Source organism: Manihot esculenta, chromosome 4, assembly GCF_001659605.2.
Source record: "Manihot esculenta cultivar AM560-2 chromosome 4, M.esculenta_v8, whole genome shotgun sequence".
Taxonomy (NCBI): Eukaryota; Viridiplantae; Streptophyta; class Magnoliopsida; order Malpighiales; family Euphorbiaceae; genus Manihot; species Manihot esculenta.
In genome coordinates this window covers 131,818-203,906 of record NC_035164.2, presented here as the reverse complement: position 1 = coordinate 203,906, position 72,089 = coordinate 131,818, and the positions used below count along the sequence as shown (strand labels likewise).

The window sequence follows — 72,089 nt, the reverse complement described above, 5'->3', positions numbered from 1 at the left end:
CGGAAGCTTGCTGCGGTTGAAAATGGGAGAAAACTCTCCCATTTCGGCTAAGTGCCCCTTTTATAGGTGGCTGGCCAGGCCACGTTCGGGGGCCAAAAGTGCCTCCGCATGCATGCAAGGTTCGGCGGCCGAACTTGGAGTTCGGCGGCCGAACCTGTATTTCCCTCACTCAAAACTTTCGGGCGCCTAAAGTCCCTCCGAAAGCATGCATGTTCGGCGGCCGAACTTCGGAGTTCGGCGGCCGAACCTGGGTTTTCCTCCAAAGATTTTTTATGCCAAAACTCATTTAATTTCTTACTTAAAAACATGAAATACATGAAAACATTTCATAAAATCATAGTTTTACCCTTCTAGAGTTTTTCGACATCCGAGGTCCCACCGGACGGTAGGGATTCCGATACCGGAGTCTAGCCGGGTATTACAATGTCCACTAGGATAGGATGTTGAGTCCTGTCTTGATGTGTAATGCCATGATTTTATGCATGTGCATTTAATGATATGCTATGATATGCTATGCTATGAGTTGAGGGTTCATGTTGTTACATGGATCCTATGATGCTAAAGTTTATGATATGTTTTCAGAAGCTAAGATGAGAGGAACCCGTCGATCAGCTAGATTGACTGGAGCTCCGCCCGAGAATGAGGGTATGGAAGGGTGTCCCCCTGCTTTGCCAAGAGCTATGTCCCAAAGGGCAGGCAGAGAAAGATCATCAAGGGACCCTAGAAGGTCTTTTGATGAAAGCAGGAGGGAGACAGAACAGAGAAGAAGATCTAGTGATACAAGGGAAGAGATGGAAGTGGATCCCAGAAGGGATGGAGGGTTAGGTGTTGGCATGACAGAGGAGGATGTGGGATCATCACAGGGAGGCGGTCAGGCCTCGGGGTATGGTTATCCACCCCACTATCAGCCCTACCCACAGGGCCCAGGATATTCGATGGGAGGGACGTCGGATTATCCTAGTTTTCACCCATATCCCACATATATGCCTTATCCACCGTATTACCCCCCATATCCACCATATCCCATGTATCCACCCTCACCTTTTTACTCTACACCAGAAAGTTCTGCACCTCCCCCACCACCACCAGTGGTACAACCAGAAGCCCCAGTTATCCAAACACCTCAACCTGGCCCATCTGTGAGGAGCAAGGTAAAGATGACTGATTACCTAAAGTTAGATGCTCCTAAGTATCAATCAGGAGATGATCCATTTGAGTACATTAAAGCAGTCAAGATGATAGCAGATGAGCTAGGGGCAGATGATACCAGAGCCATTCAGATGGCAGGGTTCACTTTAAAATGTAAGAAGGCGAAGGAATGGTTTGGCGTCTATGTGGACCCTAGGTTGGATAACATGTCTTGGGAGGAGTTTGCTAATGAGTTTGCCGGATGGGCATTCCCAGATAGTTCGAAAGAGCTAAAGATGATAGAGTTTGAGCAGCTCAAGCAGACAGAGGATATGAGTATTGATGAGTTTACTGACAGGTTTCTGGCGTTGCTGCGGTATGCAGGACAGGCCTATGATACGGAACAGAAAAAGGCTAGGAGGTATGCTATGAAACTGCATTCCAGATATTCCTCTTTGATCCATGCAGCCGAGAGGGAGAGTTTCCACACCGTGGTGGATTTAGCACGGAGGATGGAGGCTAGTGCCATTATACAGGGTACAGTGAAACAGCAGCCGGCACAGTCTTCTGGTTCTAAGACCCCAGGTAGGGGTAAGTCAGATCCCTCTTCACAGGGTGCAGTAACTTCCAGTGGTAAGAAGTGGAGTGGTTCCACGCAGAAGTCGAGGAAGAATAAGTTCTGGAATAAGATTAAAGCAGGTCTGGGATTAGGCAGTGGCATGAGTTCAGGCTCAGAGGTTCCAGTGTGTGGTCGGTGCGGTAAGGCGCACAGAGGAGTTTGTCGTTTGGGGATTACAGGATGTTACAGGTGCGGCCAGGAGGGACACATGGCTCGTGAGTGCCCTCAGGCATCTTTCACGGCACCATCCCAGCAGACAACTCCAGCTAGCATGCCACAGCCACCAGCTTCAGTTATGACGCAGGGCAGAGGCAGAGGGAGAGGGTCAGCCTCTTCATCTGCAGGTCCCAGAGGTGGAGGTCCGTCAGCTCCGGCGCGGATTTTCACGATGACACAGCAGGAGGCAAACACTTCTAACACCGTGGTGTCAGGTAATCTCCTCATTGGGTGTTCTGAGGTGTATGCTTTGTTAGACCCTGGTGCTTCACATTCCTTTGTTGCTCCCATTGGGTCAAAGGTAGGTTCAAGCTCTCCTTGGTGTGATTTCTCATGTTTTCCTCAAATCTTGCATGTTTTAACTTGTTTTGAGCTTTGTTTTAGAGATTTGAGCAAAAGGAAGCAAAGTTGAGCACTTGGAGATTGTGATTGAGTTTTTCCCCATCTCCAAGCTTGGATCATCAAGCCTCTAGTTCTTCAAGAGGTAAGCATGGATCCTCACCTCCCCTTATGTTTAAAGTATGTTTTTAGAAGTTTTAAGAGAGTTTTATGGCATGTTTTGGGGTATAAGCATGAGTTTGAGCATATGTTGATCATATGCGTTTTGTTGTTGTTTTTGGGGCTTGAACTAGTTTTTAGGCCTCTATATGCATGAGTTATGTTATATGTTAGTTCAGAAGTGTTGGTATGCATGTTATGGGTGTTTGATAGGATTTGGAGGCTGAGAGCATGAGTTGTGCTCGGATTCTGCCTTTCTGGAGAATCCAGGTTCGGCCGCCGAAGTAAGGTTCGGCCGCCGAACCCCTTGTGGAGGCAGTTTCGGCTGCCAAACCTTGCCCCCGAAAGCTAGGCTTTTGGGTGCGAAAGGGGCTTTCGGCCGCCGAAAGAGGGAGTTCGGCCGCCGAAAGTGCATGAGTTTCGTCTCTGGACGAGACTTTCGGCCGCCGAAGGTGCCGCCGAACATGCATGAGTTTCGTCTCTGGAGGGAGGTTTCGGCCGCCGAACCAGCCGCCGAAAGTGCCCAGTCCAGCCTTCTTTTGCCCATTTTTCCATGCATGCCTATGATGTTTTAGAGGGGTTTTGGGGAGATTGTAGGAGTTATGTTTAAGTAAGTTTGGTCCTCATTGGAGTCCACCTGTGTAGGTACGGACCCGAGAGACCAAGGAGGCCCACAGAGTTAGAGTTACACAGAGACTGCTCAGCGGTTGACAGAGGTGAGTGGAACAGAACTTTATTTTAAAAGTTAAGAACTGTTTTAGCATGATTCATGCATCATTAATGCCATGTTTATGTAGGATGCTTTGCATTAGTAGTCACCAAGTTGATGCATTGCATTATTACTTGTATATGTGGATTGGACCGAGGCGATCTCAATAGCCCATAAGTCTGTCATTATTGTATGTCCTGTGTGAGCTCCTTTGGGGCCGGGCATTTACCTTGGATGAGTCCTGTGAGAGCCCTTATAGGGTCGGGCACCATGAGTAGTTAGTGAAAGACCTGTGTGAGCTCCTTTGGGGGCCGGGCACTGACAGAGGGAGTTTTGGGATCATGTCCAATCCGAGATGTGAAATGTTTGTGCAGTGATGCATCATATGATAGCATGTTTTAAATGTGATTTTTTATAGATTCCGCTCACTGGGCTTTAGCAGCTCATCCCTCTCCCTAACCCCATTTTTCAGGGCCTCAGAGAAGAGAAAGAGAAAGAGATAGCAAGGGTAAAAGGCATATGTAATAGTATAGCATAGTGGACATGATAATGATGTACAGTACAGAGTTTATGTAATGTATAGAAATGATGTAATAGCAAGTTATCTAGTGAGTTATAGTATTGTGCTTGGCCCTAGTGCTTGTTATCCCTTTGCACATGATCCTTTTATGTTTTATATGATTGAGATAATGTGGTTGATGATGAGCTAAGCGTGGTGCATGGTAGTCTTTCTATCTCTGTAGTCACTGTATGGTACCATAGCAGGTATCACTCTTCGAGTGCATACAGACAGAGCATGCATAGTCCAGGCTTAGTTAATGAGAAAAGTTTCAAGAAAGAAAAGATAGTCAAGCAAAGAAAAAAAAAGAAGAGTAAGTAACAGTTTTAAGCTTAAGTACGATCATGTATGGGTTTTATCAGGTACACAGAGTTGACAGTAGGCTTACTACGGGTCCCGGCGGCCTTAAGCCGATCTGGATCCTAGTGCCGGTGATGGTCCGGTAAGCGGGCTGTTACACAAATAACTTAAAGTTTAGGGATGATTGACCAGATGGAGAAAATGAAGATTCATGACACTGAGTAGGCGACCCAACGGCTTTTTCTGCATTTGTTTTGTCTCTTCTTGAGTATCTCTTTAAATTTGATTTATCTAAACGCCCAATTTGATCACCAATAGTCTCCTCCTGTATAATAGTCTCCTGATAACCAGTAGTCTCCCCCTGTATAGCAGTCTCCTCTAGAGTAAAACGTTCTAGGGTTATAGGAATCATCTCTTCTCTCTCATTATCCTCCCCCTGAAGAGGTGATGGGGTAGTATTGAAGTACGGTTCAGTCACTCTAAATGTAACATCCATACTGACAAAGTATTTTCTAGATAGAGGGTGAAAAAACTTGTAACCCTTCTGATAGTGGTTGTCGAAGCCGTAAAAAATAAACCTATTATCAATCAACAAATAATTTGTAGATAGTGGCAATAGAGTCGAACCACAGGGATTTGACACTACAGATTTTCCTAATAATGACTAAGGTAAACAAACAAAGTAAAAAGAGGGGGGTTTGATTTGATGAATTAAAACTAAATAGCAAGAAAAGCAATAATTTAAAAAGACGAGAATTCCAATAGGAAAAGGATTCTAGTTGAAGCATGGATCTATTTCAGTTTGTTTAGAATTGATCATTGACTCTTTAATACTCCTATTTATTTCAATAAATTAGTTTAGGATGTGGAAGACGCTTCTCACAATCCAAATTCCTCCTTAGTTCTAGTTTGATTAGGAAACGTTCGCTAATCAAACACTAGTTAATAAGTTGCCAAGTAACGTCCTTAGGGATTTTTACTTTTCAACTATTAACTGCGTTAAGACTTAGAGAAAACCTAATTCTATCCTTGCCAACCGCGTGGTCAAGTTTAGATTATGCAACCTATTATACTTGAGTTTAAACAACCTAAGCAATTACGGACCTAAATCATTCAAATAATATATTACTCAAGCAATTAAAAGCAATAGGCCTTAATTGATTCTAAAAGCAAAGTAATAATAATAGAAAGATCAAGTTGCATAAATATTGAAAATAAAGAAGAGTTTAATAATGGAGATTTAAATCTCCCATTTCATCACAAACTGAATTTTTCCAACTTCAACTAGAAAAGAAAAGTGTTTAGCCATTCATGGTGGACAAAATACACAAAAAGAAAGGAGAAAAGTAGAAGAAGAGAGGCTGCTGGAATTCTGCAGTGTTGCCGATGAGATTCTATAGAAGATCTGATGATTTCTTGCTGATTTGGGGCTGCCTCCTTTTATAGGTGAAGAGTCCTAATCCAATTAGGATTCGGAATCCTAATTTGAATTGATCTTTTTGTGGTCTTTTATTCCTTCTTTGCTTTTGTATTTAATTATGAATGAATTCTTCTTCTTGAGAAAGTTTTTCTTGGAGTGACTCTTGGAGATGTCCTAGGATTGATCTTGAAGTGTTTGAAGTAGGATAGGACTTCAATGCTTTTAAATTTTCAATTCTGCCTTTTTCCCGCTCTGCTGTTCGCCACTGTGTCATTTTGATTTGGGCAGTGATTTGCCCAAATCGCTTGCCCCAATCGCTTTCTGTGAGTTAGTCCCAATTTTCTGCTTCAGCTTGATTTGGGCAGTGATTTGGCCAAATCACTTTGAACCAATCACTTTTCCAGCTTTTTCTACACTTTTTCTCCAACTTTCCATTTTCTTCCTTTTCTATAAAAACATGACAAAAACCATAAATTAAGCTAGAAAATGTGTAATTAAGCAGTAATAAAGATAATAAAAATGTGGCTAAATTATGTTTGATCAAATACCCACACACCTAGCTTTTTGCTTGTCCTCAAGCAACAAATAACTTAGTCAATCAAGCTCATTTTTCTTTTGAGCCTAAGTACCACTTAATCAGCCCCCCTAGACTCCTAAACTTAAGTATCACAGTATAGATTACATGCACCAAGGTTGTCCTTTCCTTTTCTTGTTTCCTTTCACCTACCGTGGCCAAGAGAAAGGTTTTTGGTTCAATCATGCTTATTCTTTTGTTTTAAGCTTAATGCAACCCCTAAGAGTAACTTGCCCTTTTTTAAACACACTTTTTTATTCAGCAGCACTTATTCTTATCCTTGCCTGAAAAAGTCACCAACCTTTTTACGCGAAGGTGCATATTGGTGATACCCACCCCCGATTACTCAGTTAGTCAATTGTTCAAGTGGCTACTAGCTTTGTTCATAGCTTATTTGATCATTGGAACAGGTTTATGATTTGTGCTTTGTGCTGGTTTTTCTTTTTCTTTTCTTTTCATAACAGTTTGGGCAAATCAGCTCATAGGGTATTACACTAACTTTTTATTCGCATGTATTTGTGTTTTTATTTCCCTTGACCTCAGCAGATTTAAAGATTCAATTCAAGAGAAAAACTTTCTAGGTGAAGGTAACATACTGTAAATGATTCAATTTAGGCTTAAAAGGTTGGAAAAATTAATGGGGTCATGAGATAGGAAGCTCTTTTAACTTTGTCATCTATGCTGAGTAGAGCAATAGGCTAAAACAAAATTCTATGTGTATATGCAGAAGTGAAAGATGTGTGCAAAAGAACAAATGTGTGAAAGAAAAAAAATTTTGGTGTGTGTAATAGGGTAAAAAGATGTAAAAAGAAACAAAAACAAAGCAAAAGATGGTGTAAACAATGCAAAAATAATGCCCAGTACCCCCACACCTATTGCAAACATTGTCCACAATGTTAAATATATAAATAAAAATCAAGAGGGAAAGAGATTTCCTGGCCTGTGGGTGATTTGGTCAGTGATTTGGGCAAATCACTAGGCCAAATCACTGTCTGTTATGGTCTGTGGGCAGGAAATTGTCCACAAGCAGTTGCAGTAGGCGCTCCATGTGTTGCATTATGTCCTCTATTCTGCTGAGGCGTGCTTCCACTATCTGGTCTTGAGGTACTTCTGTTGGTACCTCATCTGTGGCTTGCTGAGGTTCCTCTGGAGGTGCCTCTTCTGCTGGTTCGTTCACTGCCACCTCTACTGGCTCTTGTACTGGACTTTCTGCTGGGGCAGGGTTCTGAGAAGTGGTTGGTTGGCTGGCTGTCCTCCTCCTGAATACACGCTCATGGCGTGGTGTGATAGGTCCTGCAGGTGCAATAAAAAAATTTCCCCCCACTTTGCAAAGCAACCCCATATCATCCAAAGTTCGAAGGTCCAGGGGGGTTGGTGTAACAGCCCGGAAACCGATACCCCTCTGTAACGGCTCCTGTAACGACCCCAAAACGGACCGTCACCGGCGCTAGGATTCAGGTCGGCTTAAGGCCGCCAGAACCCGTAGCAAGCCTGCTATACTCTCTGTGTACCTGTAAAACTCATACATGATCATACATTTTATGTGAAAATAAAACTCTTTACTGAACCAAGGCTTAACCTGTGCATGCACTATCTCTGTACTCTGTACTCATGTACTCTGTACTCTGTATCCCTGACTAGAGCTTGCTCTAGATGGGTTAATTCATACCTGTTAAGCCTGGTTTTCACATACAGGAAAACATATATATATATATACAGATCATGTACACAACATACATCACTAGGTCTAGGTCAAGCAACAACTATTACATCTCTTTAATATTACATGTCCACTCTAAGCTATTACAGATCTCTTTACTCTTCCTGTACTCTGCTGGACTGTCCCTGTACACTGTACACTGAACCTGCAAAACTGGGGTTAAGGGAGTGGGATGAGCTCTATAGCCCAGTGAGTAGAACAGTAAAACATCTCAGTAAAATATGATCTCATGGAATGCACCATATCACAGACAAGCCACATCAAGAGTAAACCTGTCACCACATAGTCCCAGTAACTCTGTGCCAGGGCGTAGAATCGAGCACCTGGTCTTCCTGTCATATATGTATATGTGTATATAACACCTGTGAACTTACCATTGCCAGGGCGTAGTCAAAGGCTCCTGGACTTTGCTATATACCTGCCAGGGCGTAGTCAAAGGCTCCTGGTCTTTGCTATACGTGCCAGGGCGTAGTCAAAGGCTCCTGGTCTTCCTGTCTGTGACTATTGGATCATTCAGCATTTACTCACATCATCAAATAACAATGCAATGCAACATATTCGTGAATACTAATGCAAGCAACCTATGGCATAAACATGATGCATGAGATATGCTAAAAGCAGCTTGTGGTTCAATTAAAAATCATCAGTCTTAAGTTTAGTTCCACTCACCTTTGGCTATCTGGACTGACTGACTCTGCAGGCTCTGAAAACTCTGGAGCAGTACTCACTGCTGCTCTCTCTGGTTCCTCTGGTCTGTATAAGCACATAAAGACTCAAATGAGGGACCAAACAAGCTTATGACCAACTCTATTAAACTCCCCAAGAATCCCCTTACACTCACTCTAATAGTCATGCAAAGCAAGCAAAAGAAAGCTGGACAGAACACTTTCGGCGGCAGGTTCGGCGGCCGAATGTCCTCTCCAGAGACGAAACTCAAGCACCTTCGGCGGCCGAAGCTCTATGTTCGGCGGCCGAACCCTTTCGGGGGCAAGTTTCGGAGGCCACAAGGCACTCCAGAGACGAAAGTCTCTAATCTTCGGCGGCACCTTCGGCGGCCGAATCCCCCAAACAGAGCCGAACATGCACAACACTCGGGGGCATGCTGTGGCAGCCTAAGCCACCATGCAAGAGGTTCGGCGGCCGAATAAACCTTCGGCTGCCGAACCTGAGTTCATCCAGAACTCAGTTTCAACGGCAAACCATCTCCTTCTTTCCTTCAACTTCTCAAAACATGCAAACTTCACCTCTCAACATACATATACTCATGTATATGATCACAGGGGTCCAAAACTAGCTAATAACCCCAAAGAACAAAACAAACCTAACACATAAACATATATACATGCATAACTCATCAAAAAGCTACCATGAACAACCTAAGCATGCATCTCCTATCACCAATCCTCCTAAAACCTTCAGAAAAACATATACACAGGTTCTAACTCGTCCCTTACCTTGTAAACAGGAAGATGCACGTTCTGAACAAGGGAAAACGGATCAACCTCTTCTCACACTCTCAAACTCTCTCAAACTCACTTTTGCTTCAAACCTTTCAAAACTTGGTGAATGAGCAAACTCCTGCATGAGCTGCTCAAATCACTTGCAGATGAGTCATAGAAGACGTGGCTAATTCATGGCAAGAATCTGAGGCCAACATCTGTCAAAAGCCATGACTCAGCTTGGCTGGCCACCTCCTCGTCGGCTGCCCAAACATATGCAAGACCATGCAACGTTCGGGGGCCGAACTTCCCTTCGGAAGCCAAACACTTTCGGCGGCCGAACTTACTTTCGGCGGCCGAAATTGGCTCAACTGCCTTAGGTCATTTCAACTCAAAAACTCACTTCCCTTAACCTTAAAACATTTAAACACATCATAACCCTTAATAACACACAACTCCTACCCTTAGATAGAATCCCAATACCCCGGATTCCGCCAGATAATAGGAATTCCGGTGCCGGATTCTAGCCGGGTATTACATTCTCCCCTCCTTAAGAACATTCGTCCTCGGATGTTCCTAAAACACAAAACAAAACACAAGGAAGAAACTCACCTTAAAACAGATATGGATACTGCTGGAGCATTGACTCTCGCGTCTCCCAGGTGCACTCTTCTAGATTATGGTGGTTCCATAAAACTTTCACCATCGGAATCTCCTTGTTCCTTAGCTGTCTGATCTGCGTGTCTAGAATCCGCACTGGTTGTTCTATATAGGTGAGATCTGTGTGAATCTCCACCTCAGGCTCACTCAGAACCTGATTCGGGTCTGACACAAACTGTCGTAGCATAGAAACATGAAATACCGGGTGAATCCTCTCCATAGAAGCAGGTAAATCCAGCTTATACGACACATTTCCGATCCTCTGCAACACCTCAAAGGGTCCAATGTACCGTGGAGCTAATTTACCTTTCTTTCCAAAATGAACCACTCCTTTCATTGGAGACACTTTCAGCAATACCCAATTACCCTCTTGAAATTCTAACTGCTTTCTACGAACATCTGCATAACTTTTCTGTCTACTCTGAGCTGTTCTGATTCTTTCTCTGATCATGGGCACCATTCTACTGGTAATGTCTACTAACTCTGGTCCTGCAAGAGCTTTCTCTCCTACCTCTTCCCAGCAAACAGGGGATCTGCACTTCCTCCCATATAAAGCTTCATAAGGAGCCATCCCAATGCTAGCATGATGACTGTTATTGTAGGCAAACTCCACCAAAGGTAGATGCTGCCTCCAAGAACCGCCAAAGTCTAACACACATAGGCGAAGCATATCTTCTATGGTCTGGATGGTCCTTTCTGACTGTCCATCAGTCTGTGGGTGGAAAGCAGTACTAAAATCCAATCTCGTGCCCATCGCACGCTGCAGACTCCGCCAAAAGCGGGATGTAAACTGTGGTCCTCTGTCTGAAACTATAGACACTGGGACTCCATGTAATCTCACTATTTCATCCAAATAGACCTGTGCCAACTTATCCACAGAATAGTTACTCCGTACTGGAAGAAAATGAGCAGATTTCGTGAGTCTGTCCACAATCACCCATATCGAGTCTATCCTGTTGGACGCTACTGGTAAACCCACTACAAAATCCATGGCTATGTTCTCCCATTTCCATTCTGGAATCGGTAATGGGTTAAGCATTCCTGCTGGTTTCTGATGCTCTAATTTCACCCTCTGACAAACCTCACAGGCTGTCACGAACTGCGCCACTTCTTTCTTCATGGCTGGCCACCAATAGATCCTTTTCAGATCCTGATACATCTTGGTAGCTCCTGGGTGAACACTATACTTCGCATTATGAGCTTCCCTCATAATGTCTTCTTTCACACTGCCCCTATCTGGTACACAAAGTCGACTTCCATAGCGAAGGATCCCTTTACTATCAAATCTGAACTCTGCATTGTTGCCTGACTGAATAGTCCTGGCAATTTTCATCAACTCAGGGTCCTCATGCTGTCTCTGAGCTATCTGCTCCAGAAACACAGGTGTCACTCTCATCTGTGCTATCAACGCACCTGTACCAGACAACTCTAACTGTAATCCCTCGTCAAAGAGCTTATAAAGCTCCATCACAACTGGTCTCCGCTCTGCTGCTATATGGGATAAACTGCCTAGTGACTTCCGGCTTAGGGCGTCTGCGACAACATTCGCCTTACCCGGATGATACTGGATTTTACAATCATAATCACTGAGCAATTCGACCCACCGTCTCTGCCGCAAATTCAGCTCTCTCTGACTTAAGATGTACTGTAAACTCTTGTGATCGGTGAAGATCTCGCATTTAACCCCGTAGAGGTAATGCCGCCACATCTTAAGTGCAAAGATAACTGCTGCCATCTCTAGGTCATGGGTAGGGTAATTCAACTCGTGCTTCTTCAACTGTCTAGAAGCATAAGCTATTACTCTATCACTCTACATCAATACACAACCCAATCCCACTCGAGATGCATCACAGAACACTGTGAACACTTTATTACTGACAGGCAGAGCTAACACTGGTGCTGTTGTCAATCTCCTCTTGAGCTCCTCAAACTCTCTTCACACTGGTCTGACCAGATAAACTTCTGGTTCTTCTGAGTCAATTTGGTCATAGGAGCTGCTATCTTTGAGAAGTTCTGAACGAACCTCCTGTAGTAACCTGCCAGTCCCAGAAAGCTTTTAATCTCAGTCCCTGTCGTGGGTCTGGGCCAGTTAGCTACAGCCTCTATCTTCTTGGGGTCTACCTCAATACCCTCTGCTGATACCACATGTCCCAAGAAGGCAATGCTCCGTAACCAAAACTCACACTTCGAGAACTTGGCATACAAACCATGCTCTCTCAGTGTCTGCAAAACGATCCTCAGATGCTGGGCATGCTCCTCTGCATCTCTGGAATACACTAAGATATCATCGATAAACACAATGACAAAGTGATCCAGAAACTCACTAAATACCCTGTTCATGAGATCCATAAATGCTGCAGGGGCGTTAGTCAACCCGAACGGCATCACTAAGAACTCATAATGCCCATATCTGGTCCGGAAAGCTGTCTTAGGCACATCTGCCTCTCTGACTCTCAACTGATGATACCCAGATCTCAGATCTATTTTCGAGAAACAACCTGCTCCAGCTAACTGGTCAAATAGATCATCAATTCGAGGTAAGGGATACCTATTCTTGATAGTGACCTTGTTCAACTGTCTATAGTCGATACAAAGTCTAAGGGATCCATCCTTCTTTCTAACAAAAAGCACTGGAGCACCCCAAGGTGAGGTACTAGGGCGGATGAAACCCTTATCTACCAAGTCCTGCAACTGTTCTTTCAACTCTGTTAACTCAGCTGGCGCCATCCTGTAGGGAGGAATAGAGATAGGTCTGGTACCTGGCAGTAATTCAATTTCAAACCCTATCTCCCTATCAGGTGGTAGTCCTGGCAAATCGTCTGGGAACACATCGAGAAACTCTCGGACTACTGGTACTGTGGCTGGTTCCCTCACCTGACTGTCTAGCTCTCTCACATGAGCTAGAAACCCCTGACAACCCCTCCTAAGCAAACGACGAGCCTGAAGGGCTGAAATCATACCTCTGGGTGTACCTCTCCTGTCTCCTCTGAAGACACACTCTGACCCATCCTGGTCTCTGAGACTCACTAGCTTCTCTCGACAGTCCAACGTAGCACTATATGTAGATAACCAATCCATCCCTAGAATGACATCAAAATCTGTCAAGTCTAGAACCACAAGGTCAGCTGGAAGGCATCTACCCTCTATGAACACTGGACTGAAACGACAGACTGACACTGCCACTGATGGGTCACATCGAGGTCCACTGACCCAGAGAGGATACTCTAACTCAGAACTGATCAAACCCATCCTCTCTATGGCTCTCGAAGCAATAAAGGAATGAGAAGTACCGGGGTCCATCAAAGCATACACATCTGAACACCCAATGATGAGATTACCTGACACCACTGTGTTCGACGTGTTAGCCTCCTCCTGGGTCACTGTGAAAATCCGTGCTGGGGCTACCGGATTTCCACCTCGGGAACCTGCTGCTGAAGTAGAGGCTACCCCTCTCCCTCTACCTCTGCCACTAGTCTGAGGCATGACTGGAGCTGCTGGCCGTACAACTGGCTGTACCACACTGCCTGAACTCATCTGCTGGGATGGTGCAAAAGTCATCTGCGGACAATCCCGAGCAATATGCCCTTCCTGTCCACATCGAAAACAAGCTGTAGATCCCAACCGACAAACTCCTCCATGTGGTTTTCCGCATCGTCGGCAGACTGGAGCTGTGCCAGAGCTTGAGCCACTACCTATTCCCAGACCTGACTTGACTTTACTCCAGAACTTACTCTTTGTTCCTTTTGCTCTATCCCATCTTTTACTGCTTAGTGTGGGGGCTTTAGAACCCGAAGCCTGTGCCTTTGACTGTTTCTGAATATTGGCACTAGCTTCCATTTTCCTGGCTGCGTCTACTATAGTATGGAAACTCTCCTTTTCTGCTGGAAGAATCAAGGAAGTATACCTGGGATGCAGTCTCATAGTATATCTCCTTGCTTTCTTCTGATCAGTATCATAGGCTTGACCCACGTACTGAAGCAGATCCAGGAACTTATCTGTGAATTCATCAACACTCATCTCATCTGTCTGTCTCAACTGTTCAAATTCAATTACTTTCATCTCTCTGGAACTGTCAGGAAAAGCCCACCCTGCAAACTCATTGGCGAACTCTCCCCATGACATGCTGTCCATTCTAGGCTCCACATAATTCTTAAACCATTCTCTGGCTTTCTTGCATTTTAATGTGAAACCTGCCATCTCAATGGCTCGCCTATCTTCGGCTCCCAATTCACTGGTGATCATCCTAACTGCTCTGAGGTAATCAAATGGATCATCTCCCGTATTGTATTTAGGAGCATCCAATTTCAAGTACTCCGTCATTTGGACTTTACCTCCAGATGAGCTAGGTTCATGTCTGTCAACAACAGGGGCTACTGGTTCTGGTGGTGGTACTGGGTCATTTGGCTCTAGGTGTGCTGCACTTGAATGGGTAAGGGAAGAGGGATACATAGGATATGGTGGATAGTAAGGATAAGGCATATAAGGCATGTAAGGAGGATATGGCACAAAACTCGAGTACTCCGACATACCTCCCATCGGATACTCTGGATAGCCAAAACCTGAGGTTTGAGCACCTCCCTGTGACTCTCCCATACCTTCCTCAAAACTGCCTATACCCATGCTGTCATCTCTAGACTGATCAATCTCCATAGCTTCCCTCCTTTCCTCTGATCTTCCTCCCCTAGCTGTACCTCTTCTGCTCTCGTCTACAGACCTTCTAGGGTCTATTTGTAACGACCCCAAAATGGACCGTCACCGGCGCTAGGATTCAGGTCGGCTTAAGGCCGCCAGAACCCGTAGCAAGCCTGCTATACTCTCTGTGTACCTGTAAATCTCATACATGATCATACATTTTCTGTGAAATAAAAACTCTTTTCTGGCCCAAGGCTTAACCTGTGCATGCACTATCTCTGTACTCTGTACTCTGTACTCTGTACCCCTCCAAAGGCTCCTGGTCTTCCTGTCTGTGACTATGGGATCATTCAGCATTTACCCACATCAACAAATAACAATGCAATGCAACATATTCGTGGATACTAATGCAATCAACTTATGGCATAATTATGATGCATGAGATATGCTAAAACATGTCTTTGATCAATTCAAAAAGCATTAAGTTTAGTTCCACTCACCTCTGGCTATCTGGACTGACTGACTCTGCAGGCTCTGAAAACTCTGGAGCAGTACTCACTGCTGCTCTCTCTGGTTCCTCTGCTCTGTGCCTACACAGATAGACTCAAATGAGGGACCAAACATACTCGGACATACCGCTAAACATCTCCCCTTAAAACCCCTTAAAACACCTTAGACCAAACATAGAAAACATGCAAAGGAAGGCTGGACAGGGCACTTTCGGGGGCACCTTCGGCGGCCGAATGTCCCTTCCAGAGACGAAAGTCAGGCATGTTCGGCGGCCTAACTTGGACTTTCGGGGGCCGAACCTGAGTTCATCCAGAACTCAGTTTCGTGCACAAGGACGCCTGCCAATCCCTCCATCACCTGCTCAGACCTCAACACATGCATTTAACCCTTCTAAAACATGCATAAACACTTCAATAAGCATAAAGGAGCTTCAAATAAATTAAACTCCAACAAACAACACACAACAACCATACACAAAGCATAGGATCCATACACCCTAATATGGACAACTTATGCATACTCAAGCACAACTCCCCTTTCCCATCATCAAACTCATTTAAAACATGATAAAAACAAAGGATTCACTCTTACCCTTTGAAGAACAAAGGCTGGCGTGACCCCAAACTTGAAGAAATGAAGATTCAAGCTTCACAAGTTCTCAAACTCCACAACTTCTCAAAACTAGTTAAAACTCACCATAAACTTATTTTTCTTTGAAAGATTTGATTAGAAACTCAAGAAAATCACCAAGGGGAAACATGTGCTTGTTCCTGACCCAAAGGAGAGCTTAAGCACCTCCATAGTCGGCCATATCCACTTAAAAAAGGTGAACCACCGCTTCACGTTCGGTGGCCAAAGCTACATGTAACACCTCATCACGTTCGGGGGCCGAACATTGAGTTTAGGGGGCCGAACATGAGCTACTTTAGGCGGCCGAACTTACACTTTAGGGGGCCGAACATGAGCTACTTTAGGCGGCCGAACTTACACTTTAGGGGGCCGAAAGTGGCAAAACTTTCCTTAGCCTTGTTTCTTCAAAACTTATTCCTTTGCTAAAACAAAAGCTTAAAACATCTAAAAACATTTTAGAAAACCTCCACTCTCCCTTCAGGGATGCTCTGAACATGCCGGGTATTACATTCTTCCCCCCTTAAGAACATTCGTCCTCGGATGTTCCTAAAACAAATTAGAAACATACAAAAAGGAGGAAACGAACCTCAAAACAGATATGGATACTGCTGGAGCATAGACTCCCGCGTCTCCCACGTGCACTCTTCTACATTATGGTGGTTCCATAGGACTTTCACCATCGGAATCTCCTTGTTCCTTAGCTGTCTGAGCTGTGTGTCCACAATCCGCACTGGCTGTTCTACATAGGTGAGATCTGTGTGAATCTCCACCTCAGGCTCACTCAGAATCTGAGTCGGATCTGACACAAACTGCCGTAGCATAGAAACATGAAAGACCGGGTGAATCCTCTCCATCGAAGCAGGTAAATCTAGCTTATATGATACATTTCCGATCCGCTGCACAACCTCAAAAGGTCCAATGTACCGTGGAGCTAATTTACCCTTCTTCCCAAAACAAACCACACCTTTCATCGGAGACACTTTCAGCAATACCCAATTACCCTCCTGAAATTCTAACTGTTTTCTGCGAACGTCGGCATAACTTTTCTGTCTACTCTGAGCTGTTCTGATTCTATCTCTGATCATGGGCACCACTCTACTAGTAATCTCGACTAACTCTGGCCCTGCCAGAGCCTTCTCTCCTATCTCTTCCCAACAAACAGGGGATCTGCATGTCCTCCCATACAACGCTTCATACGGAGCCATCCCTATGCTAGCATGATGGCTGTTATTGTAGGCAAACTCCACCAAAGGTAGATGCTGCCTCCAAGAACCGCCAAAGTCTAACACACACAATCGTAGCATATCCTCTATGGTCTGGATGGTCCTCTCTGACTGTCCATCAGTTTGTGGGTGGAAAGCAGTGCTAAACTCTAATCTTGTGCCTATCGCACTCTGCAGACTTCGCCAAAATCTAGAGGTAAACTGAGGTCCTCTATCTGAGACTATTGATACTGGAACACCATGTAATCTCACTATCTCATCTAGATAGACCTGAGCCAACTTATCCACAGAATAGGTACTCCGAACTGGAAGAAAATGAGCAGATTTCGTGAGTCTGTCCACAATCACCCATATCGAGTCTATTCTGTTGGACGCTGCTGGTAAACCCACTACAAAATCCATAGCTATGTTTTCCCATTTCCATTCGGGAATCGGTAATGGGTTAAGCATTCCTGCTGGTTTCTGATGCTCTAGCTTCACCCTCTGACAAACCTCACAGGTTGTCACAAACTGCGCTACTTCTTTCTTCATAGCTGGCCACCAATAGACCTTTTTTAGATCCTGGTACATCTTGGTGGCTCCTGGGTGAACACTATATCTCGCATTATGAGCTTCCCTCATAATGTCTTCCTTCACATTGCCACGATCGGGTACACAAAGTCGACTCCCATAACGAAGGATCCCTTTACTGTCAAATCTGAACTCTGCACTTGTAACAGCCCGGAAACCGAACTGCCACCGGCACTAGGATCCAGATCGACTTAAGGTCGCCGGGACCCGTAGTAAGCCTGTTATCCTGTCTGTCTACCTGTAAAATCCCATACATGATCATACATTTGCTGTAAAAACATAAAACTTTTCTTCATTCCAAGGCTTAACCTGTGCATGCACTCTCTCTGTGCTCTACCAATCCCTACTAGAGCTCCTCATGGCTCTAGGCGGATCAATCTCATAATGTTAAGCCTGGTTTTGCCGGCTCACAGCACTGTTGCCTGACTGAACAGTCCTGGCAATTTTCATTAATTCAGGGTCCTCGTGCTGTCTCTGAGCTATCTGCTCCAGAAATACAGGTGTCACTCTCATCTGTGCTATCAATGCACCTGTACCAGACAACTCGAGCTGTAGTCCCTCTTCTAAGAGCTTGTAAAGCTCCATCACAACTGGTCTTCGCTCTGCTGATATATGGGATAAACTGCCTAGTGATTTCCGGCTGAGGGCGTCTGCCACCACATTCGCCTTACCCGGATGATACTGGATCTTACAATCATAATCACTGAGCAATTCGACCCATCGTCTTTGCCTCAAATTCAGTTCTCTCTGACTCAAGATGTACTGTAAACTCTTGTGATCAGTAAAGATCTCGCATTTAACCCCGTAGAGGTAATGCCGCCACATCTTAAGTGCAAAGATAACTGCTGCCATCTCTAGGTCATGGGTGGGGTAATTCAACTCATGTTTCTTCAACTGTCTAGAAGCATAAGCTATTACCCGATCACTCTGCATCAATACACAGCCCAATCCCACTCGGGATGCATCACAGAACACTGTGAAATCCTCATGACTTACAGGCAGAGCTAAGACTGGTGCTGTAGTCAATCTCTTCTTGAGCTCCTCAAAGCTCTCTTCACACTGGTCAGACCAGACAAACTTCTGGTTCTTTTGAGTCAATTTGGTCATAGGAGCCGCTATCTTTGAAAAGTCCTGAACGAACCTCCTGTAGTAACCTGCCAGTCCCAGAAAGCTTTTAATCTCAGTCACTGTCGTGGGTCTGGGCCAGTTAGCTACAGCTTCTATCTTCTTGGGATCTACCTCAATACCCTCTGCTGATACCACATGTCCCAAGAAGGAAATGCTCCTTAACCAAAACTCACACTTCGAGAACTTGGCATACAAACCATGCTCTCTCAGTGTCTGCAAAACTATCCTCAGATGCTGGGCATGCTCCTCTACATCTCTGGAATACACTAATATATCATCGATGAAAACAATGACAAAGTGATCCAGAAACTCACTGAAAACTCTGTTCATGAGATCCATGAATGCTGCAGGGGCGTTAGTCAACCCGAACGGCATCACTAAGAACTCATAATGCCCATATCTAGTTCTGAAAGCTGTCTTAGGCACATCTGCCTCTCGGACTCGCAACTGATGATACCCGGATCTCAGATCTATTTTCGAGAAGCAACCTGCTCCAGCTAGCTGGTCAAACAGATCATCAATCCTAGGTAGAGGATACCTATTCTTGGTAGTGACCTTGTTCAACTGTCTGTAGTCGATACAAAGTCTGAGGGATCCATCCTTCTTTCTGACAAAGAGCACTGGAGCACCCCAAGGTGAGGTACTAGGGCGGATGAACCCTTTATCTACCAAGTCCTGCAACTGTTCTTTCAACTCTTTTAACTCTGCTGGCGCCATCCTGTAGGGAGGAATAGAGATAGGGTTGGTACCTGGCAGCAATTCAATTTCAAACCCTATCTCCCTATCAGGTGGTAGTCCTGGTAAATCGTCTGGAAACACATCAAGAAACTCTCGGACTACTGGTACTGCGGCTGGTTCCCTCACCTGACTGTCTAGCTCTCTCACATGAGCTAGAAACCCCTGACAACCCCTCCTAAGCAAACGACGAGCCTGAAGGGCTGAAATCATACCTCTGGGTGTACCTCTCCTGTCTCCTCTGAAGACACACTCTGACCCATCCTGGTCTCTGAGACTCACTATCTTCTCTCTACAGTCCAAAGTCGCACTATATGTAGATAACCAATCCATCCCTAGAATGACATCAAAATCCGTCAAATCTAGAACCACAAGGTCAGCTGGAAGGTATCTACCCTCTATGAACACTGGACTGAAACGACAGACTGACACTGCCACTGATGGGTCACATTTAGGTCCACTGACCCAGAGAGGATACTCTAACTCAGAACTGATCAAACCCAATCTCTCTATGGCTCTCGAAGCAATAAAGGAATGAGAAGCACCGGGGTCCATCAAAGCATACACATCTGAACACCCAATGATGAGATTACCTGACACCACTGTGTTCGACGTATTAGCCTCCTCCTGTGTCACAGTGAAAATCCGTGCTGGGGCTACCGGATTTCCACCTCGGGAACCTGCTGCTGAAGTAGAGGCTGCCCCTCTCCCTCTACCTCTACCGCTACTCTGAGGCATGACTGAAGCTGCTGGCCGAACACCTGGCTGTACCACACTGCCTGAACTCATCTGCTGGGATGGTGCAAAAGTCATCTGAGGACAATCCCGAGCAATATGCCCTTCCTGTCCACATTTAAAACAAGCTGTAGATCCCAACCGACAAACTCCGCCATGTGGTTTTCCGCATCTTCTGCAGACTATAGCTGTGCCAGAGCTTGAGCCACTACCTATTCCCAGACCTGACTTCACTTTACTCCAGAACTTACTCTTTGTTCCTTTTGCTCGATCCCATCTCTTGCCACCTGCGGCTGCTGCACTAGGGGCCTTAGAACTCGAAGCCTGTGCCTTTGACTGTTTCTGAATATTGGCACTAGCCTCCATTTTCCTGGCTGCATCTACTATCGTATGAAAACTCTCCTTTTCTGCTGGAAGAATCAAGGAAGAATACCTGGGATGCAATCTCATAGTATATCTCCTTGCCTTCTTCTGGTCAGTATCATAGGCTTGACCCACATACTGAAGCAAATCCAGGAACTTATCTGTGAATTCATCAACACTCATTTCATCTGTCTGTCGCAACTGTTCAAACTCTATTACTTTCATCTCCCTGGAGCTATCAGGAAAAGCCCACCCTGCAAATTCATTGGCGAACTCTCCCCAAGACATATTGTCCATCCTGGGTTCCATATAATTCTTGAACCATTCTCTGGCCTTCTTGCATTTTAACGTGAAACCTGCCATCTCAATGGCTCGACTATCATCAGCTCCCAACTCACTGGTTATCATCCTAACTGACCTGAGGTATTCAAATGGATCATCTCCCGTGTTATACTTAGGAGCATCCAATTTCAAGTACTCCGTCATTTGTACCTTACCTCCAGATGAGCTAGGTTGATGTCTGTCAACAACAGGGGCTACTGGTTCTGGTGGTGATACTGGCTCATTTGGTTCTGGGTGTGCTGCACTTGGATGAGTAGGGGAAGATGGATACATAGGATATGGTGGGTAATAAGAAGGATAAGGCATATATGGCATGTAAGGAGGATAGGGGACAAAACTCGAGTACTCCGACATACCTCCCATCTGATACTCTGGGTAGCCGAAGCCTGATGTCTGAGCGCCTCCCTGCGACTCTCCCATACCTTCCTCAAATCTGCCTATACCCATACTGTCATCCCTCGACTGCTCAATCTCCTCCTCTGATCTTCCTCCTCTTGCTGTACCTCTTCTGCTCTCGTCCACAGACCTTCTAGGGTCTATTGACGTACCTTCCCTGCTAGATCGCTGAGACCTTGCCCTCGGCAATGCAGGAGAACGAGCAGCTGGTCTCTCACTATCTGGTGGGACTCCAGTCAATCGAGCTGATCGACGAGTTCCTCGCATCTTTATTCTATCTGGAAAACAATACATAACATAACACTTAGCACATAAACATCACATATCAATACAGCACATGCATAACTTATGACATGAAACAGATAGGACGCAACACCCTATCCTAGTGGACATGATTTCCTATTGTGCTTGACCACCCTCTATGAGCCCGACACTAGCGCTATAGGTCCGATCATGTGAACCTAGGGCTCTGATACCAATCTGTAACGACCCCAAAATGGACCGTCACCGGCGCTAGGATTCAGGTCGGCTTAAGGCCGCCAGAACCCGTAGCAAGCCTGCTATACTCTCTGTGTACCTGTAAATCTCATACATGATCATACATTTTCTGTGAAATAAAAACTCTTTTCTGGCCCAAGGCTTAACCTGTGCATGCACTATCTCTGTACTCTGTACTCTGTACTCTGTACCCCTGACTAGAGCTTGCTCTAGATGGGTTCATTCATACCTGTTAAGCCTGGTAGTTCACATACAGTAAAACATATACATATACCGATCATGTACAACACAATAGATTTACAACTACTAAGTCAAGCACATATATAACTATTACATCTCTTTAACAGTACATGTCCACTCTAGACTATTACATTTCTCTTTATTCTTTCTCTGAACCCTGCTGGACTGTCCCTGTACACGGTATACTGAACCTGCAAAACTGGGGTTAAGGGAGTGGGATGAGCTCTATAGCCCAGTGAGTAGAACAGTAAAACAATTCATTAACAGATGCTCTCATGGAATGCGTCATAACACAAACATTTCACATCAAGAGTAAACCTGTCACCACATAGTCCCAGTAACTCTGTGCCAGGGCGTAGTCAAAGGCTCCTGGACTTCCTGTCATATATGTATATGTGTATATAACACCATTGTACTTACCATTGCCAGGGCGTAGTCAAAGGCTCCTGGACTTTACTATATACCTGCCAGGGCGTAGTCAAAGGCTCCTGGTCTTTGCTATACTTGCCAGGGCGTAGTCAAAGGCTCCTGGTCTTCCTGTCTGTGACTATGGGATCATTCAGCATTTACCCACATCAACAAATAACAATGCAATGCAACATATTCGTGGATACTAATGCAATCAACTTATGGCATAATCATGATGCATGAGATATGCTAAAACATGTCTTTGATCAATTCAAAAAGCATTAAGTTTAGTTCCACTCACCTCTGGCTATCTGGACTGACTGACTCTGCAGGCTCTGAAAACTCTGGAGCAGTACTCACTGCTGCTCTCTCTGGTTCCTCTGCTCTGTGCCTACACAGATAGACTCAAATGAGGGACCAAACATACTCGGACATACCGCTAAACATCTCCCCTTAAAACCCCTTAAAACACCTTAGACCAAACATAGAAAACATGCAAAGGAAGGCTGGACAGGGCACTTTCGGGGGCACCTTCGGCGGCCGAATGTCCCTTCCAGAGACGAAAGTCAGGCATGTTCGGCGGCCTAACTTGGACTTTCGGGGGCCGAACCTGAGTTCATCCAGAACTCAGTTTCGTGCACAAGGACGCCTGCCAATCCCTCCATCACCTGCTCAGACCTCAACACATGCATTTAACCCTTCTAAAACATGCATAAACACTTCAATAAGCATAAAGGAGCTTCAAATAAATTAAACTCCAACAAACAACACACAACAACCATACACAAAGCATAGGATCCATACACCCTAATATGGACAACTTATGCATACTCAAGCACAACTCCCCTTTCCCATCATCAAACTCATTTAAAACATGATAAAAACAAAGGATTCACTCTTACCCTTTGAAGAACAAAGGCTGGCGTGACCCCAAACTTGAAGAAATGAAGATTCAAGCTTCACAAGTTCTCAAACTCCACAACTTCTCAAAACTAGTTAAAACTCACCATAAACTTATTTTTCTTTGAAAGATTTGATTAGAAACTCAAGAAAATCACCAAGGGGAAACATGTGCTTGTTCCTGACCCAAAGGAGAGCTTAAGCACCTCCATAGTCGGCCATATCCACTTAAAAAAGGTGAACCACCGCTTCACGTTCGGTGGCCAAAGCTACATGTAACACCTCATCACGTTCGGGGGCCGAACATTGAGTTTAGGGGGCCGAACATGAGCTACTTTAGGCGGCCGAACTTACACTTTAGGGGGCCGAAAGTGGCAAAACTTTCCTTAGCCTTGTTTCTTCAAAACTTATTCCTTTGCTAAAACAAAAGCTTAAAACATCTAAAAACATTTTAGAAAACCTCCACTCTCCCTTCAGGGATGCTCTGAACATGCCGGGTATTACACTATTGACGTACCTTCCCTGCTAGATCTCTGAGACCTTGCCCTTGGCAATGCAGGAGGACGAGCAGCTGGTCTCTCATTCTCTGGTGGGACTCCAGTCAATCGAGCTGATCGACGAGTTCCTCGCATCTTTATTCTGGAAACACAACATATAACATACCACTTAGCACATAAACATCAATCATACACATACAACACTCATGGCATATCATAGCAGATAGGACTCAAGACCCTATCCTAGTGGACATGATTTCCTATTGTGCTTGACCACTTCTAACCTGTCTGAGCCCAACACTGTCTCTATAGGTCCGATCATGTGAACCTAGGGCTCTGATACCAATCTGTAACGACCCCAAAAATGGACCGTCACCGGCGTTAGGATTCAGGTCGGCTTAAGGCCGCCAGAACCCGTAGCAAGCCTGCTATACTCTCTATGTACCTGTAAACCTCATACATGATCATACATTTTCTGTGAACATAAAACTCTTTTCTGAACCAAGGCTTAACCTGTGCATGCACTATCTCTGTACTCTGTACTCATGTACTCTGTACTCTGTATCCCTGACTAGAGCTTGCTCTAGATGGGTTAACTCATACATGTTAAGCCTGGTTTTCACATACAGGAAAACATATATACATATACAGATCATGTACAAAACATACATCACTAGGTCAAGCAACAACTATTACATCTCTTTAATATTACATGTCCACTCTAAGCTATTACAGATCTCTTTACTTTTCCTGTACTCTGCTGGACTGTCCCTGCACACTGTACACTGAACCTGCAAAACTGGGGTTAAGGGAGTGGGATGAGCTCTATAGCCCAGTGAGTAGAACAGTAAAACATCTCAGTAAAATATGATCTCATGGAATGCACCATATCACAGACAAGCCACATCAAGAGTAAACCTGTCACCACATAGTCCCAGTAACTCTGTGCCAGGGCGTAGAATCGAGCACCTGGTCTTCTTGTCATATATGTATATGTGTATATAACACCTCTGTACTTACCATTGCCAGGGCGTAGTCAAAGGCTCCTGGACTTTGCTATACCTGCCAGGGCGTAGTCAAAGGCTCCTGGACTTCCTGTCTGAGACTATTGGATCATTCAGCATTCACTCACATCACCAAATAACGATGCAATGCAACATATTCGTGAATACTAATGCAATCAACCTATGGCATAAACATGATGCATGAGATATGCTAAAAGCAGTTTGTGGTTCAATTAAAAGTCATCAGTTTAGTTCCACTCACCTTTGGCTCTCTGGACTGACTGACTCTGCAGGCTCTGAACCTCTGGAGCAGTACTCACTGCTGCTCTCTCTGGTTCCTCTGGTCTGTACCTATACAGATTGACTCAAATGAGGGACCAAAACTAGCTTAATAATAACTCTATTACACTTTCCCAAGAATCCCCTTAAACTCACTCAACTATCCATGCAAAGCATGCAAAAGAAAGCTGGACAGGACACTTTTGGCGGCAGGTTCGGCGGCCGAAAGTCCTCTCCAGAGACGAAATTCAAGCACCTTCGGCGGCACATTCGGCGGCCGAATCCCCCAAACAGAGCCGAACATGCAAAACAGGCTGTGGCAGCCAAGCCACCATGCAAGAGGTTCGGCGGCCGAATGATCCTTCGGCTGCCGAACCTGAGTTCATCCAGAACTCAGCTTCAACGGCAAACCATCTTCTCCTTCCCTTCAATCTCTCCAAACCTGCCTACCTCCTCTACTCAACTCACATATACTCAAGTATATGATCAGAGGGGTCCAAAACTATCTAATCACCCCAAACAACAAATCAAACATAACACATAAACATGTATACATGCATAAAGCATCAAAACTATCATGAATAACCTAAGCAACATCTCCTTCCACAAATCCCCCTAAAACCTTCAGAAAACATAAAAACATGTTCAAGAGCATCACTTACCTCCTGTAACAAGAAGATGAACACTCTGAACAAGAAAAACGGACCAACTCTTCTTAAACTCTCACCACCTTAAGCTTTTGTTTCACACTTTCAACCCTTGGAAAAAAAACATAAACTTCACTCTTCTGTATGAGCAGCTCAAGACTACTTGCAGATTAGTCATGAGGGACGTGGCCTATTTCTTGGCAAGAATCTGAGGCCAACATCTGTCAAAAGCCATGACTCAGCTAGATGGACAACTCATCTTCGGCTGCCCAATCACATGCAAGACCATGCAACGTTCGGGGGCCGAACTTGAACTTCGGAAGCCGAACATTGGGCACTTTCGGCGGCCGAACTTGGCTACAGTCTCCATGAACCATTTTCTCTTCAAAACTCAAAACTATCGAACTGTAAAACTATAAAACACATCATAACATTGAGAAACCATAACTCCTACCCTTATATAGAATCCCAACACCCTGGATTCCACCAGACTATAGAAATTCCAGTGCCGGAGTCTAGCCGGGTATTACAGTTATGCTTTCTTTTGTCATTCTAAGCTCTAATCTTGAGTTGATTTCTTTTTTCCAGCTTCTACCTTGCCTATGGATAAAACTTCACCTTGTCCCAAGAAAGCATGAAGGCCATGTTGGACGCCTTCAAGGCCAGCAAATCTGTGGTGGACATGACTCGCAAGGTCTTCCAGGTCATTGCCCCTGCCTCTGCGAGCTAGACCACTACTCTAACGACCCGGAAACCGGACCGCTACCGGCGTTAGGATCCAGATCGGCATAAGGCCGCCGGGACCCGTAGCAAGCCTAACATACATCCTGTATACCTGTTTAATCCCATACATGATCAACAATTACATAAAAACTTTAAACTTTCTTTCATTCATTCACCAAGCTTAACCTGTGCATGCACAACTCATAATCATAAACATTAAACCCCACACTAGAGCTCTCACCAAATGCTCCAATGGGTTAACATATCATACACTAAGCTTGGTTTACATAAATATCATTCTGTCTCTTCCAGGCGATAGTTTCTCTCTAGCTCTTCACTTTCTGATCTTCCTACTGGCTCAAAAGAATAGATTTCGACTTCGTCATTCTCCATAATCTCCCTTGCCACCCGGCCCTTTGTTCTGGCTGCAAGCTCATTTCTCCTGTTGGTCTCTCCATCTCCTTCACCTGTCCTCCTACTACTCTGCTGAGGGATTTGGTGGTTTAGGGTATGTTGAGATTCATTAACATTGAATCCTTCAGCTATAGGCAGTACATTCGGTGGGGTATTGAGTCCCCTTTGCTGCAACATTTGCCCTAACCAATGTGCAGTATTTTGGAGTTGAAGAGCTACGTTTTGTAGCTCTTAGTCAGTCAGGGTGATTCTAGGTATGGTCCTTATCGAGCACGGTGAGGGGTTGAATATGGATGGCTGGTTTAATGGGGCTGTAGGGCTGAAAAATGAAAATTGTGATCCTTTCTGAGTAGAACTCAGGTTATTTTGGATGTTTCCAGTGTGGTTTTTGCCTGGTTGGCCATGTGGATCTCAGTAGATGTGATGAAAATAAGAACTCCGGTGATGAAAAGATCTTCTTTATTTCCACAGACGGCGCCAATTGATGATTTGAGATCCAATACAGGAAAAAGGGTAGGTTATGTGTGTGTGAGCTTAGTTTGAATGGTTCACGCCATCTTCCTTTATTCCTTTTTCCTTTTATCCTCTAATGACGTGTAACCGCCACCTTGCTACAGTACCACATATCGTTATCATGCAGAGCCGTACGTATGGACGTACTGCTCTTTTCTCCATTATCAGGTGGCTATTTAATTCCCTCTGGCGCCTGTGCTAACATGATCCGATATGGAGCGGTCTATTCCCCCACTAACCCATCAAGTCAGGTGAGCTGGGTCCTTCTCCGTTGGGCATGAGCCTTATTATGCCCGGCCTGCCTGAACGTGGCCTGAGCTGCGTGTTAGAGGACAGGCCTGCGTATTGGGTTTTAATGGGGTTACGGCCTAACTTTCCTACATGGACTCGACTGCAGTCCGGATATCAGAGGTCCAGCGGTTATCAGATGTTAGGAGTTCATTTATTCCCTAGTTTACAAGTTAAATGAGTAAATAATTAAGATGACTATAAAATTATAAGGATAAAATAGTTTTTGTGAAAATGTTAGAAGTGAAGTATGCATTCAGCCATCTGCATTTCATCTTTTCATTTAAAAAATTTTTGACACAACATTCTCAAAAATTTTTGTTTAGACCTTGTGAATAAAAAAATTATCAAGGTCATGAGATTTCTGTTCATGAGTTTATTTTTTCCTTTTATCAAAAATTAAAAGTTGATTAATGGATAGACTTTAAACCCAAATTATATGAAGAGTACAAAGTTGAATTAAAAGGTTTTTGAAAACCCAAAGGATTCAAATAAAAACATAAGATTAAGGCCCTACAATATCCTAACCCTAATATGAGAAAGAAGAAGCATAGTAGAACACTGAGCTACCATTGTTATTGTTACCGAAATTACTGAACCCATTGGAGAGGGGAAAAAATATCTTCACAAGAAATCGTAAATACTGAAGCACACCACATTTTTCCAACAAGAGAACAACAACTCCAAAACAAGCACCAAAAGTGGAAACCCAGAGTAATACTTCCCTTCTTGAAACGAGCAGAACCTTCAGAAGCCCAAACAATCATATCATCTTCATACCTTAAAGAATCAACCTTCTTCATAGTTTAAAGACTTCAGAAGATACCCACCAAAAAAAGCAGGAACCCTCTCAAGCCAAATATCAGAGTAGGTACCCAACAAAAAGCTTCCGTTGAAGAAAATTTGGTCAGATCCCATCACCTGCAATAAAAATTAAAAAATAAGATATTTATAATTTAATCTCTGAATATTGTCATTATTAACAAATCAGTTCTTATATTTTTAAAAACTTATTAAAACGTCTTTATCTTTTCTCTCTGTCAACAAAATAACCCTTCTGTCTATTTCTACTGTTAAAAATATAGTAAAAGACCAAATTACATCCCTTCTTTTCCTTCTCCTTTTTCATTGATTCTTCCTCATCTTTTTCTTTTTATTCTTTTTCTTTCTATTCTTTGTTTTTTTAGGAGGAGGAAGAGGAGGAGTAGGAACTATTTTATTTACGGGGAGAAACAATAATAATGTTTTGAATATATATGAAAAAAAATAAATATATTTTAATAGATTTCTAAAAATATAAGAAATCATTTATTAAAAATAGCAATATCCAAATACTAAATAAAGAGTTTTATTTGAAAATAAAATTGAATTTTAAAAATTTTTTATCTTATCTTTTATTTATTTTTAATAAAAAAAATAGGACGAAATAATTATTTTATTAACAGAAAGAAAAAATAAAAAAATTTTAATAAATTTTTAAAAATATTGAGATTAATTTATTAATAATGAGAGTATTTAAAATTAAATAATAAATTAAAAAAAAATTATATTCAACCTGAGTCCCAGTGGCAAATAAGCACAACCCACACTTTTAAAGGCCAGAAAGGACGTCGTCCGAATGAGACAGAGAATGGCCGCAAGTTACGATAAAAAAATGAGTATTGGTCATCTAAAAAAGAAGATTCTCGAGTGACCGTTAAAAAGAGCAACTTATTATAATTTTTGTTTGACTAATAAGGGGGAAGTGTGTGTTAAAATTGGATGTCAATCATGCCATAATTAGGAAACCTATAGTGCTAGGATTACGATATTTTAAAAATTAACTAAATTATCGTTTTCGTTTGACTAATCTGCAAAGTGAAAAATGGAATTATTGATTTGATTCCTATTCAACCATAAGTATCTTAAGCTATGCATATATTGCAATTGGAATCCACATTTAATGTAGATACACGATGATTTTTAATCTCTAATAATTAGATCAATTCATTTAATATCTAATAATTAGATCAACTTATATTATATTATTAACTAAAAATAAAAATAATATACAATATACTTAAATTTTTTTTGTAAAATAGGACATTTCACATTTGAAATATCTTGATAATATTTTTTAAAAAAAAAAAGTATAAGAGGAGTATGGTTCTTTTATTTTTTGTATTTTTATAGATAATTATTTTTTATAATAAAATAATTATTTTCAGCTATATAATTTATTTATTTATTATTATTCTACTTAGGACTTATTTGACATTGTTATTAAAACTGCAGTTAAAAAATATTTTCTAAAAAATATTATTTAAAGAATATTTAAAATTATTTTTAATATAATTTAGTAATAAAAACACTAAAATAATAATTTTTTTAAATTATATTTTTTAATTTATACTAAATACGTTCTTATGATTTTTTTTTACCATGCAACAAAATTATATTTTTAAGACTCATAGAACGTAATTACAGAAATTAAGGTCCAATACAAAACAATCCAATCCAACAAACCACAAATCAAAACTAAAATAAAAAACCAAAATCAGCCAATAAACCCAAAACTAAAATAAATTGAATTATAAGTCAAATAGACAAAGACAATACCGCCACACTATCACAACACTCACCGCAAGCCTCGAAAAAAATCATAGCAAATCCCATAACGAAGACAGTCAACATAGAGACAACGCAACAGCCAAAATCCCAAAAAACAAAAATCAAAACAGGACAAACAAACAAATAACCACTAAAAACAAAGCCAAAGAAAATAAGGACTGCCATAGCACATCAAAATGACCAAGCACCAAACACAAATAGACAAAGAAAGGAAAAAGACAAACATGTAATCAACACAATTGCAACAAACATCTTGGAGATGGAGGAAACGCGAAAAAACTTAGCTGTAATAGATCAAAGGGAGCGGAAGTTACTGAATGCAGCGGTGTAGTCCTACGATACCATCATCACACATGCAAAGATCCCTCGTTTAGCAATTAGAGTCAAACTCCCATCAATACAGCCTCAATGAAAGCACCCTCGCAAGGACAAAATCGGAGAACCTGCACAAAAATGAAATGAAACAATAGAAAAATGAAAGGAATACCATTACATTCACTCTCAGTGAAAGGAAACCAAGAGGGACAGAAGCACCACCACCAAACAGGAAAAAAAGAATACATACCTTTACCCAAAGACAAAGGACGGCAGAACAACACAGAAGAAAATAAAGAAAAATCCAGAGTAAAAACCCCTAAAACTCGAAACCAAAACAAAAGAAAACTCTTCTTCTCCTTTCTCTTCTCTTTCTCTCTTTCCAAAATTCTTTTAAAAAAAAAAAAACTTATAATTTAGTTTCTGAATATTACTATTATTAATAAATTCATTTCTGTATTTTAAAAAATTCATTAAAACATTCCTATATTTTCTCACCATTTACAATTTGATCCTTCCATCTAATTTTTTAAGTTTTTGCACTTAAAAGTCCATAAAAAAACTAAATCACTCTTATTGGGGATTTGAAATTGTGATGAGGATTTTAGCTGCTTTGAGGGTTTTTTTTTTTTTTTTTTTCTTTTTGAATTAGCAATTGTGCTAGAAGCTGCAAATTTTGGTTGATCGTAGTGAGCAGGTGATGAAAATAATAAAAAAAATGAAACAAATATAGGTGTTTATTCTAACAGTATAGATCTTGCTTATGAACAAGCCTTAAGTGATGGGACTGACATTATAGATTTGCTTAGTTCAAATGACAAAAGATGAAATGATATTATGTATGAGTTCTGCAGATCTTATAAGATATACTACCGCAATGAGTTTTTTTTTTCCCAAGGTTTAATAGTTGCAATGAATTTGATTTGTAGGTGTATGGTTGCTAGGAAATTATGTGGATTAAAAAAACTTCTGCAGAAATTCGTCAAAGTTGAAAAAAAAACGTGGGTAGTTTTGGATTAAAAATATATTTTTTCTTTTGACTATTTTTTAAATAGTAGAAACATAAAAAGTTAAATGAAAAGTTTAAATTGTCAGAGGTGGAGGCCCATGATACGAGAACTTATAAATTTCCGCCATTGGCGCATATACGCTCTGTAGATATTACAGTCAACAGAACAATACTTAGCTAAGAAAAAGGAAGAAACATCCTTCTTCCTTTTCTGAACCCCTAATTCTCTTGAGCTATTTTCAACTTTACCTACACATTAGTTAGCGCACCATGAATTTGGGGTTTTGTCATCCAATTCGATCTGTAAGTTCTTGTTCTTCTTCTTTTAATTATTCGAATTCTCCATTTATGCTAGAACTGAGGTTCCTCTTTGCTTCTGTCCGAGAAAATATAGCAGAACTTTTGGTTCTCTTTTCTCAACAACAACCAGACTGATGTACTTCAGTTTGTTTATTGACTTGATTTTTTGTCATTCCTTCCCATTAGCCTTGGTCTGGTTTTTGAAGATGCTTAAAAATGTTGGATTTCATGCTTCAATTAGAACTTACTGTTTAGCTCATTTGTATTTAGATACTTGGATTTTTAAAATTTATCTGATTTCAAAACCAAGCTTTTTTTTTTTTTTTCCTTCTTTCTGGAAGACGTCAAAAACCATTAAATATGCCTTTGTGCCAGTTAAAACATAAAAGAAACGCATCCTAAGTTATTCATTTAGTTACATATGGGGATTTTTTTTTCTCTATTATAATTCTCTTTAGCACTTGACCAGATATTGTGAGTGCTGCTTTTGATGATGTCTAGACCTATGCTACTCGTCTTTCTATTACTTGTACTCATAATCACCTCTCAGTTTGAGTGGAGACAACAACTTGTTAATGACATTGACTCCACTCCTTCTGTCAACCCGAAGCAGCAACAGACATCAAAGAGGGAAGAAGCTGTAAAGGAGAAGGTAGAAAGTATATTACTTACCCAAGGTTTATGCTTTATTTTTGTGGAATAATTTTTGCATTAAAATATTCATGTTTGATGCTATTTAAACTACGTCATTCTAGGTTTATTTACATTGAGTTGCAATTTCAGAATGTGGATTATGAAACTGTAAATTGAACATCTAAATTTGCTCATCTATAAAAGAATAGACAAATTCTGATTATTTTTGAAGAGAATAACAAGTGCCTCTATAGCTGGTGCACCTTCAGAATTTTAGTTTAATGTTGATCTTGGTTAATTGTAATTGCTCCACTTCTTCGAGACCCATTGCTGATATTTATTTTTTCTCCCCTTGGAGAATTCATAATTTAACATGCTATTGCACTTTGCCTGTCTATCCCCCCTTGCATATGTATCTGCCTATTAGATTTAAATAATTAATTTCACGCACAGCCTTTCTGCATTAATATGTTCTGAAGAGAATCTGGCAATGATGGTAATTTTGTTAATGCTAAAGGTTCTCACTAGTTTTTATTCTTACTCTTCCATAGTTTCTTTTGTTTTGGAACTGGCATTTCTTGAGAATCATGTGCAGATTCTGCTTGATTCCCCATTTTGAATCGTACGAATTCCTGCTGATATGCGAGATTAACCACAACTTAGTTGAATATTATGGATACTGTTAAACCAAATTGGCGTTCCAGAAAGATAAAATCTTTTTGCTATCTACTTCACCGAGATTCAAGCATCACCTTTTTCTTTAGGAGCTGGGGATGATTTCCTTCATGTTCCGTTAAAAATTTAGATGAAAATTTTCTACCGTTTGTTCCAGCTCAGTAAGTGCAAATATAATATCACAATTGATTTGATCTTGAGCTTTCTTTAGAAAATGGTTTTGTCCATATGGAATTCAGAATGCTGTAGTAAAACTATTATACTTAGACACTTTACATTAATTCATAATTTTAATTTCAAATTTTGATAAATCAAGCTTTTGCTGAACATTTTCATGTTGTGATTTCTTTAGAAAATGGTTCCTTCCATAAGGGATTCAGTCAACCAAACTGTAGGGTATATTTTAATGTGAGAATTACTGTAATTACACTCTTATGTTACTTTAATTGGTTAATAATTTTAGTTTTAAATTTTGAATAAAGCAAGTTACTATTGAACAATTCAGACTTTTATTATTAATAAAAACTAGCAATTGCGTTGATGGTGAAAACTATCGTAGATGGTTGTGAATAAGTTCAACATAGTATGGTATGCAATATGCATGGATGGCAGGGTCTATACCATTTATTATGCAGGCTGGTACTTTAAAACTTTTACTTGTGCGTATTGGTGGAAACAATGGTATTTATAGGATGCATCTGAACTTCCTTACATGTTCATGCCCGAAATTTGGCTGCCATAGATGTGTGTAGTATCCATGGGTAGTGTGGTGGTGCACATTTTGGTAGCTTGACAACACTTTCTTCTGCTCGTCGTTGTTGTTGTTGTATTAAGCAAGTCTTGGAAGTTTTTGTCTAAGTCATGTACTACTTGGACATTACCTGTTGCAGATTATCTTATCACAAGAGAAGAATATTTTTAGACTCAATGAACTAGTAAGGAGTCTTCAGCAGCAACTGTTGCAGTGCAGGGGCAATAATGAAACCACAAATAGCATCTTTGCCCCTTTGACTGAAAATGTTATTGAGATTGAACGACAGCAGATCCTGGAGGACTAGGATAGGATATTTTGAGCTTTCTGTTCAGTATAGCAATGTTGAAACTGTACAACCTTTGATTTTCTGGTAACAGTATGATTATGAAGTTCCTTTTGAAGCATCTTATTCATGATCGCTACGTCAAATTTCTGTTGCGCTGCCCATATTCTTTGACAGGCAATTATTCAGATAATCATTATTCCTTATTGCCGTATATTTTGCAAGTTGGTATTTGTAATAATTTTTCTAGCGTGTCTTGGTGGAAAAATGGTATTCGTGCTTCACACTTGGGCTTCATTTGATGTTCATGCTCCATAATTTAGCTTCCAAAACTTGTGGCATCCATGGGTAATGATGCACATTTTGGCACCTTAAAAATATTTAGTTTTTGTTGTCGTATCAAGCAAGTTTTGAAGTTAATGATGTTTTTGTCCAAGTCATTAGACTACTTTGGACATTCAATGAGCATCTGTGACCTGTTCCAGATTACCTTATCACAAGTCATATCGTATGACGATTTGTGCTCCTATGTTGCTCCATTCCGTAATAATATTGTGAAAAAGAAGAATCTATTCAATTCCATTTGCCATCACATTATATCTTACATAATTACTGAATGTAACACAACCGAAATTGGAGCAATATACAAGGATGAACTCAGAAGTAAACCAGCGATCTTATTTCCTCCAGGATTACATGGACTGCTATATTACTTGCGCTGTACAATGCACGAGCTACTACTACTATCCATTCTTCACTTCTACATCAGGAGTTCAAGGGCATTTATGACACAAATCCCAGGAACCACCAGTCCAATCCCCATAGTAGTCACAACCGCTCAAGGCCATGCGCAAGCACACACATCATTGATTTGCAATCAAAATAAGCCCTCGTTTCTTTTCAACATTTTCATTTCACCCTGCACTATTATTAGCAGAGGAAGGAACTTCTGTTTGATTGGATGGTGGAGTTTGGGATCGAGGAGTGCTGACATTTGCCATGCCATAATCATCATTGAGTGTTCCAAATTCATTCCATTCAACCCCAGCTATAGCTGAGTCAAGGATGTCAGATTTTGATGCTCAATATATAAAATGAGCATAAAAATTCAATCAAAAGAATGCAATATCTTAACAAGGATACGTTCAGTGGGCCACATGTCTGTGATACTAACACCAGCATCTGACAACAGCCAGTAATCCGCATTACTCTGAGACAAAGAAATTAGAAAAGGAAAAATAAATACATTCAAAATGTGAAATTAGTTCATTGCTTGCATAATGACACAGGCAAGAAGACAAACTTACATCTACATCTGAGGGAACAATCTTCATGATCCCACTCACAAAATCCTGCGAGGTGTTAAGATCCGAGCACATTCTATGAGCCTCTTCTCCCTGCATTTCGATCACCTTTCCCCTGCTCTCCCCCGGAACCATCGTAGTTGCTAGATTTTCAACAAAGCTTGAAGTTGATGGATAATTTGGGGTTGGCTCAATGCCATGAATCTCCTCGAATTTCTCCTCAAATTGACTAAGATAACAGGGGTAAGAGAGAGGAGAGTTAAGGAAAGTTGAATAGTCTCAAAAATTTAACTGATAACCATTCCATTCCGCTAACGTGAGCATGAAGGTTTAGTCGCACCAGCTATAAAAAACACAGATTAGAAGCAACAGTACCTGACAAGATAAACATCTATGGGACCCATTGTACTTCTAAGGACTATCCTGTATCTCCTCTGGGGATAGTCAACAGCCTGCTGCAAAAAGGGCGGCCCATGAGCATCCATGCAGAAAAAACATTGTACTTTTTCCAATAATGACTGGTTATGGGGTTACCTCATCAGGATCTGGGACTTCCAGAGTAGTGCCATGTGGAGCTTTAATTGCTATCAAGGTTTCATTCTGTCAGAGACACTAATACTTAGTTACTAACAAAAAGAATATGTATTAGAATGGAGGACCAACCCAAGCACCAAGTCAAAAGCTTATGCAATAATGAAGCAAAGAGAAGAACCAACCTGGAAGCAGGGTAAGCTCTTGATGTCTTCCTCGGTGACAAAAAGCCACCTAAGATGGTAAATATGTACAGTTGGCTGATTCCATCAGTTAAAATAAAAAGATTGTGCAAGAAACTGAAATTTAAAGCAAACAAGAGAATTTTACTTTTGATTATTTTCATCTTCACTGAGGTCCCTTAATCTTTCTTGCATTTCTCTGCAATAGAATTGAAACATCAGGCACAAACCAAAAGTTGCAAACAAGCAACATAGGATAACTGCCTGTACTACAAAAAAAAAAAAAAACCTTATTTGTTCGTCTAGTCTGTGCTCCTCAATGTTAAGGTTTTCAACTTCTGCCTGCAACGGAAAAAAAACCAGTGAGAAATATAAAGAAAAAACCTGTCCCTTGGAAATGCTTTTGTTATTTCAATAGACAATGTAAATGGTGCATTAATCATCATTTTCTCAACATGTTTACAATGAGAGATTAATTGATTCAACAAAACTAAAAGAGCTTTAATCGAGCAGTCTAGCTAATTATAGTGCACAAAAACCACTCAGCTGATCTGCATATTTCTAAATTCAAACTTGATTCATTGTAATGCCACCGTGGCCAGTGATGGGAGGTATACCCTAAGAAATCTGAATTAGGGCACTTTTCTGCAGCTAACACCAAATTGTTATTAATAAAAATGGTCAAAATCTATACTACAGCAATTAACATTCCACCAAGAACTTTCTTCCAGATAGCACTAAAAATGCCAGCAAAGGTGTTTTGGGAACATTTCAATCGTGGAAACAATAGAAACAAAAGAAATCAGAGCAGAACATAGAAACATGCAATGTCAAAAAGTTGTGAAAAAATAAGGTTATCCAAAAGTACACTCATCAAGAAGCAAATTGTCAAAGAATGCATGCCTGCAAACTAGCAACATTCTCATCCGCTTCCCCTGGCCTAGCGACATCAAGTCCCCTGATATCAATCAACATTTCAGTTACTTATCAAATGCAAAATTAATCGATACCCACTCATTACACAACACCATTTTATACAGCAAGTAACATCAAATGAGAAAAAAAAAAAAGAACGAAGACAAAATGGAGGAATCTGAATGTATATAGCATTTACATACTTCCACTGAATTCTGTTCTTGAGTTTCTTTTCTATGAGACCAATTCCTTCTAGAACATTTGTTATGTCATAAATACGCCGCTTTTGCACCTGTAGAGACAGACTCTCAAAGGCTATAACATCACATGCATAAAGGATCAGATGAGAACAACTAACTACATTTCACCACCTCCAAAGTGTCAGCAGCTTTGTTAAGATCAAGAATACCATCTTCAGCATGTTTGATCAAATTGATGAACTTTTTTGTCAAGAGACCTGAATCAAAATCATAGAATATTTTACTGCATCTACAATATGCTCTCTGTTCCAAAAACTAGTTGAAATAAAGTCCTTTCTGGTGCCACAATTCTGTTTCAACATAAAATGCATGACAAAATAAAGTTTACCTAGGGAACTGTCATAACGACAGGGACCAGATGGAGTAAGATTATTTCCAGGAGAACCTGTCAATTCACAAAAATTTCTCAGTGCATATTCAAATTCATTTCCTTTTTCTCCAGCAGTTTTGGTGGCAGTATGAAAGAAGAGAATGTTTCCAATCAGAAAGAAATCTAAACTTATACTACTCAAGTGTCAATCGGCCTGACCCCACCATTGCTAGATAAAATACTCCAGAATCACAAATATGACTCAAAAGAAAATTTACAATGTAATGCTCACCAATATTTGAAGTGGCATTCTGGGGTCCAGATTTACTGCTCTTTGAAAGCCTAGATGTTTTAGGTGCCTTTCCACCTTTTCCAGGTGTCTGGAGGGGACTATTAACTACTTCTGTGAAGCCAGCACTAGTGTTCCCCTCACTGGACTCAGCTTCATGATCTGCTGCATCACTCTTCCGCTTTAATGGCTGATACACACATTTAGATTTTTGTTTAATCAACTTAGAAACATGTGCATTATATAATTAAAATTGATAATTTTTTTTTTTGGAAAGGAAGAAGAAGAGAAAGAAAGTAACAATATTAGAAGTTAGGTCTCCACTCAAGCTTAAAAAACCATAATGTATATACTTCAAAGGTGTTTTATGCATGCACACCCAGCCAATGTAAAGATACTAGCCTATGCAATTAGAAAGAAAAACCAAGTGATTACAACTTGTTAAATGGGAAACACATAAAATAATACAATTTCCAGATTTTGTTAAACTAACTAAAACAAAACAATAAAGCATCTGAATGCACTTTTTTTGAGGTTGGGTGAGGTGGGTGGTGGAAACGGTTGGAAAGCACTCTGAGACATAAAATATAATAATGATAAATTATCTGGATATCCATGAGACAGATATGTAAGTCATAAACTAAATAATTCTCTCTTGTCCTGTGCTAGCCTGCTTATGCATATGGGTTGACTGCTTTTCACAAAGGAAACCAATCAACCTACCATGTATCCTAAGCTCTTATTGATAATTACATCTTAAGATCTTTCTTGAACATGTCCTTCAAAAGATGCATGAAATAGTGTGTACAGCAGAAAACATTATTATATACATGTAGAAAATAAAGGATAAAGATATTTGGAAATCAATGAATGAGCTATAAATGCAACTGCTAAAATTGGAGATGAAATTTTCTCGACAAAAACAAACTACTACAATTACCATCCCCATCCCCTTCATTAGTGTTGAATCACACATCGATTTGGGAAAAGGATAATATAGTTGTTATATGGACTACAGGCAATTCTCCCCCTTGAGCTAGCTTTTGGTGAGACAAGCCTGACCCAAATTTAACTTAGTATCAAAACCTCTCCCCTCACCGATGTTGGGAATGTGTCACGCTCCAGTGTGGTCCTGAGCGTGAAGGGGTGTGTTGAATACCACATCAGTAGCCCTTGTATGGGCCACAGGCAATCCTTTCCCTTAATCTAACTTTTGGAGTGAGTTAGCCCTAACCCAAATTTAACTGCAAATAGGAAACCTTTTAAACGAAAAAAACATACACGTAGTACAACCCAATAGGGCAATAACTTACACTGCCAAACAACAACTAAAACCTGGTGATGGTGACTATACATATATCTAATATATTTGCCCTTTGCAGTATTCTCTACTCTTTCCAAGAATTAATGATTGGTTAACCTCAGTAAAAATCCAGTTTAAGAAAAAGAATTCTACTCATAGAAACTAGTTATTACTAAGAGATCTACAATCAGTCATGAACATGAAAAATATCAAGGGTCCGAGCAATCTGTCGTGCAATCCAAAGATTTTTTTTCCTCTTGAAGCTGTTTAGGCACAGTACAACACCTGCTGATTGGTAACAACTCCATATCATCTTATGCTACCAATAATGCGGAAAAGATGAACTCCCGAGTTTTTGCTTCTCTCTGAATAATGCATTGAGCATCTCTTGTACAGCTTTTGAGAGCTGACACTCCTGGCCAATCTCACCTCAAGAAACAAGAAAAACTTAGAAGGAAGAAAAAGAAGAATGCCACATCAAATACCCACAACATATCAGCATATAAATAAATATGAAGATAGGCCATCTAAATATAGTTGAATATATGATGCTACAAATTCTGCTACAACCATGTTGTAAAAGAACTCCTGAAGAGTTATTAAAGCAAGCCAATGATGATATGAGCTTACTGGCCAAGAATGAAAGATATTCAAGCCATGAAAACAAAGCTATAAGCCATCTTCCTATCACCTTAGCTTGAAACAAGGCATAGGAATCATATTCCTTTAAAATATAATCCTTAACAGATATGTGTTTATATGGCCTTCCTTACACATCACAGGAATCAAAGATCCTCAGTTAAAGAATGAAAATAAGGAAGGTGGAGAAAACATTAGCCAACAGTTTTACCATGCTCAGCAATGTGATGGGTCATAGGCCACTAGTAACAAAATCTCCACATCAAGGAAAGATAGCATGATTGTTTACTAAGCACTTTTCCTTTTGTTATAGGTAACAAGTTTTGAACCATAAATGATCTTAATAACAAGGTCTGTTGGCCTTCATTCAAGCTGTGAAATCATGAAGAAACCATTAGGCTTATGATAGTCTTCTATGAAACAAGGCACAATCAAGATAGAAGGTAATAAACTTAAACTTTTCAGGTTATACCCAAATGCAACGTCAAACAACAGTGAAAAGAAAAGAAGTTGCAACACCAAACAAAAAGAGTCTAATGTTTTCTTTAAATAAAAAAGGACAATAAATTGCTCAGTGATAAAGTATACAGGAAAAAAATACTAATCCTTTATTGCATTAATTTTCTTAGACTATTTGATTTTATCAACTACGCAAGGTTCGAGCAATTATTATGATGCAACATATCATAGATTGATATATAACATTTTTTGACATGCAATTTCTCATGCTACTTCCTCAGTTCTGAAATAGCAAGTACTCCAGTCGTTTTGATTCTTAAGTTGCCACAAATCCAGGTGCAAAGTTCCAGCAATATGTATCTCAGATGAAGACATGCAATGAAGTTAATAATATATTTAACCAATTATTATTGAGACACTTCTTCCCCATGCAATTATCAGGTTCAGTGCCGTGAAAACTGGAATCGCTACCATAAACCTTTTGAGTCTCTCATCTAGCAAAACACCAGTGTGCTTTTTTCTCATTGTGTTAAGCTAGAGAGCAGCCAGATCATGTACCTTAACCAGATTTATGTGTGGAATTCATCACTATATTATAATACCCCTTTTTTTCCTTTATTTTTTGTCTGAGAACCAAATACACATATTTATCGAATGATACTATCAATTTCGTATCTCCACAAGATGATATCAGTTCCTGGTTGGTCAATGACATAAGAGAAATCTATAATCAAGTTAGCTCGATCCTATACAAGAGATTTTCCTCCCATAAATGAGGTGATATGTTACCTATATATAAATATCATCTTACAACAACAAATGAAGCTGAATCTCAAAGCTGAAAAAAAGAACTGTTAGGTGCCATAAAAAAATATTATAGATACTGGAGTCACATATTCCTCATTTCAACAAATAAACTGTTGTGTAACCGGGTTCTTACTCACAGAAAGAACACAAATTAGAGGGAGTAGAGAAAGAAGGAAGGAAGAACAGAGGGAGATGCAGAATACAGAGAAATGAAGTTGAGAGAAACAAGATAATATTTCAGTATTTATTCTTGAATGAGGAATACAAGTACTTCTCCTTCATTTTATACTCAGACCAGTCTTGGTAACTATCACAGAGACCAAACTGATTAAAACAGATTCCATAACAGTTCTATAACTACTTTCTCCCTCTCTATTAATTAATATATTTTCTCTCACTAACTATCCTTAGTCATAATATGAACCTTGAATTAAGAACTCAATTTTATTTCTAATTTGCAAATGCAGAAATTTGTCACATTAGAAAGAAAAATACAACTTGAGTCAAGTTAACAACAATTTGCATATTACATCCCATCCAAACAAGGACATCAAAGTTTCTTCTACTACTTGTACTACACCATTAGATGTCATGAATGCAGAAGTATCCAAGAAATAACATAGATGTGGGAACTTGAGAATTTAGAGGTAAAGTTTGAGTAGGGTAAGGGTTGAACTTAAGTTCACATATTAAAAACGAAAAATAGTACAGGTTGGTAAACACACCATGACAGCATCACTGCAAACACAAAAAAATAGATGAGGACTTGGCAGAGTATCCTACAAGGGTTGCACGGTTAAAGCCAGAGAGCAAAAGTAGCTACCAAACAATCCCTAGGAAAATATATGGAGAAAGTTTGTGTTTGCAGTTTGAACATCAAATGAGGTCATCATGATAACCATAATTGGGAAACTATTCATTTCAGGCAAACTTTTATATGATTTCCATCAACACAGGAAAACAAGTTTAGGTTTTGGGTTTCAATCCCTCAAAAGATGATACTAATGTATGCAATTAGATCTAGTAGCTTATGCATCATAACCATACCATTTAAATCTTGAAAGTGACTTTAGAAAGGTTTGTGTTATGGAGGCTTGTAAACCAAACATGCAAACCTTGTAGAAAAATCTGTTTATCATATTTCTCAACTTCAAAGAAGGTTACTACTTCCCCTAAGCAGAAATTATGTGGGATGTTTCAGTTTAGCAAGAGTCGAATTCAGTGTCTCAACATTATGATTGGCGTGCATACAGGACAATGATTGCTTAAGAGCAGTATTTAACTTTTCGTATAACTAAACTTCGTTGCAAAATTGAAAGGTCATATACTTGAAAAGTTCAAAAATAAATATCTTAATTACGGTGAACGTATCAATTCAGCTAGAAAAGGCCTCAATAGCATAGAGTACCCAACAATTTATGAAACCCACCAATAGAACAACTTTAACACAAAATAAAGAAAAGAAAACTAAACTAAATTCACTAAAGTTTAAAAGAAAAGCCAAATCCAGTCGTTATTCTCGAGGGAATAAACTTCCAAAAAACGATGAAAATCACAAACCAAGTAGATCTTCACAAAATAGAGAGGAGGATAATAGTAAATAGAGAAGTAATAAAAAAAAAAAAAAGAAAACCAAATGCTGAAAGGAAATACTCACAGGAGGTTTAACAATGATGGTCTCAACTTCATGATCGACAACTCGGCGAGGCTCAGTGTTGAACCGATGATAGTCACCGGGAGCCAAGAAGGGCGGCTTCATAGAAGTGAAAGGAAGCTGCCGTTTCAAGGGATTCTGCATAGTGTTCTGCTGCGGCTGCCTTGTCGATGGGTTTGGCGGTTGGGAATTCGACATCAGGATAAAAATGCAGAAAAGAAGTAAAAAATAACGAAAATGGAAAATAATTCAGGGGTTTTTAGATACTTTTTAGGTAGAAAGCGAGGATCTATAGAAAGAGCAGGCGTGAGAAATCGCTAGAAAAGGATTCGTGGAATTGGAGAAGAAATGGATGAGAATCGGGGGAGAGATCTGTGAGTTTGATTTGGGGATAGAGGGAAAATAAATAACCCAAAAAAAAAAAGCGGGAGAGAGAAAGTGAGCAGAATACGAGGGAAGGAAAGAAGGAGGGAACTTGGTTCGGATATAAGATGTGGAGGGAAGCGCTTATAAAAATAAATGGAAAAAAAAAATAATAAAAATTTACTGTTTGAGTAAAGGTTAAAATTGTATACAGTTTCGTCCACTAGAACTTCGTTGCAACTCAGGATTCAGGAATATTCACTCAGTAATTATGAGATAATTCGGGCGTTACATGTGATCGTTATATTCACACTTCTAATTGCGTTCTTTTTTTCTAGGTTAAAATACATTTTAATTTTTAAATTATATTATAATTAATGAATTAATTTTTATATTTTTAAAATTAAATATTTAAATTTTTTATTTTTATTTCATTCAAATTCCATCCATTTTTTTATTAGCTTAAAAGTAAATAGTTAATTAAATTTTTAAAAATTATTTTTTCTTTCACGATACTCTTGTTACACTATATTTTATCTGTATAACTAATATAAAAGAAATTTTTATATGTAAAAACTCAAATGCTCTTGCTTCCATCAACACTCTCTTAATGCAATCCCCAACTCCATTGTACGGACTGCTCTTCAGTTGCAGCCTCTGCTTCACCATGTCCATCGGGGTGAACCCTGCATGCTGCATCGCTCACCACTATTGCAAAAATGATGGAAACAGCGTGGGCCATTAAATTATTTGAGTCCCCACAGGAAAAAAAACTGCTTGCAAAGCTCATACATGGAGAAGTAGAGTCCATACTCCTCGATCATATTAAGATCCGGATCTAATAGTGCATCCATAACTTGCTCCAACAACAAATCTCTTGAATTCAAGCTTTCACGAGCATATACTGACAGGGCAACTATCTATTGTAGAGAGGGACGGGAGCAAATTGGATTATGGTCGCCTCCACTCGCCAGCTCATGAATTGCCAGAGCTTTCTTCTCTACATTCTTGCTAAGCTAGTAGCACGTCTTCAAATCAGGACATAATCCGACAAAACACTTCTTTTTCGCTTGTTCTTCGCCTTGGATATATTCCTCAGCTTCTTCAATAGATTTGCCTGCATCGATCAGCCACTTGTTGACACTTTCATAGATCTCTTCCCCTTTCCTTGTAGCCTCCTCAACAGCTTGCTGTAACTTGACTTTTCTGTTCTTCAATCTCCCAACCTCATGATGGAGTTTCTCAACCTTGCTCTTGTAGGTGAAAGGATAGCTGATATGTGGTTTGATTGGGACAACAACAAATTCAATGATGGATTCTTTAATGACCTCAGTGAAGATGGAGATAAAGATATCGAGAACCATTTTGATTTTTTTGAATTTTTGGGTAAATTGCAATTTACTCCCTCTAATTTAGTGAAATATAACATTTCATCCCTCTATTTTAAAAAATCGTCAATTTAATTACTGTGATTTTTAAAAACTATATCATTGATCTCTCCCATTATATTTTCAGTTAAGTCATCATTAGTCTTTAATTTATAAATTGGTCAAATAAAAAGTTAAATAGAAAATTCTTATATTGTCCTTTAACTAGCGGGAGGGATGGATATTTTTTCCCTCCAATTATAGAAGAGGCTATTTAAAAATGAGAAAAAACTAATGCACAGACAAATTAATCAAGGATGCCGGTCACCAGTTGCTCACCCAATACCAGCGGCGGATGGAGGGGAAGATATCTGAATAAGAATTGCAAGTGTGGCATTAGGGCTGCTGTGAGGATTTCTAAATCTGAAATGAATAAGAACTCGTTCTCTCGGCATCAATGGCTTCCATATCTCTTTTATAGCTTCTGCTTCTAATCTCAAAATCCATCTGAAATGACGACACAGCACTGTTTGGCGATGACATTGCTGCTCCTTTTTTTGCCTCCTCCGCTGATAATCAGTTCACATCAAACCCTCTGCCTGACCCATCAGTGGAACCTGCTTCAGACACCACTGTAACGTTAAGAATAAAAAGTACCCACAAGTTAATAAACGAAATATGCAAAACTCATATCTTCAACACCATAGCAAAGCTGTGATGCGTTAAAAATCACAGAATAAAAAGGGAAAAAGATTTTTTTTTTTCCCTTTCTGGGAAGAGAGAGAGAAAGAGAGAGAAAAAAAAAAGAAAATATACAAAGTCGTCCAAAGTATTAGAGAAGAAACTGTGATGGGTATTTTAGTTTTTTAACTAAGACTAACGGTAACTTAACTGAAAATCTAATGGGAGGGACCAATGGCATAGTTTTTAAAAATCACAGTGACTAAATTGAAGATTTTTTAAAACAGAGGGATGAAAGGTTATATTTCACTAAACTAGAGGGACTAAATTGCAATTTATCCTTTTTTTTGAAATCTCAAAGCAAAAACAAAATAGTCTAAGAAATCAAAGTCGAACAAAATATATAAAAGAAAATAAAGACAACAAAGGATTGTTGAAATCAACAGATAAAAAACAGTCGCTAAAGAATTGGTATGATCTGATGATGCCTTGACTGATCCAATAGTAGAAATAGATGAGAAATTAGTATTATGATTATAGGATTTGAGAAGATGAAATGGGGAAGAGAGAAAGAGTTCAAGGAAGGGTGTTTATGGAATTTAAATTATTTCTCTCATTTTTAATAGATTTTAGGATGAAAGGACCTTCAGTTTGAACGGAATAAAAATACAGAGTTTAAGTATTCGATTCTAAAAATAGAGGGACTAATCCACTAATTATGCTAAAATCTAGGGACTAAAGTATAATTTATCCTATTTTTTAATTTAAACTTATTATACTTAAAAATTTATAAAAATGTCATTATTGAATTATTATAATTAACGGGCATATTGTTATCCCTTAAACAATATTTGTATAAAATTTTATAGGTCAATATAAATATATTTTTATAAATTTGAAAATTTCATAATTATTTTTAAAGTTAGGAAGTCAAATAACAAGAATGGAACCAATTATCTAGGAACAATTCTAGGAGTATAACCTCCCTGCATATCCCATTGAAGGTAACCTAATATTTGCAGTGGTGATGTGGGAAGAAAAACCAAATGCACTTGACCGACTAAACATCTTTATTTATTTATTTATTTATTTATAGAAGAAGAGCTCGAACTGATAAGGTCATTCAAAGGCTTATTTACAGTGTCTTTCTCCTGAGATCCAACTGGCGGGGGAGGAGCTCCCTTAGGTAAAGGATTGTCATCCTCTCCGTAGTGTACCTCCTCGCCATCAGAGTCAACTTCGGGAGCTTGAAGGGCTGCTAACGGAGTGAAAGGGGCATCTCTGGCTGCCTTTAGGCTTTGATTGAACCCGAAAGCGAACATGCGGAAGGCTGAGTTGTATAATTTCTCTTTCATCTCATCATAAGCCTTGTACTCCTCAAGTTGCGCTTCACAAGCCTGCTGAATCTTGGCCTTCAGCTCAGGAGAGTCCTTGTACTCCTGCAGGCGCTTCTCATAGGCCAGCTGGACCCTATTTTCTACAAGCCCGGCGTCCCTCAGCAGGGTAGAACATCTCTCTTCTAGAGCAGTGACCTCTTGGCGGAGTTGCTGTTGTTGAAGCCATGACTCCTTCGTTGCCAAGGCCATACCTTTTAGGTCCTCAGCATGCTTGTTGAACTCTTGCTGAAGGACAGCAACTCGGTCCAAAGCCTCCTCTCGCTGGGCCATTGCCTCCTTGCACTAAGCCCGGGCCTTGTCGCATTGAGCCCAGGCCTCATCCCGTTCGCGGCAAGACTCCTCCAAAGAAGACAACTGCGCCAAAGCCTCGTCCTGTCGAGACTTTGCCGCAGAGGCCCACTCAGAAGCCCTGCCAACCTCATCCCGCACATCTCTTCCAAGCGTATGGTGAGGTCCTTGATGTAACGACCCGAAAACCGGACCGCTATCGGCGCTAGGATCCAGATCGACTTAAGGTTGCCGGGACCCATAGCAAGCCTAACATACATCCTGTACATCTGATAAAATCTCATACATGATCATACATTTGCATAAAAATTTAAACTTTTTCATACACCAAACTTGACCTGTGCATGCACCATAACTGTAAACATAAAACCCCACACTAGAGCCCTCATCAATTGCTCTAGTGGGGCAACATAACATAACATATCCAATGTGCCAAGGGCGTAGAATGGGCCTCACTGGTCTTTCTCTCACATCGTGCCAGGGGCGTAGAATGGACCTCACTGGTCTTCCATATCGTATCATAACATATCATATTGAGGGCTAGTGGGTCATCCAATATCCATCCACATCAACAATATATTATGCAATGCATCATATTCGTGAATTCTAATGCAAAACAGCCTAATACATATCATGGCATTCGTGATGCATGGATCATGCTAAAATGATTTCATTGCTTTGAAAATAAAAGGAGTTATGTTCTACTCACCTCTGGCTAACTCTGGAACAGCTAACACTGCTGGCCCCCTCGGTTCCTCGGGTCCGATCCTACACAGGTGGACTCAAATGAGGGACTAAACAAACTCTAACATAACTCTAAATAACTCTCCAAAAAACCCCCTAAAACATCACCAAAACATGCATAGAAAACATGCAAAGGAAGGCTGGACAGGGCACTTTCGGCTACAAGTTCGGCGGCCGAAAGTCCCTCCAGAGCCGAAAGTCAGGCACTTTCGGGGGCAGGGTTCGGCGGCCGAAACTCCTTCCAGATCCAAAAGTCACCCACTTTCGGGGACAGGTTCGGCGGCCGAAACTCCCCTCTAGAGCCGAAAGTCCAAACTTTCGGGGGCGAGTTTAGGCAGCCTAAACTGCCTTCCCTGGCAAGTTCGACGGCCGAACCTAGATTCTCCAGAATGGCAGAACCTGATTCTGCCTCAAGCATTCAGCCACCCAAAACTTCACAACATGCATCCAACTATTCTAAAACATGCATAAACACTTATTCAAGCATATAAGGGCATAAAACTAACCTATACCCTAACAACATGACATTTAACATGCATTTATTATGTAACCAACATAAACCCTAACATTCTACAACTAGCCTAAACATGCATCAAAAACCCTTAACCCTTCATAAAACTTACTTAAAACATGAAAGAAAAGAAGGATCTACACTTACCTCTTGAAGATCGATAGGAGATGTGATCCCAAACTTGGAAATGTGGAGGAACGAGCTCCGGGGGTCTCCAAGTTTCAAAACTTTGATCTTGAGCTCAAAAATCTTCAAAACCAAGTAAAAACTCATTAAAAACATGAAGGGATTGAAGAAAAACAACAAATCGACCATGAAAGGGCGAAAACTCACCTATGCCCGAAAATAGAGAGAGAAAACTCAACCATTTTCGGACAAGGGTGTAACAGCCCGGAAACCGAACTGCTACCGGCACTAGGATCCAGATCGACTTAAGGTCGCCGGGACCCATAGTAAGCCTGCTATACTGTCTGTGTACCTATGAAATCCCATACATGATCATACATTTTCTGTCAACCCATGAAAACTTTTCTTTCCTCCAGGGCTTAACCTGTGCATGCACTATTTCTGATCTATCAACTCATAATGTTACGCCTGGTTTTCTCATATTCATAATAAAAGAAAACATACATAAACTGATCATGTGTCTACAACAAAGGATTACAACTCTTATAAGTCAAGCACAAAGCTACACACTATACATTATCTCTTTACATGAACATGTCCACACTAGCTATTACATAACTCTGCTTCTTGCACACCCTGCTGGACTCCCTCTGGACTCTGAACCTGCAAACCTGGGGGATAGGGGAGAGGGATGAGCTATACAAGCCCAATGAGCAGAACTATAAACCATAGGTTGAAAACATGATCTCATGGAATGCATAACAGCACATCATCTCAGGGATAGACATGACCACCAAAAATCCCACTGAAAGGATGCCTGGCCTAGCCAGGTCTTACAACCTCAATCTGCCTGGCCCGGCCAGGTCTTACACACTCTGCTCGCCTGGCCCAGCCAGGTCTTACGATAATCTGCTGCCTGGCCTAGTCAGGTCTTACCTACAGAAGGCTGCCTGGCCCAGCCAGGTCTTACACAGAGCTAGGCCTATTGGGGTCGCCTTGGTCTATCCACAGCCTAATACACATCGTATTATGCAATGCGTCAACTTCGTGAAACTAATGCAAACACCCTACTATACTCTTATGATGCATGACATATGCTCAAAGCAGTTTAGTTCTGAAAAGAGAAGTTTCACTCACCTCTGGCTGACTCTGTACTAACTCTGCAGGTTTTGAAACAGTGCTCACTGCTGCTCTCTGGGGTTCCTCTGGTCCGTACCTACACAGGTGGACTCAAATGAGGGACCAAACTAACTCAAGAACATCTCTAAGAAACTCCCCAAAAACCCTCTACAAGATCCCCAAACAATCACACAAAACATGCAAAAGAAAGCTGGACAGGGCACTTTCGGCGGTAGGTTCGGCGGCCGAAACCCTTCTCCAGAGACGAAACTCATGCATGTTCGGCGGCACCTTCGGCGGCCGAAGGTCTCGTCCAGAGACGAAACTCACACACTTTCGGCGGCCGAACTCCCTCTTTCGGCGGCCGAAAGTCCCTTTCTAAACCGAAAGCCTAGCTTTCGGGGGCAAGCTTTGGCAGCCGAAACTGCCTTCACAAGGGGTTCGGCGGCCGAATCTTCCTTCGGCGGCCGAACCTGGTTTTGCCCGCTGGGCAGAACCCTGCTCTGTTTCATGCACACCTTTCCCCCAAACTTACCCAACATGCATATCAACTACTCCCAACTAGCACATACCAGAAAACATGCATAAAAGGGCCTAAAACTCACTTATAACCCCAAGAAACATAACAAACAACACTTAAACAGGCTTTAACACAAAATCATGCAAAACCTCAACCAAAACCCTATTCATGCATACTATCCATACAACTCCCATAAAACCTTTCAAAAATCAGTAAAAGAGGTTCTGGATCTTGACTTACCTCTTCCAAACAAGAGATCAAGTTATCCTAACGTGGAGATATGAAGAAAACCTCTTCCAAAGCTCCAAACTTCCAAACTTGCTATTTTTGCTCAAAACCTTCAAAACACACCAAAACTCTTAAAACCCTTAAAAGATTTGGTGAAAAACATGAAAAACATGAAAGTCAACTAGGGAGAGGCTTGAACTCACCTCTGGCTGCAAGTGGAGGAGAAATATCCTCCTTCCACCGACCTTTGGCCCTTTTATAGGTGGCTGGCCAGACCACCTTCGGCAGCCGAACGTGAATCCGAAACCATGCAAAGTTCGGCGGCCGAACCTTTGCATTTCTCCCTTATTGCTTTTCTTTCAAAACTTATTTCCTTTAACACTTTAAACCATTCAAAACTCTTAAAACACTCATGAAAACATAGGTCTTACCCTTCTCGAGGGTTCCGATACCTGAGATTCCACCAGACGACAGGAATTCCGAGGCCGGACTCGAGCCGGGTATTACATTCTTCCCCCCTTAAGAACATTCGTCCCCGAATGTTCCTCAAACAACAACACACATAAACACATATACACATAGCAAGGGGAAAACCTAACCTTATTTCCACTTTAGGCTCACTAAGAACCTTCTCTGGATCTGACACAAACTTTCTCAACATCGAAACATGAAATACCGGGTGAATTCGTTCCATCGATGCAGGTAAATCCAGCTTATACGACACAGGCCCGATCTTCTGCAAGATCTCAAAAGGACCTATGTACCGTGTAGCTAATTTACCCTTCTTTCCAAAGCGAACCACTCCATTGGAGACACCTTTAGCAATACCATATCCCCCTCCTGGAACTCTATCTGCTTCCTACGGATGTCTGCATAGCTTTTCTGCCTGCTTACAGCTGTTCTGATCCTCTCTCTGATCACAGGCACTAACTTGCTGGTAATCTCAACTAACTCTGGCCCTGCAAGAGCCTTCTCTCCTACCTCTTCCCAGCAAACAGGTGTTCTGCACTTCCTCCCATACAGAGCTTCATAAGGATCCATCCCTATGCTAGCATGATGGCTGTTGTTGTAGGCAAACTCCACCAGAGGTAGATGCTGCCTCCAAGAACCGCCAAAGTCTAACACACACATTCTCAGCATATCTTCTATGGTCTGGATGGTCCTCTCTGATTGACCGTCTGTCTGTGGATGGAAAGCAGTGCTGAAATCCAATCTTGTACCCATAGCCGCTTGCAGACTCCGCCAAAACCTGGAGGTGAACTGCGGTCCTCTATCTGATACGATCGACACTGGAACTCCATGCAGCTTGACTATCTCTTCTACATAGACCTGCGCCAACTTGTCCACAGAATAGTTGCTCCTGACTGGAATGAAGTGAGCAGATTTCGTTAGTCTGTCCATAATCACCCATATGGAGTCTAGCCTGTTGGACGTCGCCGGTAACCCCACTACAAAATCCATAGCTATGTTCTCCCATTTCCACTTTGGAATCGGCAGTGGGTTAAGCATTCCAGCCTGCTTCTAGTGTTCTAGCTTCACCCTTTGACATATCTCGCAGGCTGACACAAACTGTGCCACTTCCCTCTTCATCGCTGGCCACCAATACACCCTTCTCAGATCTTGATACATCTTGGTGGCTCCAGGGTGAATGCTATACCTCGCACTGTGAGCTTCCCTCATAATGTCTTCCTTCAAACTGCTATCATCTGGTACACATAATCTCTTACCGTGACGAAGAATCCCCTCACTATCAAATCTGAACTCTGCACTGTTGCCAGACTGAACAGTCCTGGCAATCTTCACTAACTCAGGATCTTCGTGCTGTTTCAGAGCTACTTGCTCTAGAAACACTGGTGTAACTCTCATCTGTGCAATCAAAGCACTTGTACCAGATAACTGCAACTGGAGCCCTTCATTCATAAGTCTGTAAAAGTCCTTCACCACCGGTCTTCTCTCTACTGCAATGTGAGATAAACTGCCAAGTGACTTCCGGCTTAAGGCATCAGCTACAACATTAGCCTTACTCGGATGATACTGGATCTTACAATCGTAATCACTGAGCAATTCTACCCACCGTCTCTGCCTCAAGTTTAACTCTCTCTGACTCAAGATGTGCTGCAGGCTCTTATGATCCGTATAGATCTCACACTTTACCACATAGAGGTAATGCCTCCACATCTTAAGTGCAAAGATAACAACTGCCATCTCAAGATCGTGTGTCGGGTAGTTCAGCTCGTGCCTCTTAAGCTGTCTAGAAGCATAAGCTATCACTCTGTCATTCTGCATTAACACACAACCTAATCCCACTCGGGATGCATCACAGAACATTGTGAAATCATCCTCACTGATCGGCAGAGCTAACACCGGTGCTGAAGTCAACTGTCTCTTCAACTCTTCAAAACTCTCATCACAATCCTCTGACCATACGAACTTCTGATTCTTCCTGGTCAGTCTGGTCATAGGAGCAGCTATCTTCGAAAAGTCCTGAATGAACCTCCGATAGTAGCCTGCCAAACCCAGAAAACTCTTAATCTCTGTCACTGTCGTGGGTGTAGGCCAATTGGCTACTGCCTCTACCTTCTTGGGATCTATTGTTATTCCTTCCTCTGATACTACATGTCCCAAAAAGGCAATGCTCCTTAGCCAGAACTCGCACTTGGAGAACTTGGCATACAAGCCAAGCTCTCTCAAAGTTTGCAAAACTACCCTCAGATGCTGGGCATGCTCCTCCGCATTCCTGGAGTACACCAAGATATCATCTATAAAGACGATCACAAAACGATCCAAGTACTCCCTGAAAACCCTGTTCATGAGATCCATGAATGCTGCAGGGGCATTAGTCAACCCGAACGGCATCACTAGGAACTCATAATGCCCATATCTGGTCCGGAAAGCAGTCTTGGAGACATCTCCTTCCCTGATCTTCAACTGGTGGTGTCCGGATCTCAGATCTATCTTAGAAAAACAACCTGCTCCTGCCAGTTGGTCGAATAGATCATCGATCCTGGGTAAAGGATACTTGTTTTTGATAGTGACTTTGTTCAACTGTCTGTAGTCGACACAAAGTCTAAGTGGTCCATCCTTCTTTCTGACAAACAAGACTGGAGCACCCCAAGGAGAGGTACTCGGGCGGATGAAACCTTTTGCTACCAAATCCTGTAACTGTTCTTTCAACTCTCTCAACTCTATTGGCGCCATCCTGTAGGGAGGAATAGAGATCGGTCTGGCACCGGGCATCAACTCTATCTCGAACTCTATTTCCCTATCTTGTGGTAGTCCTGGAAGCTCTTCAGGAAACACATCTGGAAATTCTCTAACAACTGGTACTGAGGATGGTTCCCTAACCCGACTGTCTAGCTCTCTCACATAAGCTAGGAACCCCTGACACCCCTTCCTCAACATCCTACGAGCCTGGAGGGCTGATATCAAACCCCTAGGTGTCCCTCTCTTGTCTCCTCTGAAGACACACTCTGACCCATCCTGGTCTCTGAGACTCACTACCTTGTCCCTGCAGTGCAAGGTAGCACTATAGGAAGATAACCAATCCATCCCTAGAATGACATCAAAATCTGTCAACTCTAGAACCACAAGGTCAGCTGGAAGGCATCTATCCTCTATAAACACTGGACTGAACTAACAGACTGACTCTGCCAATGATGGGTCACATCTAGGTCCACTGACCCAGAGAGGACACGCTAACTCGGATACAATCAACCCCAATCTCTCTACGGCTCTAGAAGAAATGAAAGAGTGAGAAGCACCGGGGTCCATTAAAGCATACACCTCTGAACACCCAATGATGAAAGTACCTGACACCACTGTGTTCGACGTGTCTGCCTCCTGTTGCGTCATGGTGAAAATCCGTGCTGGAGCTGACGGACCTGCACCTCGAGAACCCATCCCTGATGAAGAGTGTAACGACCCGAAAATCGGACCGCTACCGGCGCTAGGATCCAGATCGGCTTAAGGCCGCCGGGACCCGTAGCAAACCTGACTTATAACCTGTAAATCTGTTTAATCCCATACATGATCAACAATCATACATAAAAATTAAAACTTTCCTTTTCATCATACACCAAACTCAACCTGTGCATTGTAATACCCGGTTCGAATCCGGCACCGGAATTCCTATTGTCTGGTGGAATTCGGGGTGTTGGGACTCTATCTAAGGGTAGGAGTTATGTTTTCTAAGTGTTATGAGGTGTTTTATGGTTTACAGTTTTTTCGTTTTGAGTTGAAATTGACCTAAGGCAGTTGAGCCAAGTTCGGCCACCGAAGGTAAGTTCGGCCGCCGAAAGTGCCCAATGTTCGGCTTCCGAAGGTTAAGTTCGGCCCCCGAATGTTGCATGGTTTTGCATGCGATTCGGCAGCCGAAGCTGAGTTGCTTAGCCAGCAGGTCTGTATCCCTGAGTCAGCCTTTTGGACAGGTGTGATCACCAGATCATGTCCAGAAGTTTGCCACGTCTCCTATGCTGTATTTGCTGAGTTTAAGCAGCTCATGCAGAGTGTTTTGAGCATTCATAAGGGTTTGACTGTTTTTGAAGCAAAAAGTGAGTTTGAGAGAGTTTGAGAGTTTGAGAAGAGGTGATCCGTTTTCCTTTGTTCAGAGTGTTCAGCTTCTTGTTATAGGAGGTAAGTGATGCTCTTGAACATGTGTATATGTTTCTGACGGGTTTATGGGAGTTGGGGAGAGAGAGATGCATGTTGAGGTTTTAAATGGGAGTTTTGATGATTTATGCATGTATTCATGATTATGTGTTATGTTTGTTTTGTTGTTTGGGGTTATTAGATAGTTTTGGACCCCTGTGACCATATACGTGAGTATATGTGAGTTGAGTAGAGGAGGTAAGCATGTTTGGAGAGCTTGAAGGGAAGGAGGAGATGGTTTGCCGTTGAAGCTGAGTTCTGGATGAACTCAGGTTCGGCAGCCGAAGGATCATTCGGCCGCCGAACCTCCTGCATGGTGGCTTAGGCTACCACAGCTTGCCCCCGAGTGTTTTTGCATGTTCGGCTCTGTTTGGGGGATTCGGCCGCCGAAGGTGCCGCCGAAGGTGCTTGAGTTTCGTCTCTGGAGAGGACATTCGGCCGCCGAACCTGCCGCCGAAAGTGTCCTGTCCAGCTTTCTTTTGCATGCTTTGCAGGGATAGTTGAGTGAGTTTCAGGGGATTCTTGGGGAGTTTAATAGAGGTATTGATAAGTTAGTTTGGTCCCTCATTTGAGTCCATCTGTATAGGTACAGACCAGAGGAACCAGAGAGAGCAGCAGTGAGTACTGCTCCAGAGGTTCAGAGCCTGCAGAGTCAGTCAGTCCAGATAGCCAGAGGTGAGGGGAACTACACTTAATGCTTTTGAATTGACCAAATGACATGTTTTAGCATCTCTCATGCATCATGATGATACCATAGGGTGATTGCATTAGTATCCACGAATATGTTGCGTTGCATTGTTATTTGATGATGTGAGTAAATGCTGAATGATCCAATAGTCTCAGACAGGAAGTCCAGGAGCCTTTGACTACGCCCTGGCACGTATAGCAAAGTCCAGGAGCCTTTGACTACGCCCTGGCAGGTATATAGCAAAGTCCAGGAGCCTTTGACTACGCCCTGGCAATGGTAAGTACACAGGTGTTATAAACACATATACATATATGACAGGAAGACCAGGTGCTCGATTCTACGCCCTGGCACAGAGTTACTGGGACTATGTGGTGATAGGTTTACTCTTGATGTGGCTTGTCTGTGATATGGTGCATTCCATGAGATCATATTTTACTGAGATGTTTTACTGTTCTACTCACTGGGCTATAGAGCTCATCCCACTCCCTTAACCCAGTTTTGCAGGTTCAGTGTTCAGTGTACAGGGACAGTCCAGCAGAGTACAGGAAAAGGGAAGAGATCTGTAATAGCTTAGAGTGGACATGTAATATTAAAGAGATGTAATAGTTGTTGCTTGACCTAGACCTAGTGATGTATGTTTTGTACATGATCTGTATATGTATATATGTTTTCCTGTATGTGAAAACCAGGCTTAACAGGTATGAGTTAACCCATCTAGAGCAAGCTCTAGTCAGGGATACAGAGTACAGAGTACATGAGGACAGAGTACAGAGATAGTGCATGCACAGGTTAAGCCTTGGTTCAGAAAAGAGTTTTATTTTCACAGAAAATGTATGATCATGTATGAGGTTTACAGGTACACAGAGAGTATAGCAGGTTTGCTACGGGTTCTGGCGGCCTTAAGCCGACCTGAATCCTAGCGCCGGTGACGGTCCCTTTTGGGGTCGTTACATGCATGCACTAAACATAGCATAACTTAAACATTAATCCCTCAGTGGGATCTCATCATTTGCCCTAATGGGCGATACATCAGAAGTTGAGTTGGTAAAACATAAACATCAATAGACATCAAGGTCATGTATATAACAAAAGGGATTACAACAGACTATGGTCAAGCACACTTTTAAACCTTAATATCATCATTACATAACATGGCTAAACATAACATTAAATCATTACATAATTTGTCATGTCCACTTTCTATCTATTACAAAACAAGGACTTCTTTACTCTTGCTGAACTCCTGGTCTACCCTGTACCTGCAAGCCAGGGGGTTAAGGGAGAGGGGTGAGCTACAAGAGCCCAGTGAGCAGAATAGTAAAACATTTAAAACATATGATAACATGAAATGCATCACATCACAGCTAATCACATCAAGGATGAATTTGTCACCAATAGTCCCCTACATGGACCAACTGTGCCAGGGGCGTAGAATGGGCCTCACTGGTCTTTCTCTTACATAACATAACATAACATGGTCCAACTGTGCCAGGGGCGTAGAATGGGCCTCACTGGTCTTTCTCTTACATAGTGCCAGGGGCGTAGAATGGGCCTCACTGGTCTTCCGTACCGTATCATCATCATCATAGCATAGGGGGACTAATGGATCATTCCACATCCATCCACATCATCAAACATAATATGCAATGAAACATATTCGTGAGTCTAATGCAACACCCTATTATCTCATGGCATTCATGATGCGTGAATCATGCTAAAACTGATTTATTTATTTAAAAGCATAAGAGTTATTCCACTCACCTCTGGCTGAAGCTCTACTGACTCTGAAATGACTGACTCACTGCTGGGGTCCTCGGTTCCTCGGGTCCGAACCTACACAGGTGGACTCAAATGAGGGACCAAACATACATGAACATAACTCTAAAACATCCCCCAAAAACCCCCCTAAAACACCTCAAAACCATCATGCAAAAACATGCAAAGGAAGGCAAAACAGGGCAGGTTCGGCGGCACCTTCGGCGGCCGAAAGTCCCTCCAGAGCCGAAACCCAGGCAGGTTTGGCGGCACCTTCGGCGGCCGAAAGTCCCAGACAGAGACGAAAGTCTCTTTTCGGGGGCAACTTCGGCAGCCGAAAGGCCTGCCTCCCCAGACATGTTCAGCGGCCGAAAGTGCCTTCGGCTGCCAAACCTGGTTTCTGCCAAAGGGCAGAAACTTGGCTCCTTTATGCACATTTGCCTCCCAACTCTTCCAACATGCATATAACTCATTCAAATCATGCAAATATACATACAATGGTTCCTAGGGGCTTCAAACTAACTTAAACCCCAACTACAACACACAACAACAACACAATCCAACCTACATTGCTCAAAACATAACATTAACTCAAAAACCTAACTATGAGCTAAACATGCATTCTACCCCATAGATCTTGCATAAAACTTACTTTAAACATAAAATGAGCTTAAGATCGGCTCTTACCTCTTGAAGATCGAGAGGGAGACGTCCTAAACTCGGAGGTGGGAGATTTTGAGTTCTTGAACCTCAAAGCTCCAAAACTTGCTTTAAAACTCGAAAATCTTCAAAACAATGTAAAAGCTTGTGAAAATCTTGAAAGATTTAAAGGAAAGAACTCAAGGATGGTGAGGAATGGCAGAAGGACTCACCTTGGCCGAAAATGGGGAAAAACTCGCCCGTTTTCGGCTAAGGGACCCTTTTATAGTGGCTGGTCAGGCCACGTTCGGGGGCCGAAAGTGCCTCCGCATGCATGCCATGTTCGGCGGACGAACTTGAGGTTCGGCGGCCGAACCTGGACTTTCCTCACTTATGCCTTCGGGGGCCTAAAGCACTCCCGAAGTGTATGCATGTTCGGCGGCCGAACTTTGAGTTTCGGCGGCCGAACCTGAGTTTTCCTCCAAGGGTGTTTTCATTCAAAAACTCATTTCCTCTTTACTTAAAATCATTAAAAACATTAAAACATTTCATGAAAACATGGTTTTACCCTTCTAGAGGTCTCTGACATCCGAAATTCCACCGGACGGTAGAAATTCTGTAACGACCCGAAAATCGGACCGCTACCGGCGCTAGGATCCGGGTCGACTTAAGGCCGCCGGGACTCGTAGCAAGCCTGACATAAAACCTGTGAACCTGTATAATCCCATACATGATCAACAACATGCATAAAAATTAAAACTTTTCTTTCCATGAATATCAACCAAACTCAACCTGTGCATAAACATAAACATAACTTTGATCCCTCTGTGGGATCTCATCTGTGCCCTAATGGGAAACATAACATCTGTTGAGTTGGTTTACATAAACATCATCAATATCTCTAAGATCATGTATTAAAAAGGGGTACAACATTCTATGGTCAAGCACACACTAACATCCATAAACCTCATTACATAACTATACTGTACTTTTACATTACAATTTGATCATGTCCATTGCTAGCTATTACATAAGCATGACTTCTTTACTCTATCCGGACTCCCGCACTATACTGTACCTGCAAGCCTGGGGGTAAAGGGAGAGGGGTGAGCTAAAAGCCCAGTGAGTAGAGCTATTAAAACACATTAACACTATGCTCTATGAAATGCATCATAACACAAACAATTCACATAAGGGTTGGGTGAACTTGTCACCAATTAGTCCAAGTTAACTCTGTGCCAGGCCGTAGCATGGGGTCCTGGTCTTCCTGTCATACATACATTATTTACCATTATCCCAGGGCCTCCTCTGGGCTCCTGGTCTTCGAGTCCACTATCGTGCCAGGCCGTAGAATGGGGTCCTGGTCTTTCCTTACTCTGTGCCAGGCCGTAGAATGGGGTCCTGGTCTTCCTGTCTTGGACTAAATGGGTCATCCAACATTCACCCACATCAACAACAATAGATGCAATGCGACATATTCGTAAAACTAATGCAATCATCCTATTGCATAATCATGATGCATGAAACATGATAAAACATTTAGTTTTAAAAGATTAAGTTTAGTCCTACTCACCTCTGGCTGAATCTGACAACACCGAAGCAGCTGAACTCACTGCTGGGGTCCTCGGTTCCTCGGGTCCGAACCTACACAGGTGGACTCAAATGAGGGACCAAATACACCTGAACATAACTATAAACTACTCCCCAAAAACCCCCTAAAACATCATGAAATAATCACATAGAGATATGCATGAAATGGCTGAACAGGGCACTTTCGGCGGCAGGTTCGGCGGCCGAAAGTCCTGGACAGAGACGAAACTCAGGTAGGTTCGGCGGCACCTTCGGCGGCCGAAAGTCCCAGACAGAGACGAAAGTCTCTTTTCGGGGGCAACTTCGGCAGCCGAAAGGCCTGCCTCCCCAGCCATGTTCGGCGGCCGAAAGTGCCTTCGGCTGCCAAACCTGGTTTCTGCCAAAGGGCAGAAACTTGGCTCCTTTGTGCATTTTTGCCTCCAAACTCACCAATCATGCATATACCTCACTTAAAACATGCATACAAGATCCTAGGGGCCTCAAACAAGCATATACCCCAACTACAACACTTCAAACATACTCAAACATGCCACATTGCTCAAGAATCACATAAAACCTAACATAGCTCAACATATACCCTAACATGCATTCTACCCCTTAAAACTTCATAAAACTTGTTTAAATCATACATTGAGCTTAAGATCGGCTCTTACCTCTTGAAGATCGAGGGTTGAGGAGATCTAAACTTGGAGATGGGAGAAGTTCTAACTTTTGGTCTCCAAGCTCCAAAACTCGTTCTAAGCTCAAAGATCTTCAAAACCAAAGTTATAAACTTGTAAAGATCATGGAAAAGGAAGGAAAAACTCAAGATTGGGGAAGGATGACGGAATGCTCACCTTGGCCGAAATGGGGAGAAAAAGCTCGCCCATTTTCGGCTAAGGGACCCTTTTATAGTGGCTGGCCAGACCACGTTCGGGGGCCGAATGTGCCTCCGCATCCATGCAATGTTCGGCGGCTGAACTTGACTTTCGGCGGCCAAACATGGACTTCCCTCACTCATGCTTTCGGGGGCCTAACGTGCCTCCAAAACGCATGCATGTTCGGTGGCCGAACTTGACTTTCGGCGGCCGAACCTGGGTTTTCCTCCAAGGACTTTTCATGTAAAAACTCATTAAATTTCATACTCAAAACCATTAAAACATGAAAACGTTTCATAAAAACATGATTCTACCCTTCTAGAGGTCTCCGACATCCGAGATTCCACCGGACGGTAGGAATTCCGATACCGGAGTCTAGCCGGGTATTACAAATTCTGATACCGGAGTCTAGCCGGGTATTACATTCTCCCCCCCTTAAGAACATTCATCCCCGAATGTTCCTCAACTAGCACATGCATAGTGTCATCACAACATAAACATAACACACATGAAACATGTAAGAACTAACCTTAGAAAAGATAAGGGTATTGCTGGAGCATGGACTCCCGTGTCTCCCAGGTGCACTCTTCCATATTGTGGTGGTTCCATAGGACTTTCACCATCGGGATTTCCTTGTTTCTCAGCTTTCTGATCTGGGTGTCTATGATCTGCACTGGCTGCTCAACATAGGTGAGATCCTCTTGGATCTCCACATCAGGCTCACTAAGAACCTTGCCCGGATCTGACACAAATTTCCTCAACATTGAAACATGGAAAACCGGATGGATTCTTGCCATTGAAGCAGGCAAATCTAGCTTGTACGACACATTCCCAATCTTCTGCAAGATTTCAAAGGGTCCGATGTACCGTGGGGCTAGTTTACCTTTCTTCCCAAAGCGAACCACTCCTCTCATTGGAGACACCTTGAGCAATACCAGATCCCCCTCCTGAAACTCCACCTGTCGTCTGCGGATGTCTGCATAACTCTTCTGTCTGCTTGTAGCAGTCTTGATTCTTTCTCTGATTATGGGTACCACCCTGCTGGTGATCTCTACTAGCTCAGGCCCTGCCAAGGCCTTTTCTCCAACTTCCTCCCAGCAAACAGGTGACCTGCACTTCCTCCCATATAAAGCTTCATATGGAGCCATCCCGATGCTAGCATGATGACTGTTATTGTAGGCAAACTCCACCAAAGGTAGATGCTGCCTCCAAGAACCGCCAAAGTCTAGCACGCACATTCTAAGCATATCCTCGATAGTCTGGATGGTCCTTTCTGACTGTCCGTCAGTCTGGGGGTGGAAGGCAGTACTGAAATCCAACCTAGTACCCATGGCATTCTGCAAACTCCGCCAAAACCTGGAGGTGAACTGGGGCCCTCTATCAGACACTATCGAAACAGGAACCCCATGCAGTCTGACTATCTCATCAACGTACACCTGCGCCAACTTGTCCACAGAATAGCCACTCCTGACAGGGATGAAGTGAGCAGATTTGGTGAGTCTGTCCACAATCACCCATATGGAGTCCAATCTGTTGGACGCCGCCGGTAACCCCACTACGAAGTCCATGGCTATATTCTCCCATTTCCACTCTGGAATAGGTAGCGGGTTAAGCATTCCAGCCGGCTTCTGATGTTCCAGCTTCACCCTCTGACATACTTCGCAGGCGGACATAAACTGTGCCACTTCTTTCTTCATCGCTGGCCACCAATAAACCTTCTTCAGATCTTGATACATCTTGGTGGCTCCGGGGTGAACGCTGTATCTTGCATTATGAGCCTCCCTCATAATGTCTCCTTTTAGCCCTATGTCATATGGTACACACAATCGACTCCCATAGCGGAGGATTCCCTTACTGTCAAATCTGAACTCACTGTCTTTGCCTGACTGAACAGTCCTGGCAATCTTCACTAACGCTGGGTCCTCATGCTGTTTCTGAGCCACCTGCTCCAGAAACACGGGTATCACTTTCATCTGAGCAACCAAGGCACCGGTACCAGACAACTCCAACTGTAGACCTTCATCAATGAGCTTGTAAAATTCCTTCACCACTGGTCTCCTCTCTGCCGCGATGTGGGATAGACTGCCTAGTGACTTCAGGCTTAGGGCGTCTGCCACGACATTCGCCTTACCCGGATGATACTGAATCTTGCAATCATAGTCACTCAGCAGCTCTACCCATCTCCTCTGTCTCAAATTCAAATCTCTTTGACTCAGGATGTACTGCAGGCTCTTATGATCTGTAAAGATCTCACATTTTACCCCATAGAGGTAGTGCCTCCACATCTTGAGTGCAAAGATTACTGCTGCCATCTCAAGGTCATGTGTGGGGTAATTCAACTCATGCTTCTTCAGCTGCCTAGAAGCATAAGCAATCACCCTCTCATTCTGCATCAGTACACAACCCAGTCCCACACGGGACGCATCACAAAAGACTGTAAAGTCCTCATCACTAGACGGCAGAGCTAAAACTGGTGCTGAAGTCAACCTCTTCTTAAGCTCTTCGAAACTCTCTTCGCACTGGTCGGTCCACAGAAACTTCTGGTTCTTCCTGGTTAGCCTGGTCAAAGGAGCTGCTATTTTCGAGAAGTCCTGAACGAACCTCCTGTAGTAACCTGCCAAACCCAAGAAACTCCTGATCTCTGTCACTGAAGTGGGTCTAGGCCAGTTAGCCACAGTTTCTGTCTTCTTGGGGTCCACCTCTATCCCATTCTCTGACACTACATGTCCCAAGAACGAAATGCTCCTCAGCCAGAACTCACACTTAGAGAACTTGGCATACAAGCCATGTTCCCTCAAGGTCTGCAAAACCAACCGCAGATGATGGGCATGCTCCTCTGCATTCCTGGAATACACTAGGATATCATCTATGAAGACAATAACGAAGTGATCCAGGTATTGACTAAACACTCTATTCATGAGATCCATGAATGCTGCAGGGGCGTTGGTCAACCCGAACGGCATTACAAGGAACTCAAAATGCCCATATCTGGTCCTAAAAGCTGTCTTTGGCACATCCTCATCTCTGATCCTCAGCTGATGGTACCCCGATCTCAGATCTATTTTGGAGAAACAACCCGCTCCCGCTAGCTGGTCGAATAGATCATCGATCCTTGGCAATGGGTACTTATTCTTGGTAGTGACTTTGTTCAACTGTCTGTAGTTGATACAAAGTCTAAGGGATCCATCCTTCTTTCTCACGAACAAAAATGGTGCACCCCAAGGTGAAGTGCTCGGTCGGATGAAGCCCTTTTCTACCAACTCTTGCAACTGTTCCTTCAATTCTTTCAACTCAGCTGGAGCCATCCTGTAGGGAGGGATAGAGATCGGTCGGGTTCCAGGCATCAATTCTATCTCGAACTCTATCTCCCTAGCAGGTGGTAAACCTGGCAGCTCGTCTGGGAAAACGTCTAGAAACTCTCTAACTACTGGCCCCGAGGCGGGCTCTCTAACCTGACTGTTAAGCTCTCTCACATGAGCCAAATACCCCTGACATCCCTTCCTAAGCAACCTACGAGCCTGAAGAGCTGATATCAGACCTCTAGGTGTACCCCTCCTGTCTCCCCTGAAGACAACCTCTGACCCATCCTGACCTCTGAACCTGACTACCTTGTCCCTGCAGTCCAAGGTAGCTGTAATACCCGGCTAGACTCCGGTATCGGAATCCCTACCGTCCGGTGGGATCTCGAACGTCGGAAATCTCTAGAAGGGTAAGAACATGTTTTATAAAATGTTTTCATGTATTTTAATGTTTTAAGTAAAAGAAAATGAGTTTTTTTCATGAAAATAGCATTGGAGGAAAACCCAGGTTCGGCCGCCGAAACTCACGTTCAGCCGCCGAACATTGCATGGATGCGGAGGCATGTTCGGCCCCCGAACGTGGCCTGGCCAGCCACCTATAAAAGGGGCACTTAGCCGAAATGGGTGAGCTTTCTCCCATTTTCGGCCACAGCAAGCTTCCAACCTTCCCTTTGCAAATCTTGTGTTCTTCCTTCAAATCTCTTCCATTTTTCTTGAGTTTTAAACTCACATTGCAAGTTTTGAGCATTTAAAGCAAGTTTTGGAGCTTTGGGAACTCAGGAGCTCATTTTTTGTGGATCTCCAAGTTTAGGTCGTCTCTCTCTCGATCTTCAAGAGGTAAGAGCCGATCTTAAGCTCCTTATGTGTTTTAACTAAGTTTTATGCAAGATCTATGGGTAGAAATGCCTGTTAGGGTATATGTTGAGTTTATGGGTTTTGATGCTTTGATGAACAATGTAGCTGGTTTTTGTGTGTTTGAAGTGTTGTAGTTGGGGTTTATGCGAGTTTGAGACCCCTAGGTGTAATGTATGATATGTATGCATGTTTTAGAACTAGTTTTTGCATGATTTGAGCTTGGGAGGCAAAATGTGCATAGAGGAGCTGAGTTTCTGCCCTTCGGGAGAAGCTCAGGTTCGGCCGCCGAACCCCCTTTTGTGGAGGCAGCATTCGGCTGCCGAAGTTGCCTCCGAAAAGAGACTTTCGTCTCTGTCTGGGACTTTCGGCCGCCGAAGGTGCCGCCGAAAGTGCCCGACTTTCGGATCTGTCCAGGACTTTCGGCCGCCGAAGGTGCCGCCGAAAGTGCCCTGTCCAGCCATTTCATGCATGTGTTTCTATGATTATTTCATGATGTTTTAGGGGGTTTTTGGGGAGTAGATTAGAGTTATGTTCATGATGTTAGGTCCCTCATTTGAGTCCACCTGTGTAGGTTCGGACCCGAGGAACCGAGGACCCCAGCAGTGAGATAGCTGCTTCAGAGTCTGTAGAGCTTCAGCCAGAGGTGAGTGGAATGAACCTTAAGTTTTTAAATAAATGAAATATAACTTTTTGGAGCATGTTCATGCATCATATATGCCATTATATATTTTAGGTTGTTTACATTAGTATTCACGAATATGTTGCATTGCATAATATGATGTGGATGCGGATTGGCTATTGAATGATCCTCTAGTCCTCCTATGGTATGATATGATGATGATACGGTATGGATTGCCAGTGAGGCCCATTCTACGCCCCTGGACTATGTTAAGAGAAAGACCAGTGAGGCCCATTCTACGCCCCTGGCATATTGGAATGTTATGTTATGTTATGTATGTAAGAGAAAGACCAGTGAGGCCCATTCTACGCCCCTGGCACGATTGGACTATGTTGAGGACTATGGGTGACAATACCATCCTTATGTGATATGTTTGTGATGTGTTGCATTTCATGGAAGCATGAAATATTTAATATATGTTTTTCTCTATTCTGCTCACTGGGCTTTATAGCTCACCCCTCTCCCCTAACCCCAGATGTGCAGGTACAGGGTAGACCAGGAGGTTAGCCAGAGTATGAAGTGATGTTATGTAATAGTTAGATTGTGGACATGAAAATTGTATTATGATGTAATGTAAAAGAGTTTTAAGTTATGTTATGTAATTTGAATATTGAGGATAGAGTTGTGCTTGACCAATACAGATTGTTAATCCCACTTGTATGTACATGGTCTTTATGATATGAGATATGAGGTTATGTTTCAACCAAGCTTATGTATGATGAGATACCCCATTGGAGCATTTGATGAGGGTTCCAGTGGAGGTTTATGTTATGTTTATGTTTATGTACAGGTTGAGCTTGGTTGTTATATGAAAATGTTTACAGGTTTATGAGTATTGTTGATCATGTATGGGATTAAGCAGGATTACAGGTTATGTCAGGCTTGCTACGGTTCCCGGCGGCCTTATGCCGATCTGGATCCTAGCGCCGGTAGCGGTCCGGATTTTTGGGTCGTTACAGTAGCACCATGGGTAGATAACCAGTCCATCCCTAGAATGACGTCAAAATCTGTCAAGTCTAGAACCACAAGGTCGGCGGAAAGGCATCTTCCCTCAACAAAGACTGGACTGCACTGGCAGACTGACTCTGCCACTGATGGGTCACACTTGGGTCCACTGACCCAGAGAGGACACTCTAACTCAGAGATCATCAACCCCAACCTCTGTACGGCTCTCGGAGCAATAAAAGAATGAGATGCACCAGGGTCCATCAAGGCATACACATCTGAACAACCAATGACTAAATTACCTGCCACCACGGTGTTAGATTCATCTGCCTCCTGTTGAGTCATCGTGAAGATCCGTGCTGGAGCTGATGGACCTTCACCTCTGAAACCCGCTGAAGAAGAGGCTGCCCCTCTCCCTCTGCCTCTACCACTGGCCTGAGTCATGGCTGGAGCTGCTGGCTGAGCCACACTACCAGAAGCTGTCTGCTGAGACTGTGCTCCAAAAGCTGCCCTAGGACACTCCCGAGCCATGTGTCCCTCTTGCCCGCATCTGAAGCAGGCTGCTGTCCCAGCCCGACAAACTCCCCTGTGTAGCCTACCACACTTTGCACAAACTGCATTATCAGCACCAGAGCTTGAGCCGCCCCCTAATCCCAGACCAGACTTAACCTTGTTCCAAAACTTGTTCTTCTTTGACTTCTTGGTGGTACTGCTCCACCTCTTGCTGCCTGAAGCTGCTGCACTAAAAGAAGAAGAGCCTGGGGTCTTAGAACCAGAAGGCTGTGCCACTGACTGTTTAACTGTTCCCTGAATGATGGCACTGGCCTCCATTTTTCGGGCCATATCCACTATGGCATGGAAGCTCTCCCTATCTTCTGACTGGATCAAGGAGGAATATCTGGAGTGGAGTTTCATGATATACCTCCTTGACTTTTTCTGATCCGTGTCAAGGTTTTGCCCTGTAAATGGCAACAGCTCCAAGAATCTGTCTGTGAACTCTTCTACACTCATCTCATCGGTTTGCCTCAACTGTTCAAACTCTATCATCTTCATCTCCCTGGAACTATCTGGGAAAGCCCATCCTGCAAACTCGTTTGCAAACTCCTCCCAAGACATGCTGTCTACTCTGGGGTTCACATAATTCTTAAACCACTCACGGGCCTTCTTGCATTTGAGTGTGAACCCGGCCATCTGAATGGCTCTACTATCATCTGCCCCAATCTCATCTGTGATCACCTTGACCCTCTCCAGATACACAAACGGGTCATCCCCTTTTTCATACTGGGGAGCACCCAACTTCATGTAGTCAGTCATCTTGACCTTGCTCCCACTGGCTGAGCTAGGTCTAGAAGGTTGAGTAACTGGGGCTGCTGGTTCTGTGGGTGGTGGAGGTGGGGCAACATTTTCTGAGGTAGGGTTTGGATAGTAAGGTGGGGGTGGATACATTGGGTATTGTGAATATGGTGGGTAGTAGGGTGGGTACGGCATCTGTGTGGGATAAGGGGTGAAGCTAGGGTAATCCGATGTACCTCCCATCGAATACCTGGGATTTTGTGAGAAGTGTGGGTAGTGGGGTGGCTGAACAAATCCCGAGGCCTGAGTGCCTCCTTGGGACTCTCCCATTCCCTCTTCTGACATACTAACTCCCAAACTGCCATCCCTCCTCTGCTCTACATCCATATCATCCCCCACGTCCTCTGACAATCCACCCTGAACTGTTCCTCTGACTGATCTGCTCCTACCCATATCCAGAGACCTTCTAGGGTCTCTTACTGTTCTTTCTCTGTTAGACCTACTGGACATTGCCTTAGGCAATGTAGGAGGACGGGCGCTCATGCCCTCATCCTCAGGTGGCACTCCAGTCAATCGTGCAGATTGACGAGTTCCTCTCATCCTGTTTCTGAAAAACAGCACACATCAAGCAAGCATTAGCATCGTATGGTTCATGTGGGCACACATGAACCCTCATCACATACATCACATAGCATAGCATATCATTAATGCACATGCATATTATCATGGTATTTCACATCATCAACAAGACAGGACTCCACATCCTATCCTAGTGGACATGATCTTCCTATTGTGCTTGACCTTCTATAACATCTATGAGCCCGACACTCTAGGTCCGACCATATGAACCTAGGGCTCTGATACCATTCTGTAACGACCCGAAAATTGGACCGCTACCGGCGCTAGGATCCAGATCGGCTTAAGGCCGCCGGGACCCGTAGCAAGCCTGACTTATAACCTGTAAATCTGTTTAATCCCATACATGATCAACAATCATACATAAAAATTAAAACTTTCCTTTTCATCATACACCAAACTCAACCTGTGCATGCACTAAACATAGCATAACTTAAACATTAATCCCTCAGTGGGATCTCATCATTTGTCCTAATGGGCGATACATCAGAAGTTGAGTTGGTAAAACATAAACATCAATAGACATCAAGGTCATGTATATAACAAAAGGGATTACAACAGACTATGGTCAAGCACACTTCTAAACCTTAATATCATCATTACATAACATGGCTAAACATAACATTAAATCATTACATAATTTGTCATGTCCACTTTCTATCTATTACAAAACAAGGACTTCTTTACTCTTGCTGACCTCCTGGTCTACCCTGTACCTGCAAGCCTGGGGGTTAAGGGAGAGGGGTGAGCTACAAGAGCCCAGTGAGCAGAATAGTAAAACATTTAAAACATATGATAACATGAAATGCATCACATCACAGCTAATCACATCAAGGATGAATTTGTCACCAATAGTCCCCTACATGGACCAACTGTGCCAGGGGCGTAGAATGGGCCTCACTGGTCTTTCTCTTACATAACATAACATAACATGGTCCAACTGTGCCAGGGGCGTAGAATGGGCCTCACTGGTCTTTCTCTTACATAGTGCCAGGGGCGTAGAATGGGCCTCACTGGTCTTCCGTACCGTATCATCATCATCATAGCATAGAGGGACTAATGGATCATTCAACATCCATCCACATCATCAAACATAATATGCAATGCAACATATTCGTGAGTCTAATGCAACACCCTATTATCTCATGGCATTCATGATGCGTGAATCATGCTAAAACTGATTTATTTATTTAAAAGCATAAGAGTTATTCCACTCACCTCTGGCTGAAGCTCTACTGACTCTGAAATGACTGACTCACTGCTGGGGTCCTCGGTTCCTCGGGTCCGAACCTACACAGGTGGACTCAAATGAGGGACCAAACATACATGAACATAACTCTAAAACATCCTCCAAAAACCCCCTAAAACACCTCAAAACCATCATGCAAAAACATGCAAAGGAAGGCAAAACAGGGCAGGTTCGGCGGCACCTTCGGCGGCCGAAAGTCCCTCCAGAGCCGAAACCCAGGCAGGTTCGGCGGCACCTTCGGCGGCCGAAAGTCCCAGACAGAGACGAAAGTCTCTTTTCGGGGGCAACTTCGGCAGCCGAAAGGCCTGCCTCCCCAGCCATGTTCGGCGGCCGAAAGTGCCTTCGGCTGCCGAACCTGGTTTCTGCCAAAGGGCAGAAACTTGGCTCCTTTATGCACATTTGCCTCCCAACTCTTCCAACATGCATATAACTCATTCAAATCATGCAAATATACATACAATGGTTCCTAGGGGCTTCAAACTAACTTAAACCCCAACTACAACACACAACAACAACACAATCCAACCTACATTGCTCAAAACATAACATTAACTCAAAAACCTAACTATGAGCTAAACATGCATTCTACCCCATAGATCTTGCATAAAACCTACTTTAAACATAAAATGAGCTTAAGATCGGCTCTTACCTCTTGAAGATCGAGAGGGAGACGTCCTAAACTCGGAGGTGGGAGATTTTGAGTTCTTGAACCTCAAAGCTCCAAAACTTGCTTTAAAACTCGAAAATCTTCAAAACAATGTAAAAGCTTGTGAAAATCTTGAAAGATTTAAAGGAAAGAACTCAAGGATGGTGAGGAATGGCGAAAGGACTCACCTTGGCCGAAAATGGGGAAAAACTCGCCCGTTTTCGGCTAAGGGACCCTTTTATAGTGGCTGGCCAGGCCACGTTCGGGGGCCGAAAGTGCCTCCGCATGCATGCCATGTTCGGCGGCCGAACTTGAGGTTCGGCGGCCGAACCTGGACTTTCCTCACTTATGCCTTCGGGGGCCTAAAGCACTCCCGAAGTGCATGCATGTTCGGCGGCTGAACTTTGAGTTTCGGCGGCCGAACCTGAGTTTTCCTCCAAGGGTGTTTTCATTCAAAAACTCATTTCCTCTTTACTTAAAATCATTAAAAACATAAAAACATTTCATGAAAACATGGTTTTACCCTTCTAGAGGTCTCCGACATCCGAAATTCCACCGGACGGTAGGAATTCCGATACCGGAGTCTAGCCGGGTATTACAAAGAGGCTGCCCCTCTTCCTCTACCTCTACCACTGCTTGGTGGATGGGCTGAAGCTGCTGACTGGACGACACTACCTGAGGTCATCTGCTGGGATGGTGTAACCAAAGTCGCCTGAGGACATTCCCGTGCATTGATAGAGCATATTTTAGTCCATTTTATCATTATGTTCTTGATGTTTATTTACATCTTTTCTGCTTAATTTTGTGGTTTTAATTATGTTTTGCAGATATTAGTTGTAAAGAGACAATCTGGAGAAAATGCTCTTAAAACTGCCAAAAAGTGCCAAATATGGAAAGTGCCAAAAAAGGAAAGTTTCCAAATAAGGGAAGTTTCCAGAAAAGGAAAGTTTCTAAATGAGGAAAAGTGCAGAAGCAAAAGCAAACAAGGAAAGCTCAGTCAGAAGATTATTTGAAATTCAAATCGCATATCTTTCTTTCCTTGTTCAAAGATGTGCACACACTGCAGCAGTCATATCTTCCTATTTAGGCAGCAAGATCTCAAAGAGATGCTCTTCCTCTTCTGCGTTCAACATTCAAATTTCAAAAGAGGCTCCACCTAAAAAGGAATGTATGGACAGCATATCTTCCCCTTTGAAGATCAAAATTCGTGCATCCTTCCTATTCAGAAACAATCTGCGCGCTTTCCTCTTCTGAGAGCCATCTGCGCGCCACCTTCCTTTTCTGCAACAACTTGGGCAGCAAGTTGCACATGGGCAGCACCTTGGGTAGCCTCTACACTAATTAGGAAGCAAGGTCAGCATCTAAACTTATTTAGGAAGCATAATCTGCACCTCCTTCCCTTTCTGAGACCAAACCGCGCGCACCAACTTCCTTCCGCAGTGCATTTTCGCGCAGCCTTCCTTCTGAAGCTGAAAAGTGCGATTCTTTCCTTTTCAGACACATCTTGGGCAGAAAATACCTCTTGGGCAGTAAGTATGACCTAGGGCAACACTTTTCAACTATAAAAAGCCACATAGGAAGCCTCTACAGGGCCCTTAAGCTCCCCTTGGGAGACACCTACGAAATTCACATCTCTTCTTCTACCTTTCTTCTTTTCTTTTATTTTTGATTTGGTTTCAGCCATGAGAGGCTGAAATCTTTTATTCTAGTTGAAGATTAGGTGATACTTTGGTTGTTTTATGGATTGGGAGACTTGATCAAACATTGTTTAACTTTTGGTTGTTCAATATTTATGCAATTTCATGCTTGATTTTAATATTGCTTTGTTGTTTAGATCTACGTTGATTCTTGATTGCAAAGTAATAATATGTTAGTTTGGATGATTTAAGTCCGTAATTGCTTAGATTATTCTTACATAAGAACACTTGGGATAAAACCCAAGGAAATTGTATGGTCTAGCGTTATCTCCATACGTTTGGGTAGCTAGGATTGGATCTCTCTATTTCTTAATGCAATTGACAATTGTTTTGATGCCTAAGGCCCAAGGACGTTCCTTGGCAATTTGTTAATTAGTAATTAATTAGAGGACGTTCCCTAATTGGTTTAATCATAAGGAGAGATAATGGTGGTGAGAAGCATCTTCCATCTCCATAACTAATCTATTGTATCAACCCAAAGGAAACTAAGTGTCAATGATCAATCCCAACAACTAAAGTGG

The 72,089-nt window shown here is 42.2% G+C and overlaps 2 protein-coding genes across 5 annotated transcripts; one reads left to right on the top strand and one right to left on the bottom strand.

Annotated features, from left to right (window-relative positions):
• Positions 1 to 31,564: 31,564 nt before the first annotated feature.
• Positions 31,565 to 34,312, top strand: LOC110613193. Of its 2 annotated transcripts, none has more exons than XM_021754210.2 (3): positions 31,565 to 31,754; positions 32,210 to 32,403; positions 33,950 to 34,312. In XM_021754210.2, exons 2-3 carry the CDS (start codon positions 32,242 to 32,244, stop codon positions 34,115 to 34,117), a joined length of 330 nt encoding a protein of 109 aa, XP_021609902.1. In that variant the 5' UTR covers positions 31,565 to 31,754; positions 32,210 to 32,241; the 3' UTR covers positions 34,118 to 34,312. The 2 variants fall into 2 exon arrangements, with proteins under 2 accessions (XP_021609902.1, XP_021609901.1); XM_021754209.2 differs by having other exon boundaries at positions 31,570 to 31,754; positions 32,221 to 32,403.
• A 334-nt stretch (positions 34,313 to 34,646) lies between these two features.
• LOC110614167 (transcription factor E2FB) lies at positions 34,647 to 43,229 on the bottom strand. Of its 3 annotated transcripts, XM_043956017.1 has the most exons (15): positions 42,753 to 42,892; positions 40,041 to 40,201; positions 37,891 to 38,077; positions 37,617 to 37,673; positions 37,400 to 37,485; positions 37,232 to 37,320; positions 37,017 to 37,071; positions 36,403 to 36,455; positions 36,262 to 36,312; positions 36,117 to 36,165; positions 35,935 to 36,000; positions 35,776 to 35,855; positions 35,404 to 35,629; positions 35,240 to 35,306; positions 34,647 to 35,144 (listed from the first exon to the last, which is right to left on the bottom strand). In XM_043956017.1, the coding sequence occupies exons 2-15, from the start codon at positions 40,041 to 40,043 to the stop codon at positions 35,011 to 35,013; spliced, it is 1,203 nt and encodes a 400-aa protein (XP_043811952.1). In that variant the 5' UTR covers positions 40,044 to 40,201; positions 42,753 to 42,892; the 3' UTR covers positions 34,647 to 35,010. The 3 variants fall into 3 exon arrangements, with proteins under 3 accessions (XP_043811952.1, XP_021611347.1, XP_021611348.1); XM_021755655.2 differs by lacking the exon at positions 40,041 to 40,201 and having other exon boundaries at positions 42,753 to 43,229; XM_021755656.2 differs by lacking the exon at positions 40,041 to 40,201 and having other exon boundaries at positions 35,776 to 35,852; positions 42,753 to 43,228.
• Between the last annotated feature and the right edge of the window lie 28,860 nt (positions 43,230 to 72,089).

Coding starts and splice junctions, on each gene's coding strand:
- LOC110613193 (XM_021754210.2), top strand. CDS start 32,242: ATGATGTCTAGACCTATGCTACTCGTCTTTCTATTACTTGTACTCATA. Junction 32,404..33,949: donor AAGAAGCTGTAAAGGAGAAG/GTAGAAAGTATA, acceptor TACCTGTTGCAG/ATTATCTTATCACAAGAGAA.
- LOC110614167 (XM_021755655.2), bottom strand. CDS start 42,947: ATGTCGAATTCCCAACCGCCAAACCCATCGACAAGGCAGCCGCAGCAG. Junction 38,078..42,752: donor CCATCATTGTTAAACCTCCT/GTGAGTATTTCC, acceptor TGTGTGTATCAG/CCATTAAAGCGGAAGAGTGA. Junction 36,166..36,261: donor GAAGATGAAAATAATCAAAA/GTAAAATTCTCT, acceptor TTACCATCTTAG/GTGGCTTTTTGTCACCGAGG.